The 70050-nt window shown below is 50.9% G+C and overlaps 2 protein-coding genes and 1 long non-coding RNA gene across 8 annotated transcripts; 1 reads left to right on the forward strand and 2 right to left on the reverse strand.

Annotated features, from left to right (window-relative positions):
- Nucleotides 1-6594: 6594 nt before the first annotated feature.
- Nucleotides 6595-14478, reverse strand: LOC128801720 (N-acetylmuramoyl-L-alanine amidase-like). Of its 4 annotated transcripts, none has more exons than XM_053967775.1 (7): nucleotides 14018-14478; nucleotides 13512-13593; nucleotides 10809-10901; nucleotides 9457-10326; nucleotides 8343-8553; nucleotides 6984-7305; nucleotides 6816-6905 (listed from the first exon to the last, which is right to left on the reverse strand). In XM_053967775.1, the coding sequence occupies exons 2-7, from the start codon at nucleotides 13531-13533 to the stop codon at nucleotides 6903-6905; spliced, it is 1521 nt and encodes a 506-aa protein (XP_053823750.1). In that variant the 5' UTR covers nucleotides 13534-13593; nucleotides 14018-14478; the 3' UTR covers nucleotides 6816-6902. The 4 variants fall into 4 exon arrangements, with proteins under 4 accessions (XP_053823749.1, XP_053823750.1, XP_053823747.1 ...); XM_053967772.1 differs by lacking the exon at nucleotides 14018-14478 and adding an exon at nucleotides 11704-12441 and having other exon boundaries at nucleotides 13512-13596; XM_053967774.1 differs by lacking the exons at nucleotides 6984-7305; nucleotides 14018-14478 and adding an exon at nucleotides 11704-12441 and having other exon boundaries at nucleotides 6595-6905; nucleotides 13512-13596.
- A 557-nt stretch (nucleotides 14479-15035) lies between these two features.
- On the forward strand, nucleotides 15036-31621 carry LOC128801808 (uncharacterized). 3 transcript variants are annotated; one of them, XR_008435258.1, is made up of 7 exons: nucleotides 15036-15576; nucleotides 16474-16542; nucleotides 21104-21185; nucleotides 21406-21698; nucleotides 24631-24716; nucleotides 24903-27418; nucleotides 30827-31621. It is a non-coding gene; the product is annotated as an uncharacterized LOC128801808 (long non-coding RNA). The 3 variants fall into 3 exon arrangements; XR_008435257.1 differs by having other exon boundaries at nucleotides 15036-16542; XR_008435256.1 differs by lacking the exons at nucleotides 21104-21185; nucleotides 21406-21698; nucleotides 24631-24716; nucleotides 24903-27418; nucleotides 30827-31621 and adding an exon at nucleotides 17015-17393 and having other exon boundaries at nucleotides 15036-16542.
- A 14433-nt stretch (nucleotides 31622-46054) lies between these two features.
- On the reverse strand, nucleotides 46055-55006 carry LOC128801746 (zinc finger protein OZF-like). Its single transcript, XM_053967839.1, has 4 exons — nucleotides 54737-55006; nucleotides 51004-51082; nucleotides 49821-50817; nucleotides 46055-47777 (listed from the first exon to the last, which is right to left on the reverse strand). Exons 1-4 carry the CDS (start codon nucleotides 54818-54820, stop codon nucleotides 47714-47716), a joined length of 1224 nt encoding a protein of 407 aa, XP_053823814.1. The 5' UTR covers nucleotides 54821-55006; the 3' UTR covers nucleotides 46055-47713.
- Between the last annotated feature and the right edge of the window lie 15044 nt (nucleotides 55007-70050).

Genomic DNA, 70050 nt, shown 5'->3' on the forward strand with positions numbered 1-70050 from the left:
TGGGCAAAGAATACACACCCCCAGCTACATCTTTCAACCTAAAATATCTACTTAAGACAATTCCTTTTGGAATAACACATTCCTCTACTTCCCCTGAAGCTGGGAATTTGTAGTAAATACAGACAGGTTAGGGAGCCCTGACAAGCTGGCTCTGACGTTAGAAAATGTCTCCATGTGTGGACAGGAGCTGCACTACACACTGTAAAGTGAAATGAATGTTGAAGGAGCATGGTGGATCCCAGGGAACTCTGATCCCTGCAGAACCTCATCTGAAATGGATGGGCCAACCCAGCTGCACTGGGATCACAGATCACTGCACTTCCAACTGCCAGTTCAGACATCACCTCATCACCTTCCTACTGAATGCTTATCACTGCTTGCTGTGAATGACAGGGGAATTGGGTGGGGAGTAGCAGCAAATTGACAGACATTTACTGACTTTCTGAATTATTGAAAGGAAATGTGATCAATTCTCACATGAACATTTATTATTAATTCTACACAATTCAGTAATTTCATTAAATGTATCACTTACCATGCCCACAAAGACATTTCCTTCAGGGGAAAAGGAGAGTGCTTTAAATCGTGTCATAGATGAGCCCTCATTTAAGCAAGGCTTCTACAGTTTCCTTTCTGTAAACCATGACAAATCCACAACTTTTTTCCAAACCTTTCATGGCAGTTCACTTCTGCTCTGTGAGTCCCACTTAAAAAAGCTTTTGAAGAGCTTGTTTTATCTGCAATGAGTTTGTGCCTGTAATCAGAAAGTATTTTTAGTTGTTCTTTTAACCATTACTGCCCTAGAAGTGGGTTTGCCTGAGGAGAATAGAAGCTCAAACATGCAGGTGTGAGCAGGCTTCTTCCCCTGGAGAAATCAGAGCAAACACAGAGCTCAGATCTGTGATTTGAGGGGTCCCAGCTGACTGGAAGCTGGCAAATGTTGTCCTGATTTTCAAGGGCAAGGAGGATCCCAGACACTACAGGCCTGTCAGTCTCACTCTGATACTTGATAAAATCATGGAAATGTTTGTTCTGGGAAGTACTGAAAAATACCTGGAGGACAATGCAGGCATCAGTCAGTCAGCACAGCTTCATGAGGGGAAAGTCCTGCTTGTGAAATCTGGTTTCCTTCTATGGGGAACCCACTTGTTTGATCCAGGAAAGCCAGTAGATGGAATCTTTCTGGATTTCAGCAAAGCTTTTGATACTGTGTCTCCCAGAATGCTTCTGGACAAAGTGTCCAGCACACAGCTGGATAAACACATTGTGGGATGGGTGAGCAACTGGGTCAGGCACTGAGGGTGGCAGTGACTGGGGTGACACCACGCTGGCAGTGGTCACCAGAGGGTTCTGCAGGGCTCCATTGGCAGCCCCAGTTCTCCAACATCTTTGTTAACAACCTGAACACAGGACTTGAAGGGATTATCAGTAAATTTGCTGATGACACCAAATGGGGAAGAACTGTCACCTACCTGGAGGGCAGAGAGGCTCTGCAGAGAAACCTCCCAAATAAAGATGGGCAATCACCAACGGTGTTTAAGGGAAGGGTCAGATTCTGCCCCTGGGATGGGCACCCCCAGCTTGGTGTATGGACAGAGGAAGGAGAGGCTGCAGAGCAGCTGCAGGGAGGGACCTGGGTCTCCTGGCCAAGGGCAAGTTGAACATGAGTCAGCAGTGCCCTGGCAGTCCAAGGTGCCACTGTGTCCTGGGGCAGCAGGCCCAGAATTCTGGTCTCCGGGCCAGGGAAGGGATTGTCATGCTCTGCTCTGCACTGGGGTGGCCTCACTTTGAATGACACCACTCACAATATACTCACTCTATATAAAAAAGACATAAAGCCATTGCAGAGTGTCCAGAGGAGGTCACAAGGCTGGGCTCTGTGAGGAACTGCTGAGGGCACATGGTTTGTTCAGCTGGAGAAGAGGAGACTAAGGTCAGACCTCACTGAGCTCTTCAACATCTTCCCAAAGGGCAGTGCAGGGGCCAGCACCAATCTCTTCACTTTCATGAGCAGGGACAGGACTTGAGGGAATGGCTGGATATGAGTCAGGGGAGGGTTAGGCTGGATATCAGGAGAAAGTTTTTCACCTAGAGGGGGGTTGAGCACTGGAACAGGGTTCCCAGGTATAGGAAATCCCTTTTTGGTCCCCTCTGATAATGGGATGGGAATCCTACATGGACACAGATAAAAGACGAAAGGTGCTCTTCTCCTTGGGACTAAATCCTGTTTATTATCAGGAGCCACTTGAGATCCAGGCAACACCTCAGGGGGTAACAGAGACCAAGGCGTTTGATGGTGTCCGAGGGGGTTTTGAGCCCAGGGAAAAATGGGTGGGGCAGAACCGAGGGGCCACATCCAATGGGACACCGGTGAGGAGAAGGGGAGGGGGGAGCAGGTCAGGGAGAGCCTGTCACACCTGAGGCTTAGGGGTGGGGGGAGAAAGGTGTGTGGAATAGACCAATGTGACATAGTGCAATATACAAACTACTAAGTGCAAATTCCCAATCACCCAGTGCAAAACAACAACTAAATAACTATTTAGTGCATTACAACACCCAGGGAAGTGGTACCAGCCCCAAGTCTGTCTTGGGACAAGAAGCATTTGGGCAATGGTGGAATTGTTATGATGTCCTGTGCAGGGCAAGACTTGGACTCAATGATCCTGATGGGTCCCTTACAACTCAGCATGTTCTGTGCTGCTCTGAAATTCCTTCAGCATCCAGCATTCAGCTTTCACTCCAGAATAAAGTTGTTCCAGCCTGGTGAACACAGACATTCCACCCCTCCTAAGTACAGCACCTACAATGTTGCATCCTGGGATTGGGTTTTAGGGGTTCTTATTTGTGTTAGCTAGCCGAGTCCTGTGTACCCCCGCGCTTCCCCCGTGTTGTTCCTCCCCCCCGGCGGTTTCTGGCCCCAGGCTGCCTGCTGTTGGGCTATCCCCTCTGCCACTCCTGTAACCACTCCCCTGTCCAGCCCCAGGAAACCCCTTGTTTGCCACCCCATCCCCACGATCCCACTCAGCCCGAGGCTCGGTGCCCGCCCCTGCGGGGTTCTCTGGTTGGTCGCTGTCCAACATCATCATTGGGGGACGGCGTCTGCCCTCCCTATCATATCCCTTATATCATCCCGCTACCTCCCGGGTCCCGGGGCCATTTCCCCCACGTGGTGTGGGAAGCACGGGTCGCTACCCCCCCCACTGCAACTCTCAGCGACAATAAAGCCTGCTTTCCTCGTGGGTGATCTAGACATCACTCCAGCGGCACGCGGGAGAAAAGCAGCGAACCCGGAAGTCCGGGGCGAGGCGGCACCAGAGGACATCGGAGCTGCCCCAAACTGGGGAGAAAGAGAAAACGCGGCGCTACAATATTCCTTAATTTATTTGTATTAAAGAAAGAAAGAAACTGCACTTGTTACTGTAACAATTCTGTGCCCTTCCTACCTGGCTGCTTTTAAGGGGGGCCATTTACAGGGCAGCTCGGCAGGAGCCATGGCTTGCCCCGGCCATGGGAGGGAACAGAACAGGGTGTGGGTGCCCCCCATGCCCCTGTCACTCATGGGGGGGTGTGGCAGTGATGGGGGAGAGGTGGCCTGGTCATGCCACCAGGGGTTCTAGGATGGGGCACAGGTGGCCATGGAGGTGCCACAAAGGTTGTGGTGATGCCAGGGTACACATGGCCATGGAGATGCCACTGTGGGTATGGTGACACCAAGGGACGTGTGGCCTTGGAGGTGCCACCGCAGGGCCCAGGATGCTCATGGAGATGCTGCCAGGTACAGGTGACCATGGGGTGGCAATGCCAGTGGGTATGGCAGTGTGACAGTGACAGACCATGTGTGGGGCCAGGATGGGGTGGCTCTGTGCCTGCCCTGTGGGTGGCCCCACTGGTGCCGAGCCAGTTTGGCCAGGTCCCAGTGCTGGTGCCGTGGGGCCTGGCCTGGTGCCACTGTCAGTGCCAGCCCCAGCATGGGCAACACTGGGACAGGGACACATGAGGTGGGAAGGGACCCTGGGGATAGGGGAGATTGGGCACCCCAGGGGGCTGTGCCAGGCCAACACCTCCCACCCCACACCCCAAAATTCGTCACCCCCCACCCATCACCATCATCACCCCAAAAGTCATCACCATGACACCCAAACCATCCCCATCACCCCCCACCCATCATAGTCACCCCAAAAGTCATCACCTCCCACCCATCACACCTTAAAATTTCCCCCACTGCTCACCACCACTCTCCCACCCCCGTACCCCCTCACCTGCCCCATACTGTGCCCCTAGTGCTGCCTTGACTCTGCTGTCACCGTGTCACCTTCTCCTGTCCTCGGAGTGCAGGTACTGCTCCAGGGGAGGCGTTGTCCCCTCGTGTTCTCTCAGGTCCCCTGTACCCTTGGACACCTTGAAGGGGTTGAAAAAAGCCTTCTGGGATAGCGACCGGTGCGCGCTGGCCTTGGGGACACCCCTGTCCCCAGTCTTGTTGCTGTAGGTGCCAGGGTGGCTGTAGGAGCGTTTCCATTCCTGCAGCTGCTCCCAGCACCAGCTCCCCAGGGACCTCCCGCCCCTTTCGGGGTCGCCGCCAGTGGACCACCAGTGGCAGTTGCGGTGTGCCACTTGTAGTTCTTCAGTAGGGCGGGGGGCTCGGGGTTGGCTGGGCGGACTTCCACCTCCATCTGTTGGGGGAACGGTAGAGTTTGGGGGGTCCGCAGGGTAGATGTGGGGGCAGTGGGATGGGTGGAGTCACTTTGGGGGGCCCAGGGCATAAATTTGGGAGTGGTGGGATGGGGGAAGTAATTTTGTGAGTTGGAATTGTGCGTGGCAGGATGGAAGGAATCATTTTGGAGGGTTCATGGGCTGGACTTGGGGTTAGTGGAATGAGTGGAGGCATTTTGGGGGTCCCTGGGCAGGTGTGGGTGGGGTTGGGATGGGGAGAATCACTCAGGGGAGTCCAGGGGCTGGACTTGGGTGTCGTGAGGTGGGCATCCCCAACTTGGCATCCCCACCTTGAGAGGTCCCCAATTTTTGGTGTCCCACCTCCCTGGGATACCCCTGCCTATCTAGGGGACCCAAATTTTTGGGTTCTTCTGCCCACCCAGGGCACCAGTGGGTGCCCATGCCAGCCCCTCGCAGCCCCCACCCCTGCTGGGGAGAGGGTGCCAGGGGAACAGGGTGATGGATGCCCTGCCATCCTTGTGCTTCAGGCAGAGGTGGGACCGGAGGCATTTCCGTTGTGCCCTGGCCGCGCTTCCCCTGTGCCCCCCCACACCCTGGGGACCCCCTGATCCTCCCTTTGTCACCCGCTCAGCACAGGGCACACAGTGGCACCACAGGACCCCCTCTCTGTGACATCCCCGAGGTGGCACCTGCACTTTCGATTACCACCATCTGCCAATTTGTCACTAGTGCCCACATGTAGGATGTGTGGCCCACATCCTACAAGGGGGTGACAGCCTTTTTGGGGTCCCCCCATGCCACTTCCAGCTCCCTGCATCCCCCTGAGGATGCCGCGTGACTCCATATCCCCCACGCTGTCCCTGGCCGCAGTATCCCCCGAGAGGATCTTGGGGACTTTGGGGACTGTCCCCATGTCCCCCCCACCCTGTCCCCGCAGTACATCCACTGCTTCACCCACACTTGGTCCCTGTTCTGTTGTGGCTTCCCTGTGTGACTGGGTGTGAGAGACAGTCCGAAGTTTCCTTCATTTGCCTCACGACCGTTGCAAGGACCCTGCAGACCCATGACAGGAGTTCTGGCCTGGCCAAAGTGGATGCGGACGCTTGCCCAGTGACTGTTAGCACGTGCACTCGCTGTGCTTCTACAGAACGCTGCATTCGAACAGGTTGTGACAAGCGGTGGCTTGTCCCTGCATGCAAGCACCTGCTTCACAGAGCAAGGGGCTCTTCACAATGGCTCATCAATCTTGCCTTCCTTCTGGCCAGATGCCACTCGCTTTGGCTAAAGACTATATAAACTGTAACTTTTTGGGAATAGTTCAGTGAACCCCCATGGATGATGGTGAATCCATGTGGCTGGACCATTGAGGACCTCGTCTCAGACGGTGGTAGCTATTCCCCTTCCCCTCTTTTTCTTTCTATCCTTTATTTCCTTTCTGTCCCCTCTATCGCATTTGCTGTTGGTACCTAAATAAAGGTGCATTTGTTGTGATTAAACTGATGGTCCCCTGCTGTTTGCCTTTTTGCACTTTTGGGATCGGTTAAAGAAACCATCACGACACCCTGCCTGAGCGGATCATGACACCAGGCAGGAGTTTCAGTCACCCCTTCACCTCCTCCTCCTTCTCCACCCCTGCCCCAGGAGGTGATGCTGCTGTTCCTGCTGTGGATGCGCTGGCGACACCTGAGGGATACTGCAGGTCACCTCTCAAAGAGAGTGTGGGGTCACGGGGGCTCCTAGAGTCCCTCCGAAATGACAGCACCTGGGATGCTGCAGGTGCCAGTTTGGGGGCTGGGTGCTTGTTTTGCGGGGGGGGGAGGTTGGGGTGTCCAGGATGGCTCCCGAAGTCCACTCCCATCACCCCAAAGTTACCCCCAGCCCATGCCACAGATTCCCCCTTGCTCTGCAGGGACCACCCAGAGCTGATGTCCTATAACTGGATTTATTTTGGGGGGTTTTGGGGTTGGGCCTACTGTATGCTGGTGGGTCAGTGGGGTGGGCCAGGGTGTGGCTGGGCTGGTGGTCATCTGGGCTGGGGACTGTCCAGGCTGAGGGGCTGCAGACAAGAGTCCAGCCGGGATCCGTGGGTCTGGTGTTCATCTGGACCAATGTCCAGCTCGATGCATCAGACCAACATCTGCTGGACCAGTGTCCATCCAGACTGGGCTGGTGTCCATCTGGACCACTGTCCAACCTCTCCTGCCTCCATCCAGCCCGGCCAGAGCTGCTCCTCACTGCAGAGTGGACAGGACCCACAGTCAGTCACAAGATGACCCAAAACCCCTTCCCACCAATCCCACCAGGCCGCCCACCCCGAGCTCCAGTGCCACTGGTGTCCCCTGGAAGCCGGGCCAGCTCTGGATCTCCTGGAAGAGGGCGTTGCCGGGGCAGTCGGTGTGGCCGAGCTGGCGGTGGCCACGGAGGGTGAAGTCCGACCGGATGTGTCCAGAGCGGACAGCGCAGGGCAGGAGCTCGTCCCGCACTAGGGCCAGCGTGTCGGGGTCCGGCAGGCTGGCCGTGAAGTCCCCAATGATGCCAATGCCAAAGCCTTGGGTGTTGTAGCCCTTGGTGTGGGCACCCACCCAGTGCCATCCCCGGCCCTCGTACAGGTACCCATCCGAGCCCAGCACAAAGCTGCGAGGACATGATGGCAGTGAGGGGACAGTGGGGGACAGTGGTGGGGACTGCAGGGGACAATGGTGGGGACTGCAAAGGGACTGGGATGGGGATAGTGGAGAGACAGTGATGGGGATTAGAAGAGGACAGTGGTGGGGACAGTGGGAGGATAGTGGTGGGCACTGCAAAGGGACAGGGATGGGGACAGTGAGTGGACAGTGATGGGGACAATACAGGGACAATGGTGGGGGCTATGGGGGCTTATGGGGACTGAAGGGGAAATGGATATGGGGACTGTGGGGCAACAGGGATGGGGACGGTGAGGGGACAGTGATGGGGACTGGAAAGGAACAGGGTTGGGGACTGTGGGGGTTATGAGGACAGTGTGGGGACAAGGATGGGGACTGGGAGGGGACAGTGGTGGGGTCCATGAAGGGACAGTGGTAGGGACTGCAGGGGGACAATGGTGGGGACTGCAAGGGGACAGTGGTGAGAACCATGGAGGGGCAGTGGTAGGGACTGTGGGGGGGACAGTGGTGGGGACCATGAAGGGACAGTGGTAGGGACTATGGGGGGACAATGGTGGGGGCCATGGGGGAACAGTGTTGGGGACTGTGAGAGGACAGTGGTGGGGTCTGTGAGGGGACAACAACATGGACTGCGAGGGGACAGTGATGGGGACCACAGGGGATGACAGTGACCATGGGGGTTGACAGGGACCATGGGGAGACAATGACCAGCCCCAAGGGGGGGTGACAGGAACCAGTGGAGGTGACAGTGCCCACAGGGGTACAATGACAGGATCCAGGGGGGGTGATAGGGATTGTGGGGGTGACAGGGCCCATAGGCATACAATGACAGGAACTGGGGGGTTGACAGGGACTGTGATGGATGACAGGGACTGAAGGAGACAATGGCAACTACAGGGGATGACATGGCCCATGGAAGGTGGGAACCAATGGAGGTGACAGTCCCCACAGAGGTACAATGACTGTTCCCACAGGGGGTGCCAGGGCCTGTGGCAGGTGCCATCACCCCAGGGAGGAGACAGTGACCTGTAGCCGATGTCATCCCAGCCGCGGGTGTCCTGGTGGAAGCGCTGCATGTTCCTCATGGCGTGGGCGCAGGCACCGAAGGTTCGGCAGGGCTGTGATGGCTCCAGGGTGTGGTGCAGGAACACCGAGCTCAGTGGGAGCTGCAGCAGGGCCGGGGTGCCCCGGTAGGGATGGGCACCCCACAGGCAGCGCGGCACAATGGCTGGGCACTCTGCGGGGACAACAGGGTGGAGGTGTCCCCTGAGATCTTGGTGACATGGCAGAGGCCATGGGGGGACATGGGGCTTGATGGGAACACAGTAGAGTCCACATGGGGACAAGGGGCTTGATAGGCCCTTGGGGACATGGTGGTGTCCGCATGGGGACACGGGACTCCTTAGGGACATGGTAGAGTTCACCAGGGGAAAAGGGGCTTGATGGGGACACAGTAGAGTCCACATGGGGACAAGGGGCTTTGTGGGCTCCTGGGGACATGACAGAGGCCATATGGGGACAAGGAGCTCCTTGGGGACATGGTAGAGTCCACCAGGGGATGAGGGACTTGACAGGTCCTTGGGAACATGGCAGAGGCCACGTGAGGACATAAGGCTTGAAGGGGACACAGTAGAGTCCACCAGGGAACAAGGGGCTCCTTGGTACCCATATGGGGACAAGGGGCTGGATATGTCCCCATAACCATTGGGGATATGGCAGAGGCCATGTGGGGACAAAGTCCTCCTTGGGGACATGGCAGAGGTCATCTGGGGACAAGGAGCTTGATAAGTACTTGGGGTCACGGCAGAATCTGTGTGGAGATATAGGGAGTGATAATCTTTGACTGGGAGGTGACAATGCCCATTAGGGGGTGACAATCCCTGTTTGAGGGGTGACATCCCTGTTTAGGGGATAACAATCCCTGTCTGGGAGGTGACAACTACTGTTTAGGGGGTGACAACTCCGTTTGGGGGGGACAATTTGAGCCCATTTGAGCAGTGACAATCTGTATTTGGGAGGTCACAACGCCCATTTGTGCAGTGGCAATCCCTGTTTAGGGGGTGACAACCCCTGTCTGGGAGGTGACAACTCCAGTTTGGGAGGTGTCAACCCCATTTAGGAGATGCCACCCCACCCGTACCCACGTAGCGCTCGCTGAACTCTCGCGCCGCCCTACGAGCCACGGCCGCCACCTCCTGTGTCCCCATGTCCCTCAGGAGCTCCGAGGTGGGTGACAGCGTCCTCAGAAGCCCCAAAACCGCCGCCACTTCCTTCTCCAGTCGTCCCTGTCCCGCCAGTGCCCCAAAATCCCGGCGCCGGTAACTGCTGGGGGGTCTCCCCGCCTCTGAGCCATTCCCAGTCCCGTAGTAGCCCCGAAGCAGTTCGGCCACCGGGAGGGGTCCCTGGGCCAGCCGCGCCCCCAGGACCGTCCCATCCATGGCCCCAATGGCCACAGGGTCGGGGACAGGGGACGGGGGACCCCTCAAGGTGTAATTTTGGGGGTTCTCCACGTCGTCCCAGCAGCCACCGGGTCCCAGTGCAGTGGCGTTGTTGTCACCCCCCTGCGCTAGCAGGAAGGATGTCCCCAAAGCCTCGGCGATGGTGACAGCCAAGAGGGGGTCGGCGGGCGGGTCGAGGGTGGGGAGGGGTCGCCCAAACCCGCCAGATCTCAGCCCCGCCTCGATGCCGGCCAGGAGGGGACCGAGGGCCACCGTGGAGCCGTCCGGGGTCAGCACCGCCCCCAGCTCCGGTGTCGCCGGGTCGTGGTGGAGGAGCTCGGTCAGGAGCTGCCACTGGCCCAGGGTGAGAGCCGGGGGGCGTTCGGGGTTCCCGAGGGGCTCGCCCAGCACCGCCCGGCACCCCGGGGTGCTGCAGACCCCCAGCCCCCTCCCTAAGGCCGCGGCGGTGCCGGGGGAGCCGCCCCTGGCCGGGGACTCGAGGGCATCCAGGATGTCGAGCACCGAGTCCATGTGGCGTGGGGGGACAATTGGGGACACAGCTGGGGACACGCCTGGGGGGACAGGGGGTAGGGGGTGAGGGGGGTTAAGGGGTGGGGAGGGGGTTGGAGGAGGGGGAGGCACCCAAAAATGTGCCACAAGCAAGGGGAGGGCACCCCAAATAGGGGGGAAAGGACCCAAACCAGGGGGAAAGGACCCAAAAGAAGGGGAAGGGATCCAAACCAGGGGGAAAGAATCCAAACCAGGGGGAAAGGACCCAAAATAAGGTGAAAAGACCCAAAATAAGGGGAAAGGACCCAAAATAGGGCTAAAGGACACAAAAGAGGGAGTAAGGACTCAAAAAAGGGGGAAAGGCCTCAAAAGAGGAGGAAAGGACCCAAAATAAGGGGGAAAGGAAGCAAAACAGGGAGAAAGGATCCAAACCAGGGAAAGGAACCAAAATAGGGGGAACAGACCCAAAAGAGAGAGGAACAACCCAAAATCAGAGGAAAAAAGGTGTCCTGGGGTGTTGTGGGATGTTGCGGTGTGTCCTTACCTCTGCCAGGGTGGGTGCAGACACTCAGTGCCAGGAGTAGCCACAGAAACATCCTGCAGGACACGAGGACACCTTGAGGGACACGGGGACACCCTGTGGACCAGGGGGACACCCTGTGGGACACAGCCCCAAGGCCTTGGGGACTTTGACCCCACAGGGACACATGGGAGAGGGACAGGGACACAGGGAAAGTGACAGGGAGACACGTAAAGGGACAGGGACACACGGGGAGGAGGGAACACAGGGGAAGTGACAGGGAGACATGGAAAGGGACAGGGACATGTGGGGAGGAGGGGACAGAGTGCCAGCAGGACACACGTCAGGGACAATGTTGCCATACCTGTGGGGACGCTGCTACCATGACATGTCAGCACATGAAGCCACCAGGATGTGTCAAGGGGCACTGTCACCAGGCCATGTGACCCCCCGGGTGACACTGACTCTTGTCCTGTCCCCAGGGGCAGTTGGGGTCCCCTAAGTGCAGTGGCTCTGGGACACCCTGATGGCTGTCACCTGCTTCCGGGCCACTTGTCACCAGCTGAACAAGTTCCCTGTCCCACCCTAGAGGGTGATGACATTCAGCTGGGACACTGTGGTGGTGACTGTGGGGACATGGTGGCAGGAACTGCATCAGGCAGTGCTTTGCCGTGGCCGAGATGAAGGTGCTGGTGGCACTGTGGTGGCACTGACACTGTCCCAGTTCATGACCCCACCCATGTCCATATCCCCAATGTCCCCATCCATGGCCATGTCCCCCCATGTCATTGTTCCCCACCCACGCCTTTGTTCAACATCTTTATTTTTTACCCCAGTTTCAGGGGTTTCAAAGGGATGAACACAAGGCTAAACCAAAAGGAATTATGTGTCTGTGCTAGCTGAGCATCCACATGCTTACATGGGTGGAAGAAACTTTTTAGGAGGGGTTTCCATCCCACTGTCTCCAAAATTGTGAGTTTTGCCCCAGTACATCCCCATCTGGCTGTGGAAAATGCCTGTGGGCCAGAGGGAATTAAAACAATGGATTTATGTTGGAAAAGACCTCCAAGGCCATCCAGTGTTGCTTGATGCCACCAGAAGATGCAAAAGGTGAGATTTTTCTGGGTATGAAAGTTGACAAATCTGCTCTCCACAATGGATTTCTGATGGTCTGTGGATGTGTCCAGGTACCCATGGGGAGCCCAGGAGGATGTGGAGCCCCCCAGCCAGGGATCTTCCCAACACGGATCACCAGGACCACAGATCACCGGCTCATCCTGAAGCTCTTTCCACACTCTCCACACTTGTAAGGTCTTTGCCCAGTGTGGATTCTCCGGTGGTAAATCAGAGTTGAGCTCAGGTTGAAGCTCTTCACACATTCCAAGAACTTGTGGGGCTTCTCCCTGCCATGAAGCTGCTCATGGACACCCAGCTCTGAGCTCTGGCCTATCTCCAGCTGCATTTCTGGCCCAGGGTGGGTCTTTCCTCCTCACAGATCCTGGGGCTGAGTTTGCAGCCCCTCCTCATAAAGGATCTCTGGGGCTTTTCCTCCCTTTTGGATTCCTGCGACGTGGAGCTGCTCAAAACAGCCTCTTCCATGAGGTTCTGCTGTGGGGATTTGTCCTCCCTGGTCTCCATCCTCAGCTCCATCCTCCGCCTGAGGGAGAAAGGACAAGGAGAGGATGGGATTTGCCTCCGTGCCGGAGGGAAGGGGAAGGAGATCCCCCAGTCCATCCCTGGCAGGACGGTGTTGGCAGCGAGGCTGTCCTGCAGCCAGGGGCCATGCTGGGCTGGGAGATTGCAAGAGACGGTCTGAAGTTCCCCTCATTTTTGCCTCACGATCGTTGTAATGACAGAGACTAAGATCCTGAAGACCCTGATTGAAGTTCTGGCCTGGCTGAAGTGGATGCTCACCAAGTGATTGTTTGCAGGTGTGTTTGCTGTGCCATCACACTACACAGCTTCAAGCAGGGGCTGGAAAGGAGCTGCTTGCTCTGTACGCTTACACCTGCTTCACGATCCCCGCTCATTACAATAACCCATGAATTTTCCCACCTCTTGGTCAAATGAACTTTCTGGGGTACCTTTGGTGATCTCCCACAGAAGATCCCTCATCTGCCTCACGATCACCGTGGTGGATGGAGATTGAAGCTCCCTCCCAAGGACTGAGACCCCTATAATCCTAACACAGGGGCACTGGCCTGACTGAAGCAGGACGTTCGCCAAGTGGTGCCTGCAGGTGTGTTCGCTGGACCAAGAAAACAATGGGTCTCGCTCACTGCTGAAATTGACTTGCCTTGCTTTGGAACATGGACTGTCTGTACCCATTTTTCAATAGAGTCATTTCTCCATTACCTGTTCCCCCCACTTGGCAGAGGACTATAAAAGACCCCTAAGTTACCCAAGACTTCAGTGAACCCCCACAGATGACAGCAAATCTATGTGGCTGGACCATCGAGGATTTAGTCTCTCCATTTGGTAGCTATATCCCTCTCTTCCCCCTCTTTCTCTCTGTCCTTTATTCCCTTTCTGACCCCTCTATCGCATTTGCTGTTGGCACTCAATAAAGGTGCATTTGTTGTGATTAAATTGATGGTCCCCCGCTGTTTGCCTTTTGCACTTTTGGGATCGGTAAAACGAACCATCATGACATCCCGCTTGTTCTAGCGGATCGTGACAGAGATGGAGCAGAAGAGAATAGGAAAGGGGCGGTGACTTCCTCCTCACCTGCCCGAGTGCCCCGGGACATTTTCCTCTTCCTCGCGGTCGCCTCCCCCTCTATCCGGCCAAGGTTTGGGAATGGGAAATCCTGGTTTGCGGGGAAAAACAAGAGGTGAGCCTGTTGGGTTTGATGGTCCCGGCTGCGCAAGTCCAGTCGGACAAGTGACCACCCCTTTCAGCCTCGGGAGCCCGGATCCCGCTCATTTCCAGCCTCCCCCACCCCCTCCGTCTACCGGGCGTCCCCCGGCTCCGGGATCGCCCCTCTGCGCTCTCCGCACTCCGAGGCTCCCGCACTCCACCCCGGCTCTCTCCGGGGAATCCCCAACACCGATATCGCCCCCGTCCCCGCCGGTACCGCGCGATCGCTACCTGGGACCGCTTAGATCCCCCCAAAGTGGAATTTGCGGCTCAGCTTTGGGGTCCTGCAAGATTCAAACATCCCCTTCCCCGCAAAAAAATCCTCCCGGAGACCCCCCCGATGGACTTGGGCCGAGCTCCCCGTTCCCGCTCACCTGCGGGTTCGGGGAGGGGGCGATGCTGCCGGAACCGGGGGAACCTCAGCGGGCGGGCCAGGGAACCGCGTGGGTTCCTGCTGCTGCTGCTCCTCCTCCTGCTCTTCGTCCTTCTCCTAGTTCTGCTCCTGCTCTTCCTCCCGCTCCTGCTTTTCCTTTTCCTCCTCCTCTCTCCCTCCTCTCCATCCCGCTCCTTCTCCGCTCCCAGCCCGGCCCGGGCAGGTGCCGACACCCAAAAGCAGCCACGCTGTGCTCTGAGGGGGTTGTAAAGCGGCCCGGCCTCGCCCTGCCCGGCACTGGGAGCGATACTGGGAGCACCGGGAAGGAACAGGGAGCGCTCTCGCTCCCAGTATAGCTGTTACTGGGAGCACTGGGAGGGAACTGGGAGGAAACAGCGTCCGGACGCGGCTGCAGCCGGCGGGGGGCGTAGCCAGACGGAGGGCGAAGCTATGGAAATACCAGGCGGATCGCGCCCCGTGATTGGTGGGCGGGAGCAGCTCGCTGTTTCCGGTCACGTGAGGTCTGGGGCGGGCCGGAGCTATGGCGGCGGCGTCCGGAGAGATAGGATGGGACCGGGAATACGGGACAGAGACCGGGAATAGGACTGGAAATACGGGCGTGGGAACGGGAACGGAGTATGGGAACGGGAGTGGGAATACGGTAGCAGCAACCGGACTGAGAATATGGGATGAGGAATAGGAAGATAGGACCGGGATCGGGGACGCGAATAAGGGAACGGGACTGGAAATGGGAATGTGGAAGCGGAAGAGGGAATACAGAAACAGAAGTATGCAAACGGAAATACGAGAACGGGAACCGGAAAGAAAATACGGGACTGAGAATATGGGAACGGCAACCAGACAGAGAATAGGGATAGGAACAGGGAATGAGACCGGGAATAGGATCCGGACTGGGATGGGAGCAGGACGGGACACGGGAAGAGGCGGGGGGCATCCGGGAGGGGGGACACCGGAAACGGTTGCAGGGGGACATGGGGATAGGTCCAGGGCAGTGAGTCCTTTATCAGCTGCCCCAGAACCTCCACCAGGGTCTCCGAGTGCAGCCAGAGCCTCTTGGCCTTGGTGTCCCAAAACCCTGAGCAACCCCCAAGTCCCTCCCAGGAGCGGTCAACTCCCTCCAGCCCACACAGCCCCTGCAAGTTCCTCCCGTGGCACTGACCATGTCTTAGTTCAAGGTCTTTATTTTTACCCTGGTTTTGGGTGTTTGGAAAGTTCAAAGAGAAATTAAAAGAAAATCAAGGCCACAGGGAGCCTGGAAGAGGTGGAGCCCCCCAGGCAGGTGTCTTCTCAACACGGATCACCAGGACCACAAATCACCAGGGCTCTGCCCAACGGGGGTCACTGGGGATACTCCAATGTGGATCCTCCCATGGGGGATGGAGCTGGAGCAGCGCACAAAGCTCTTCCCTCACTTGGAGCACTCACAGGGATTCCCTCAGTGATGCCTCCGTTGGTGTTGGATCAAGGCTGAGCTGTGCCTGAAGCTCTTGCCACACTCCAGACACTAGTATGGCCTCTCTCCAGTGTGAATCCACTGAGGTAGGAGGAGATAGGAGCTGCTCTGAAACCTCTTCCCATGTTCAGGACACTTGTAGGGCATGTGACATGACAAGGAGTGGGGCTGGGATGTGGTCTGATGCCTGTGACATGACAAGGAGTGGGACTGGGATTTGTTTGGTGCCTGTGAAATCCCAAGGGCAGTGTCACAGTGGGGGCAGCTCTCAGTGTGCCCAGCAGGTCACACTGTCCAGTGCAGCCCGTGCCAGCAGTCACTGTGCACATGGGGCAGGCTGGGCTGGACGGGGGTCGGGGCAGAAATGCCACCCCCGGGACTGGGGTGTCCCCCTGCCTCTGGGGCCTGGCCCCTGGTGGGAGCGCCTTGGGCAGGGCACAGGGCTGCTGCTGGGCCAGGGAGACAGGCCTTGTCCCCTGCCAGCTGCCCGGGCCCCTCTGATGCCTGTCTCATGTCCCCGTGGCTCCTGTCCCTGCTACTCCCTGCCACCTTCACTCCCTCCATCAAAGCCCCACTCAACCTCTGCACGGTGACCTCTGGAAAGAAAGAAAGAATGAAGGAAAGGAAGTGTTGTCTATTCACCCAGGCTGGATGCCAGGCACCCACCAAAGCTGCTCTCTCACTCTCCTCCAGAGATGGACGAGAGATAGAAAATGGAATGAAGGCTTCCTGGGTTGAGATAAAGACTGGGACAGATCACTCAGCAAATGCCATCATGGCAAAACATGTTTGAAATTAGAGACATTAATGGAATTTATTACTATCAAAATCAGAGCAGAATAGTGAGAAGTAAAATAAAGCTTTAAAAACACCTGCCCATCCCTCCCTCCTTCCCAGCTCTACCTCTTCCCCCAGTGGGTACAGGGAGACAGGGAATGGGGGTTCTGGTCAGCTCATCGCGCATTGTTTCTGCTGCTGCTCAGGGAGAAGAGTCATTCCCCTTCTGTGCCAAGGGTCCCTCCTGGAGACACTTCTCCATGAGCTTTTCTAAGGTGAGTTCATCTCACGGAGAGCAGTTCTTCACAAACTGCTGCAGCGTGGCTCACTCTTCCATGGGCTCACAAGTCCTACCAGGACCCTGCTCCAGCATGGGCTCCTCTCTCCATGGGTTTGCAGGTCCCTGCCAGGTCCCTGCTCCAGCACAGGTTTCTCATGGGGTCACGGCCTGTGCTCAGGCATCCCCCCGCTCTGGCACGGGCTCCTCCAGGCGCTGCAGGTGCACCTCTGCACTTTGTGCCCTCCATGGGCTGCAGGGGCCCAGCTGCCTCACCAGGGACTGCACCAGCGAATCTCAGGGCAATCAGCTCCAGCACCTGGAGCAGCTCCTGCCTCTCCTCCTGCCCTGCCCTGCCCTGGGGGTATGCAGAGTTGTTCCTCTCGCATGTTCTCACTCTGCTCTTCCCTGCTCACAGTTACAACTACATGAAAACCGATTTTCTTTTTCTTAAATCTCTTATCCCAAAGGCGTTACCACCGTTTCTAACTGGCCCAGCCTTAGCTGGCGGCTGGTCTGTCCTGGAGCCGGCTAGAATTGACTTTGTGGGACATGGAGGAGCAGCTGCTTCCAGCAGTCTCTCACAGAAGGTGCTCCTAGAGCCCCTCCCTTACCAAAACCTGGCCATGCAAACCTAGTATAAGTATAGAGTTTTTACAACCATTATTAATTATTATTATTTCTATTATCACTGTTGTTGCTATTGTTGCTATTAATTTAAATATCACTGTTGTTGCTATTAATGTTACAGTTATTATTATTACTGGTTTTATTATTTTTTACTCTGTATTAATAGTGGCTACAGTAGAATTTGAAACTAAAATTGTTAATTGCAAGTAGAAGCTATAATTTTGGCAGCTGCTTGCCTTGCCCTGTTCTGTGTCATTACTGTGTGTGAAGCTGCCAGGGCTCCCTATTTCCCTGGTTTTGGAAATTCGGTGGCATTGCTCACATGTCAGGAACGATGACTCGTTCCAATCAAATGCATTGCCTGAGCTCTTCTAGTCCCAGTATTGGAAGCTTGTTTTCTAACGTTGTTGATTTCCCAACTTCTGTTAATAGTTGTGATTTTATAACAGAATGTTCTTGGATGTGATTTTGCAAGATTCTGTAATCAACTTCCAGTTTTGCTCTTGGATTTCTTAATGGTGTGTCAGAACTGAAGGCAGCATTTTGGGTGGGAAGCCTTCAGTCTGAGATAGGATTGTCTCAGCAGTAGTTGGTTTTGCACATGTAAGCAGAGATAACAGAGATTCCATGAACTGAATATTCTGCCTCGTTCGGAACCCGCAGTGCCCGTCTCGAGGGAGCTGTGCTGGGAGCTGCAGGTTGTGCCAGGGGTGGGCAATGGCCAGAGCCCCCGGCAAAGGGCCAACGATGGACACTGACCCTTTGCTGGGCAGGGGCTCGGGGCCCTGCGGCGCCGGGCGGTCGGTGCCCAGTCAGGCTGGGACTCTGCGGGAGCCAGGAACAGCGAGAGAGCCCGGGCCGAACATCAGCACCGGGGCGGGCATGGCCTGGTAGGGGGCACAGACCTGGGGTCCCGCAGAACCTCCTTGCTCCAGAGCCGCAGCTGCAACAGCGGGGCAGCTGCCGGGATCTTCGGGGCAGGGAGGAGCCGCAGGTGGGCGTTCCAAGTGAGTCCTTTGGGGCAGGATTTTGTCCCGATGCGGGGGAATTCCCGCGGGCTGGGCGGGCTGGGGTGGCTGCCGAGCGCCGCCGCCTTTCCCCGGAGCTCACGGGCAGAGCTGTCTGCTCGGGGCCAAGGGCCGGGCGCCCCCTCGGCGACTCCAAGACAGCAGAATTTTGGGGGTCTCGGTGTTGGCTGCCGGCAGAGCCCCGGCGCTGGGCCGAGGGATGCGTGGGACCCTCCTGCGGTGGGGGTTGGGCTGCCCGGGTCAGGCTCTGCATCGTCAGCCCGGAGGCACCTGGCGATCGCCTGGTACTGGCGGGGGTGGGGGCTGGGAGAGCGGAGAAGGGCGGTACCGGAGCTGGGAAAACCTCTGCAGCCTGCGGGGTTGGACGTCCTGATAAGGGAGCCTGGAACATGGAGCCCGGATAGGGGGAACTCGGGTAGCCTGGTAATGTTGAGACCATTGTGATAAATGAATATGATTTGTGCTAATAATTGTAACTATACTGATATTTTAAAAAATATTTGTTAAAAAGTAATAGAGGAAAATAATATGTAATTAGTGCCATAAAACTATGTTTTCAGATATTCATGAGAAAATAGGATGCAGGATGGAGTATTGAGATAAGCAATATCCTAAAACAGAAATCCACCTTGAGAAGAATAAAGTTAGGAAACTCCCAAGGCAGGATTGGCCTTGAGATGAATAAAGTTGAGACAATTCCAGATAGGGAATCTAAAATAGTGGTCTTATCTATGAAATAATAAGGCTTATTTGGAACATAATGCTTACTTACATAACACAAAGCTTAATGCACATGCACAACTTGCCAGGTTATTCAGAGGACAGCGAGGAAGATGGTGAGCCTTCCTCTGAAAAGACCATCAAAAAGCCAAGAAGACCCCTTAGCAACAAGTGGAGCATACGCTATGCAGTATAGTGACGTAGATTTCAAGAATCGAAATTAGGAGGAGATTTACAGAAAATATTGAAGAATATGTATTAGCATACAGTGTAATGAACAGTTTCCAGGTGTTCTCCAGAGATGCAGGCAGGGCCTTTCTAGTTCCCATGGCAACACTGAAACAGCTATTAACTCTAGCTGAATACCGATATTGAAATGCTAATTAGCTAATTGCTCTGTTTGTTTTCTCTAAATTACCTGGAGATAACTGGCCTCCCACCCCTCCACGCTGCCATTCTGGGACTAACATGCGAATAATAAACCCTTAGGATCATGGGAGTATTTTTAGGAGATAAAGATACCCCTAAATCAAAAACTAAACACAGTAGAGGGGTCTAGACAAATGTCCAAGCTGAGGAAGAGGGAAACACATCCCCTGATTGACTTTTACCTGTCACCATTGTGATAAATTGAGGCGAATAATTTGATTCAGCCTTTTTAAGGTCAATTAGAATTTTATTAATTACAGCAAGCAGTAGCAAGCAAAACAGCGCTGGGTGGGTAGGGGTCTCCAAACCGCCCCTCCTGCAGTGTCCCACACTGCAGTGCCCCACACCCCACTCCCTTATTCAGTTTCTTTTTATAGTTTCTTGGAGGTTTCTTAATTCGTGTCTTTTGCGATAGCAGTGTGCGTAGCTTGAGCATCTCTCTGCGTCGTTTCTGCGTTGTGTCGAGGCAGGTGATCGTTGGTTTCACAATCGGCTCCGGACAGTGATGGGCGTACCCGGAGCACTCCTACGTTGTCTAGTCCGGTGGCCGTTGCCTGGTGGTCGCTGATTTCATAATCAGCTCCGGCCATCCCCCAACATCCTTAGCCTGTGTCTGCAAAAAAGCTACAAAAAGCTCCCTATATGGTGATTAATCATACTTTAATTTTTATATTTCCTCCTTTAATATTCCAATTCTTTTGATGAACAAACAAGTTACCACAGTTTATCACAACCATCACCTAAAAAAAATTGACTAGGTTAGGCTGTGAGAAGCAGGGAGACAGAGGAGAGAGAGCTCTGGTGCTGCCACCACGGAAGGAGCGGGGACAGCTGTTGTTCTGGACTTCAGCAGTAGACTTTGCATGTCACGCCTCCTTGCTCTCTGGCCACTGGTGTGCCACAAGGAAAAAAGAAGGGACAGCTGCTGCTCTGGACTTAAGCGTCAGACTCTGCACACGCCTCCTTCCTTTCAGTCACCTGGAATAACTACAACAGCGGGGGCGAGCTGCGTGTCAAGTCCCCTGCCCAGCTGTTCTTTTTAATAAAGAGCTGAACATTAATGAAGGCATTAGCCCTGTTCATTTCATACACTATATAAGTTGTGCTTGGATTCTTTTGCTTTTTGTGCGTGAGGCAGGGTGGGAAGGCCTCCCATACCCTGGTCGATCGGTTTTGCTTTTGCTTTATCCAAACCACTGCCAAATTTGTTTTTGTAACTACTTGATTATATTTTATATAAAATTGCTGCTCAATCAAAATTGCTGCTCAATCAAAATTGCTGCTAAATTTTAACTTTGTGGTTTATTAATTTGGACATATAGGGACCTCATTCATAACACCATGGAAAAAGGAGACCCATGGGTACCCCAGAGCCCTGAAATGGGGACCCCCCACAGGCAGTACCCCTGGAGCCCCTCTGACACCCACCTGGGGAGCCCAGAGAATGGGAACCTCTGGGATTGCCAGGAGCCCCAGCAGCCCAGAGAGAGGAGATACCCATACACACTGGAGCTGCAGGAGCCCAGACAGGAGGGACCCCTTGAACTCCAAAGTGGAGAGACCAGAGAGGGAACTCCTGGGTGGATGTTTTTTTGCTGAATCTTGGTGGTTTGGGTATTTTTGAGGGTGGCTGAATCTTGGTGGTCTGGAGGTTTTTATGGACACCAGACACCTGGTGACTTTTAGAGATGGACTCAGGCAGGAGGAACACCCCAGCCAACATGCTCACAACTAGTTTTTCCCCCAAAACAGAAATTCCAGTTCCCAAACCTTGGCCAGATGGAAGACAAGGAGGCTGCCAGGAAGAGGAAGATTCCCTGGGACACACAGGCAGGTGAGGAGGAAGTCACTTCCCCTTTCCCCCTCTCTTCTCCATCTGCCAGCCCAACATCACCCCCAGCTGCAGGACAACCCTGCTGCCAGTGCTGTCCTGCCAGGGGTGAATTGGAGAAATCTCTTTCCCCTTCCCTCTGGTACGAAAATAAATCTTCTCTCCTTCCTTCTGTCTTTCTTCCTTTTCCTGGTTCCTTCCTCTCCTTGTCCTTCCTCCTCAGAAAACGAGCTCAGAACAGAGACCAGGGAGGACAAATCCCTGTGGCAGAAGCTGGTGGTCCCTGAGCAGCTTCATGGTAGGGAGAAGCCCTAGAGGTACTTGGAACATGGGAAGAGCTTCATCCCGTGCTCCAGCCTTCTCACCCACCTTCGGGTGCACCTGGATGGGACCCTGTTTGAGCAGGGCCAGATTTGGGCTGGAATATCGGGATTCCCAGACCTAGGTCATTGAGTGCGCCCAGCACATCCCTCACCGAACTGGAGATGCTGCAAGTCCAGTACAGTCAGAGCAGGGGTGAGTAGGGGGAGCCAGGGGCTGGGGGGATCTGCGGGAATAGGGGGATTTGTGGGGCTGGGATGGGAGTTGTCCTCCTCCTCCTCCTCACCATCCTGTGTTTCTCAGAGCCCAGTCACTCCCAGTATAATCCCAGTTGCCCTCAGCATAGTTCGAATTGCTCCCTGTTGCTCCCAGTGTGATGTCAGTGGCCTCTAGTATAGTTCCAGTCACTCCCTGTAGGATCCCATTCTCTTTCACCAGGGTCCCAGTCACACCCAGTTGCCCTTAGTGTAGACTTAGTCACACCCACTTGCTCCCAGTTGCCTCCAGCATGGTCCCAGTTGTCCCCAGCATGGTCCCTGTTGCTCCCAGTGTGGTTTCAGTCACCCCCAGTAAGGTTACAGACATTCCCAATATATTCCAGTTGCCCTAAGCATGTTTGGAGTCATTCCCAGTCACTCCCAGTATGATCTCCATATGATCCCAGGAGAGCCCAGTCACTTCCAGTAGAAGCCCAAAGCTCATGGAACACCTGGAGGACCCACCTGGAGGAGGGTCCCTACAAGTTCTCTGGCTGCAGGAAGAGCCCCAAGAATGGAGGTCCCACCAGAGCCACCACCCAAAGTAGCAGGTGGTGACAGCTTTGCAGCCTGAGGCCTGGGACCACCAGGGGGGCCTCTTGACCAACACTCCAGCAAGTGGCTCACACAGCCCCTCATCTTGTCCCCAAAATCCTGCTCTTGGGATCCCTCATCCCTGTCTGCAGTCCCCTCTCCCCAGGCCCCTGGGAAGAGTCCAAAGGGATGGAAGTACCCAAATTGCTCCCAGCTGTGGATGTTCTTGTCCACAAACCTCTCCTAGTCAATGCCATGGGGGGCTGGGAGGAGATTTAGGGGATCCTGAGGGCATTGGAAGGGAATTTTGGTGGCTCTTGGGAGCATTTGCAGTGCAGGGAGGGGATTTAGGGGTCTTTGGAGGGGTCTGTGAGGGGGTTTTGGGAGTTCTAGAAGGGCCGTGGGACTTGGAGAGAATTTGACTGGGTCTTGGGGGAGATATGAAGGCGTTTTGATGTATCTCAGGGCTATTTCTGTTGCACAGAGTGGTTTTGGGGGGGTCTTGCCTGCGAGCTGTGGGGTGATTTGAGGGGACTGGGAGGTGGTTTTAGGCCAGTTGTGATACCCCGAGGCCCTAAAAGCTGCCACCAGACCCCGCCCCCAAGATACTCTCCGGGGTTGGGGGGTCCATGTAAGAGCTTGTCTTCTTGGCACTGTGGGAGTGAGTGGGGTCCCCAGGAATTGTGTGTCCCCCCCAGAGTGTGTGTGAGCCCCCCCATCCCAGCGTCACCCCCTTTTCCCTCTCCACAGGGCACCTGATCCAACTCCTGCTCCCTCAGGAGGGAATTTGGGGAGGAGGCAGAGGGGGTGCACAGCTCCCGCTGGGGGATGACCCCACCCCAACCCATTTGTTCAGCAGCAAGCTGGACTCGGGGCAGCAGGAGGAAGAGGCCAGTGGGAAGCAGATCCTGCAACTGGGACAGTGCTTGGGGTCAGGGCAAGGTCCTGCCCTGCACACCTGGCTCAGGTGTGACCCTGCTCCGACAAGGGAACAGGATATTCCTATCCTCACGGATCCTATCCCCAAATTCCCACTCTTGGGATCCCTCATCTGTCTCTGCAGTTCCCCCTCCAGCATCTCCAGGCCTCTGGGAAGAGCCCCGGGGCTGGAAGTCCCCACCCAGGGAGGCCACCAAATCCCAGTTTGGATCTGCAGCCCCCAGTTTTTCGAGTTTCCCTCTCCTTTTCCCCAGGCCGGGTTCCCCCCGCTCTAGTGGGTGGAAGCAGCCAAGAGCCCCGTGCTGCCCATCCCGACCTGTCCTGGCTCCATCCCTGCTCCTCCTGTGGGCCACGAGGGCTTCAGGGAACAGGGCAGGAGGAATGGGGATGATGGAATGGTGGTGAAGAAGCAGCAGGAGAAGGGCTGAAGTGATTAAGAGTGGAGGAGGGGTAGAGAAGCAACTGGAAGCGGAGGAGGAAGAGTGGGAGGAAAACGTGGGACAGAGGAGGAGGAGAAGGAGGAGGAACTGGAAGTGGAGGGACCACGTGGTCCAGCCTTCACTGTGTCCACTGCCCTCCCACCTGGGGCATTGTCCTCCCCCCCCCCCCCATCTCGCAGGTGACAGCGGAAGGGGAGCTCGCCCAAATACCCTGGGGGCTCCGTGGGAGTGTATCTGGGGAGGGGGCTTTAGGGTGGAGAGAGAGGGGGAATTTTTGGAGCTTGAAGGACTCCAAAGCTAAACCGCAAATGCCCTTTGGGGAGATTTTGGGGGGATCCTTGGGAGGCTGTATTTAGGGGGGCAGGGGGAGGTAGGAGAGGAGAGAACACTGGGACAATGAAGTGTGCAGCCAGAGATAGGAGACCCCCAGGATTCAGCCTGGAAAAGGGAAGCTCTGGAGCTGCCCCCTGCCTGGAACAGGGTCAGGGGAAATGGGAGCGCTGGGACTCCAAGAGCCCCAGCATTGCTAAGTGGGAGCCTGGAGATGGGGAGCCAGGGAACCCCCAGGGGCTGCAGGGAACTGCCAGCAGCATAGAGAATGGGGAGCCCCAGGAGCTCAAGGTTGGAATAGCAGAGAGGGGGGACTCTAGGGATTCCTGGGACCCCTGACAGTCTGGAGAGGGTGGGGACCCCAGAGAGTAAAACCTTCAATATACACAGGACCCCCAGAACTCCGAAGTCGAGAGACATGAGAGGGGGAACTCCTGGGGAGTTTTGGGATGATCATCATCTGTTCAAGTCTTGGGAGGCTTAATCTTGGTATTTCTGAGGGTTTTTTCAGTTAAATCTTGGTGGTCTGGAGGTTTTTATGGACACAAAATGTCTGGCGACTTCTAGAGATGGGCTTAGGCAGGAGGAATCCCCAACCAAGCACTCTCACACCTTGTTTTTCTCCAGGAAACAGGATTTCCTATTCCCAAATCTTGACCAGATGGAGGGGAAGGCTGCAAGGAAGAGGAAGATGCCTTGGGACACTCAGGCAGGTGAGGAGCAAGTCACTGCCCCTTTCCTCCTCTCTCCTGTTCCATCTTCCAGCCCAACATCACCCCCGGCTGCAGGACAACCTCGCTGCTGACGCCATCCTGCCAGGGATGGACTGGGGGCATCTCCTTCCCCTTCCCTCTGGCACGGAGGCAAATCCCATCCTCTCCTTGTCCTTTTTCCCCCAGGCACTGAGCTGAGAGAACACAGAGGACAAATCCCCACAGCAGAACCTTATGGAAGAGGCCATTTTGAGCGACTCCATGGCACAGGAATCCAAAAGGGAGGAAAAGCCCCAGAAATCCCACACGGGGAAGGGCTGCAAACCCAGTCCAGGGATCTGTGAGCAGGGAAGACCCTCCTTGTGCCAGGAAGGTGGCTGGAGATCCAGCTGGAGCTCAGACCCTGTGGTCTCTGAACAGCTTCATGGCAAGGAGAAGCCCTAGAGGTGCTTGGAATATGGGAAGAGCTGCAGCCGGAGCTTCAACCACCTCACTCACCTTTGGGTGCACACAGGGGAGCAGCCCTACAAGTTGGGAGAATGTGAGTAGAGGTACAGGCATGGCTCCCACCTCCTCTGCCACCAGAGAGTGCACACATGGAACGACCCTATAAGTTCTTGGAATGTGGGAAGAGCTTCAGCGACAATTCCCACCTGCTCTGGCAGCAGAAGATCCACACTGGGGAATGGCCCTACAACTGTGGGTAGTGTGGGAAGAGCTTCAGAGACAGCTCATTACCCACCAGTGCATGCACACCAGCATGCACACCAGCAGCCAGAAGATCCACACTGGGGAATGGCCCTACGAGTGTTCTGAGTGTGGGAAAAAGGCTTGGAGCAGTTTGGATCTCCTCAAGCGCCAGCGCACACACACACAGGGCAGAGGCCCTTCCGCTGCCCTGACTTGCAGGAAGGGCTTCACCCGCAACTTCAGCCTCCTTACCCACCTGTGCATCCACACACAGGAGACGCCCCTTGAATGTCCCTGTTTCTCCAGGAGTTATCACTTGACCAGACACCAATAGAGCCACCAGTAAGGGAAGCTCTGTGAGTTGACTGCAGGAAGAGCTTTGTGTGCTGCCCCAACTTTATCACCCACTGCAGGACCCCCATTGGACAGAGCCCTGGTGACCCACATTCCTGGTGATCCAGGTTGAGAAGACACCTGGCTGGTGCTCTCCACTTCATCCTAGTTCCCCATAGGCACCTAATTGAATGCAGGGGCAGGAACGTCCATCAGGACACAGACTAACATCAGGAATTCATCATAAGGAAAAGGCGATTTATTAATGTTAAACTCCGAAAAGTCTTACCTGCTGTTCTGGTTTGAAAGCAAAACCAGTGAGAGACTCCAAGTCAGAAATACAATTTATTAGGAAAAAGGAAAAGAAACAAAACGCATGCAATAATACAAAAGAAAAACCACGGACAGAGTCAGAATACAACCTGACACCCTTTTGGCCAGTGTGTTGGTAGCAGTCCAAATTGGAATGGCTGCAGTCCCATGGAGTGGCAGATGTGGTTCTGTTGGAGCAGGGATCCTGTAGAAGGGTGTAGTCTTCCTCTGAAGGTCCAGTGGAGAACCCCAGCTGTTCCTCTTGGGAACCAGTGGAAAGGCTGCCTCTAATGTCCCCAAAACCCAGATTATATCCAGTTAGGAATGCTTGGCTCCTCCCTCTGGGCAGAGCATCTCACAATGAGAAGTTATAGTTCTTATCAGTTTCTCAGTGACATTCAATAGCCCATTATCAGCAGATGTCTCCCCTGAGAGAGGATTGGTTGTGAAAGAGATAAGGAAAATTGTCCACTTAACAGAAGACAATTGCCATACAGATGGGAAATGGAATACATCTTGCTTCTCAAACTGGGACACCTGCTCTGTCCAGTGATTTCATCTGATAGCATCAAGCATCACTGGGTGATTTTGGACCCTCCTGTGGCACAGCACAGCTGCTTTTGGGGTGTCAGCATAGGGATAACCTCACTCCCACAACCAAAAACTAAGAGGGAAGTTAGAAGGCCTTTAGGCTTGTTGGGATATTGTAGGCTATGGATTGAAGGATACACGCAGGCCATCTGGTTCTTGTATGAAAAGTTAATAGAAAAAGAGATTATGTGATAAAAACATGATGAGCAAAAGTTTGAGGCTTTAAAGCAAAAATTAGTCAGTGCACTGGCACTGAGTCTTCCTGCATTAGACAAACCTTTTTATCTGCTTGTCAACCCAGAAAAAGGAGTAGCACATGGAGTATTAGCCCAGGACTGCAGAGGATCCAGGAAACCTATTTATCAAAACTGCTAGACCCTGTCAGCTGGAGGTGGCCAACCTGCATTCAGGTGGTGGCAGCGACTGCCCTACTCATAGAAGAAAGCAAAAAATTAACTTCTGGGGGAAAATTGAAAATATATACCCCACACTCGGTTAGCAGTATCCTAAGCCAAAAGGCTGAGAAATGGCTCACCAACTCTTGAGTGTTAAAGTATGAAGCTATCTTAATAGATGATGATTTAGAGCTAATCGTGAGCAACCAACTCAACCCTGCCCAGTTTTTGTATGAAGAACCAGATGAGGAATAATTACATAATTAAGGAATTAATACATAATTGCCTAGAGGTTATAAACTATCAAATTAAATAAGAGAAGACCTAACAGATCAACCACTCCAAGGAGGAAAGCGATTGTACATTGATGGATCTTCACAGGTAATCCAGGAGCACTGGGTATCGGGGTATGCTATAGCAGATGAAGAGGTAGTAGCCCTAGAAAAGGGAAAGTTACCTTCCAACTGGTCAGCCCAAGCATGTGAGTTATATGCCCTAAAATGAGCTCTGGAAATATTAATACAGAAAAGAGGAACAACATATACAGACTCAAAATATGCATTTGGAGTAGTACATACCTTTTGAAAAATTTGGCAAGAGAGGGGGCTATTAAATTCAAAGGGAAAGGGAAAACTTATTTTAGAAGTGTTAGAATTGCATTTACAATTCTACAATTCTCTTACAATTATCAGAGGAAGTGGCAGTAGTATATGTTAAAGGACATCAAAAAAAGGGTGACTCAAGAGGCACAAGGGAACAATTTAGCAGATTTAGAAGCTAAAAAGGCAGCTGAATCAAGGACAGAAAAACTAATGATGGTATTAACCCCCATGAAACAAATGCTAGAAGTCCGTGTATTCAGTGGGAGAGAAAAGGAAGAATGCCTTAAAATAGGAGTCAAGAAAGATAACAAAGGGAAGTGGAGATTAGCAGATGGGAGGCAAATGTTTAATTAACCCCTTGCCAAGAAAATGCTGGAAGGCATACATGGTACAACACATTGGGGTGCTCAAGCACTAAGTGATCAGTTTCTCAGGGACTGGCGGCTGCATAGGAATTTTTGGAATAGCTAAGCAAGTTACTGAACGATGTGTGATATTTCAACAAGTGAATAAGAAAGTCATGAAGAAAACACAGAGAAGAGGGTGAGAACTAGCCTTATAGCCCTTTCAAAATATCCAAGTGGACTTTACAGATCTTCCCCAGGTACAATGGTGGAAATTTTTGCTAGTGATAGTAGATCACTTGACTCATTGGGTAGAGGCAGTACCCACTGTTAAAGCCAATACCAATATTATGAGTAAAACACTTCTATAATAAATCATCCCCCAATATGGGATAGTAAACAGGATTAATTCAGACCAAGGAACTCATTTCACATCTAAGATATTGCAAAAAGTTGTTCAAGCCCTGGGAATAAAATGGGAATTATACACTCCATGGCATCCACAGAGTTCTGGTTGTGTTGAGAGGATGAATCAAACTCTTAAAAGAACTCTAGTTTAGCTTGATTCATCTAGATTGAAACCCAGATGTCATGGATAAAATGTCTCCCTTTAGCCTTGTTAAGAATGAGAACCCAACCTTGGTCAGATCTGGGGGTCTCACCCTATGAAATGATGTTTGAGTTACCCTTCTTGACCTTGCCCTAGAAGGTTGCCACCTATGAGGAAGGTAAAGCCAATGCCAAGAAATATGTCTACAGTACAAACTTTAGAAGGGCTGAGACATAAAGGGGTGATTCCTCAAACTACCACCCTGGATTTCAGAATCCATAATATTAATCTCAGGGATTGGGTAATGATCAAGTCATGGAGAGATCAGCCTCTGACTCCTCGGTGGGAAGGTCCCTTTCAGGTACTACTCACCACCAAATCGGCCATGTGAACTGCAGAGCAGGGATGGACTCAGGCCAACAGAGGTAAAGGCCCAGTAAAAGAAACCAAAGAATGGACTATAACATCCAGACCAGGTGAAACAAGATTGACTCTCAAGCAGAGACTGAGAGACAACCAGAAAAACAACAAGACGCCCAAAAAGTAGAGTCAAGCTTCCACCCCTCAGCTCGAGAACTATTTTTCTGTTTTAATATTGCAAGAATTACAAGCATCTGTTGAGGGGAAGTACACAAGGGACCATAAGAGGTAATGGGGTGTGGGCAATAAAGGGGCAGCATCCTTAAGAACCACAAGTAAAGTAAGACAAGGAATGGAGGGCAAGACTGGGCTGGCCCCTTTGATTCCGTAGCCCTGCTGTGGGTAGCAACCCTGTAGGCATGGTAAGGTAGGGGCAAAAGGGCCATACTGGACCTGTATTGTTCCTCAATTGTCTTTTAGTACAACAGGGACTAGAGGGCAAGACCAAGTTGCCCTCTGTACCCACCACTAAGATACACGTACTATGGGGAGCAACCCCATAGGCAAGGTAGATGGGACTCAAAACCATACTGCACTGTTGGGGAAGATGAAATAGCAAGGCCCTATAAATATGATGGCCTGGCAAAAGAGTCAGAAGATACAGATATTGAGATGAAAACAACGTTTGAAATACCAAACCTTAATCACTGAGCATCTCGAAAACAATAATATAGCCAAGCTGAAAGCAATCCCCCTTTCTGATGATCTAAAAGGTCAAATGGAATGTTCTGTATCACCCCCCAATGTATGGTTCATCCCATACCTGTAACCCTCCCCTGAAGTATCAGGTATCAGTAACCCCATTGGCCCAAGTCCTGTCCCAGCCCACCTTGAAGCCCCCTGATAAGGTATGGCCGAGGGACCGGACGCTCTCTCTTGGACCTTCCTCCTGGGACGCTCACCTGGGACTCTCTCTCTCTCTCTCTCTCTCTCTCTCTCTCTCTCTCTCTCTCTCTCTCTCTCTCTCTCTCTCTCCCCCCCCACTCTCCCTGGGCCTGCCATGAGTTGCGGTTGGCAACTCCAAGCAAGGCCCTTTACCCTTCACAATAAACCATATGTTCTAAAGACCGGGCTTCAGAGATCCTTCACCACCACCCATCCAAACCGTCCTGGAGCCCAGCAGTCCCCGCACTGCACCTCTGTGATGTCCTTTTGTTCCTTCCAAATAAGTGTGTCTAGGGAAAACCTTGCATTTTTTTCTTCGGTTCCCACTGTCCTTGCCCACATCAACTGATGCCAGTATGACTCATTCAAGAGAGAAAATTTTTTTGAGTTAATTGTTTGAGCCAAATGACTTATAGAAAAGGAAAAGGGGGATTTGTGATAGAGGAGAAGTGTGATGGTTGACTCTCCTAATGCAGATATTAAAATGCAGATATTATGTATATGTTAAGAGAAGTTATATAGATTTATGTTTCACCCTATTGCATTGCTATCACGGGATGGCGTGGTTAGTCGGGGCATGTGGGAGGGTCAGTTTGTTACTATGGCAACACCTGACCTCCAATCAAGATGTGAGAAAGTGATCACCACCACTGGACAGCAAAGAAGGACTCAATTGACAAGGCTTTGGGAGGGGCTAAAGGGTTAAAAGAAGGAACATTCTTTGTGCGGATGGGCACGTGGTTGGAAAAAGTCCTTTGCTCCCGGTGTGAAAAACACATTCACTCTCCTGTGAAAATTTAAAAGTTTAGTAAAGGACAATAGGAGACAAGGACCAAGGAATTTATGCATCATGTATGAGATATATGAATATGCAACAGGTTTTTAAGGCCTATTCCTTTGTTCACAAGGCATGTTTTTGGCAGCTTAGTGTCCAGAAATATCTGGACGTCTGTAATTCTTTGTTTTTTATTGTCTGCAACCTCATCAGGCATGAGTGCATCCACACCAGGGAATGGCCCTTCGAGTGTCCTGAGTATGGGAAGAGCTTCAGCACAAGAAGCAACCTGATTGTTCACTGGATGATCCACACCACGGAATGGCCCTACGAGTCTCCCAAGTATAGAAAGAGGTTTCAGACCAGCTCCAATCTCATCCTGCACAAGCAGATTCACACAGAGGAGAGGCCCTTCCACTGCCCCAAATGTGGGAAGGGCTTCAAGCACAACTCCACCCTCATCAGACACCACTGCATCCACACCCAAGAGATGCCCTACAAGTGTTCTGAGTGTGGGAAGAGCTTCTCCAGCAGCTCTCATTTGACCAGGCACCAATGGGAGCCACTGGTAAAGAAAGCCCTGTGAGTGCCCCGACTCTTGCAAGATTTGTCTGCTGCTCCATCTTCCTCCCCCATTGGGGGATCCACATTGGGAAGAGCCCTGGTGACCCACATTCCTGGTGATCCACATTGGGAAGACACCTGTGCCTTTCCCTGCTCCTGGCAATGACGTGAGGTGTAATCGAAGAACGTGAGGATCTGGCCATGCCCGCATTATTGTATTTGATCCCTCCTCAGGTCATTGCCAGGGGCAGGGAAAGGGACTCTCTATTTCTTGTGAGGAGAAAGGTGTTCTTTCTGGGTGGGAGAAAATACATGGTCAGGAAGAGCTGGTCGGTGTGGTAGTTTTTCCATTTTTTAAAAATAGTTTGTCTTATTCCTTCTGTTATCAATATTATTGCTGTTCCTGTTTGTTTGTTAACTCGTTGCTGTTCTCAGTAAATTGTTCTTATCCCAGACCGAGATCTTTGCCTTTTGTGCTTTTCAACAGAGGTGGAAGGGTGTTGCCGCAGCCCCCAGACAGGTGATAATTAGCATTGACTCCATGATTGCGGAAGGCTGATCAATCGCTTTATTGTACTATACTATATTATTAAGAAACTCATCACCTTTACAGACAGTCCGATACACTCAGACCAGATTGGTCAATCAATCCAAACACCATCACCAATGACCAATCAAGAAATCACCCTTTGGTAAACAAATCTCCATGACACATTCCACATGTGCACAACAACAAGTGCAGCAAGTGAAGATAAGAATTGTTTCTCATTCTTTTCTCTGATCTTCTCACAGCTTTCCCCAGGAAAATGCCTGGGAAAGTTGTGCCTGCTGCTCTCTGTGGAAAGAGCTGCTGCCACAGGAGGGAAGCAAGCAGCAGCGCGGTTTTAGCGGGAGCACAGAATTGAAGAATCCCATTCTTAAACCGCGGCCCATGGAAACTGCACATCCCAGCTAGTCCCAGCCCTGGTGGCCATGGCAACAGCCTTGGGAGTGGGTCCCTGGCTGGAGGCTGTGGGAACCTTTTCACTGATGCCCAGGGACAGGACTGGAGGGAATGGCTGCAGTTGAGTTCGGGCAGGTTTAGGTTGGATCTCAGGAAAAGCTTTTTCCCCCAGAGGCTGCTCGGGCACTGACTAGGCTCCCCAGGGAAGGGTTGCAGTTCCAAGACTGAGCTCCAGCAGCATTTGGACATTGCTGCCAGGCCCAGGCTGGAATTGTTGGGGTGTCCTGTGCAGGGCCAGGAGTTGGACTCGATGATCCTGATGGATTCCTCCCAACTCTGCCAATTCTGTGGTTCTGGGATTGCATGACCCTTGGAATGGGACCAGAAATGGCCTGAGCCAGTGTCCATGGCAATCATCCCTAGCACTGGGTCTCCATGGAGCTGCCAAGGGATCAACCATAGCAACAGCATTTGGTGATGGTTGCCTGCTAAGGATCAGATTTGTCACAGGCCCTCAGAGGGGTTCCATGGGGACTTTCCAAGAGTCTCCAGGCTGTTCAAGAGCCAGAATGTCACAGGCAGAGACAGGGGTTCCATGGAAACCTGCCAGGGTTTTCTGGGGATGATAAAGAACCGTGTGGTCTGGGACAATCACAGCCATTTCATGGCGGCATCCCAGGGGACTTTAGGCTGCAAGGGCACTGATCTGTCATAGGTACTCATGGGGGCTCCACGGTGACATCCCAGGAGTCCCCAGGCTGCCAAAGAGCCGGGATGTCACAGGCACTCACAGGGGTTCCTGTCATAGGCAGAGTGGGAGCTTCAGGCAAAATTTATTAGAGAAGGTCCTGTTGGGTCACAAGGTGCAGAAAGGACCCCCAACAGATCCAAAGCCCTCCAGGATGCCTGGAGTTTCTAAACTCCTACAGCAGGAGCCTGGGACCAGCTAGATCAAACCCAGACTTTGTCGAGGGTTTATATGTATAGGATTAGAAAGGTGTACTTTAAGCTTTATAGAATGTGTCCCACAGGACTAAGGATAGCAAACCAGATATATTTATATAAATATAGATTTGATTGATTAGAATCATGATTAGGCAAAAAGATCTTAATCGGAATTATTTACTGCACAGTATAGGAGCTGTAACAGCTATTATAATACAGTGCCCCAGGAAGCAATTTTGAAGCAATTGTATTAAAGCAAAGCCAGTTATTAAGTAGAGATATCACCTCCCAGACCAACAACTGTAAGCAAATCCCTTTGGTTCAGCCTGAAGCAGTAACCTTGAGAGGTGTCCCCACTGCAGGGAGGAATCTCCACATCCCCCAAGATGGAAATGTCAGAAGATGCTGCTGTTAAAATTTGGGACGGGGCTTTTCTAGTCTGAAGTGCTGTCATGTCAGTCAGAAGTGCCCAGGCCGTGCCAGCTCAGCAGCTCTGCAGAAGCTCTTAGTAGTGTCACTTGGTTGTTCCTTTCTCTGGGGATTTTTCCAGCTCTGCCACAGATTCAGCTCCCTCCCAGGATGCTGAATATTGGGATGGAGGAGTCAGGCTGGATTCATCATTATTTACCCCAAAAGCAGCAAGACACCCCTCTTTCATTTCCCATTGAGGGTTTGAAAACAGGGACTTGTTGGAGAGGTTTGAGCAACAGACCCCCAGGTAGAATGGGGCTACAGAATGGGGACACAGGAGAGCTTGGAGGATGGAGGAAACCCAGAGATTATGGAGCATTAGGAGGAGGGACCCCTGGGAACTTGTCCTCTGAAACAGAGAGTTGGGGGAGAAGAGACTCCTAGGACTCTCCAAAACCCAGGCACCCATAAATGAGGGACACTGAAGAGGGGGACCCGAAGGACCCCCAGTAGCACAGAAAGGACACCCCTAACCCTAACCCTAACCCTAACCCTAACCCTAACCCTAACCCTAACCCTAACCCTAACCCTAACCCTAAACCAAAGCCCTCCAGGATGCCTAGGGTTTCTAAACTCCTGTGGCAGGAGCCTCCTGCTCCAGCAGGAACTGCCTTTCCTGTGCCATGAGCAGGGCAGGTCCTGCTGAGGAAAAGCCCCAGGCCATCCCCAAAACAGGGAAGGCCTCGGGCACAAGGGCAGAGTGCTGTGCTGGGAGCTGTGCCAGGGAGAGCCTGAGGCACCAAAGGCACCTTGGCAACAGCAGCTGCTTCCAGGGCATGGCCAGAAACCTCCCACCAAGCCAGCCTGGTGGCCACCACTGCACAGCTGCTACTTCAGGGCTCATTTCTAGCAAGGCTCTGCTCCACCCCACAGAGCATGACCTCAGCATTGACTCTGTCACAGCTGTTGGGCCTAAGCCCTGCAAAGCCCAAAGGTCACCTGTGCCACCCTGGCTCTGTCAGCTTCTGGGGCAGGGGAGGGGGAAAACAGACACAAGACTGGGGCAGAGGAAAGGGTAGAAGCAGGCCCAGTGGACAGGGCTGGAATGGTGATGGCTGTGAGGTCACTGCCACTGCAGCAGCCTGGCCAGCCCTCAGCAGACATTCTGGCCAGAAGCATTATAAAGTCACTCATCACATCAGCGAACTCACACAATAAGGAATTCCAGCCTCTAGGAGAGGGTGGCACAAACCTCCTGACCTTGAAGAATTTTGGGATGGTGCATCTACTTCTCTGAAAAAACAATTGCAGTTTTGTGCTACTCTCATAGTAAAATATTTCCTCCTTCAAACAAACCCAACCCCCCCCCATTCAGTTTAAAGATACTGACCCTTGTTCTGTCACTGCAAGATTTGGGAAAAAATAACTTTGTCCACCATGTTTCCATTTTTGCAGACCTTTGAAAGGATCCCAAAATCTCCCAAGATTGGGCTTGGAGGGCTATTCACATAACCAGCAGGTAGAGGCTAATGGCCCTGGGCTCAGGAGAGAGAGTGTGCAGACTGAGGACAGAACAGGAGTAGCCTGAGAGGGATTGAAGGGAGGTTTCATGTGGGAATCCATAAAATCAGAGAGTTTGGGAAAGCTGCAAAAGGCAGGCCTCAGAAACAGCAGAACTGCAATTAGAGCTATGTGGTAGCCATAAGATTTCTCAGCAGAAAAGTTATATGAGATGTAGAAAGTAAGGGCAAATAGAACAATGGTCTATGTATTAACACTTGGCTAGAATAACTCCCTAAGTTACAGAAAAGTATATATAGCAAGATATTAGGAAGTTCTGAGCTTAATAATGGATCTTTCCGCATTGTATTTTAATGCTTACAAACAGGTATTGTTTTCAAAATAAGCAATCATTGTTTTAACCAAAGGTACGTGTGCTTATAGTGGTTGGATAAATCTACTGTCAATATGCTTTTGCTTTGTGTGATTGGTCAAAAAACTTTTGAGTTGTAACACTGAGTTCTTCAGCTGCTGCAGAGTTCGTGAGCTGCTGTCATCTTCCCATTGTCATAACTGTATAATGAGACTGATGCTGGAAAATAAACAGCTCAAGACACATTCCACAGCAGTCCTGTCCCGTTTGTGATTTTGTACATAGACCCTTGGCCGGCCTAAGTAGCCTGAGAGGAATGAAAGGGAGGTTTCAGAGATGGTCGATTGTTGCAGTGTGTCTTCATGGTTAACCCCTGAACCCTGGTTCCTCCCCTCTGAAGGTGTCCTCCCAGGTGTGTCAATCACTCCTCCTTTCCCCACCATGACCCCTGCTGAGCACTGTCTGTCACTCCTGGCATTCCAGAAGTGTGTCGAGTGATTGGCAGATTCAAAAGATGCCTTCCACCCCCGCGGGGGCATTGGGCCATCCAGGTTTCTTTTGTCCCCTGAGACCTCCTCTCCCATACCTGGTTGGTGGACTCCTTATCCCTTCCCCCCTCCCCTCCCCCAGGTAAAAGAGAGGGGAACCACGTGATCCAGGAGTTCTGATGGAGCTGTGACTGGATTCAGAGTTCTGCTTGGAGCTGTGACTGGATGCAGAGGCCTGCGGGACAGAATAAAAGCTCTGGGTTAAAAACCTCCATCAGAATCGACTCCTTTCCTTCACCATAGCCTTAAAGCTTCTCCAGCAGAGGAAATCCTGAGGAAGCGGACCCTCTACAAGAGGAAGCTCCATCCCGCCGCCACCTGAGCTCCGGCATGCCTAAACTTGTCTCCATGCGCCCAGCTGCAACATCCAGCTAGCCAAAAGTGTCTCTGAGGTGAAACACCACAGTGGCCGCTATTTGGTTCAGCCAGCAGGGGCACGACAAGCCAGGGCATGTCCCGTTCTTGATATTGGTAAATCCAATAGTCAGTCTTTTCTTCATAGTGGAAATAAGCCTGAAAAACAAATATTGGCACCAAGGGCAGCTGGGAAGGCCCAGACTGCACACCAGGAGAAAGGAATTTCTCTCCCAGGGCAGGGCTGGTGCAACACATCCCCAGAAGGAGTCTGGAGCAGCCCAAGGCTTTGTGTGGCGAGGCAGAGCCAGGGAGGTGTGGATGCAACAGTTTAGTCAGAGAGAGAGAAGCGAGATAAACTTTCTCAGGAATTGTTCTGGGGAGTTTTGAGAAGGTTGAGAGAAAGAAGTAAAACAATCTTGCAGCTGGTGTTTCGAACAGTTGTTTTTCATAAGATGTTTACTGAAGGATGTCTTCTTAATTAGCCAATGGTGTGATGGGGTGTTGATTAAATGACCAATCAGGTCCACCTGTATTGGAATGGTGTATAAAAGAATGAGTTTCTAATAATAGAATAGGATTTGGATCGGCCTGGTTTTGGAGGGGCTGCATTGTGCTGGCAGAGGCAACAAAGTGGGAGACTCTCTCAAAAAAAAAGAAGCAAAAGCATTGATGTAATGTGCTGGATAACTACAGCAAGTTGTCTCGGGCTCCAGTAGGGGGGTTATGGGCACCGCCATTTTGGGGGGAGTAAACAAAATGATGGCTTCTCTTTCCATCTTCCCTGGAAGAGGTATATCTGATGGAATGGTCACAGCCTCCAGAGGTGGAGAATTTGGGGGAAAAGGCAGGCCAGAGGCAGAATCGGGGGGAGGAAGAGAAGGTGAAGAGCAGGAAAAGAGGTTTCAAGTGTTGTGGCTGTCGCCATCTTGAAAAGGAGGGTCTGGGGTGGTGTAGCCAACGCCACTCCAGACTGGGAACTGGGGAGTGTGTGGGAAAATCAGAGGGGAAGAGAATAAGGGGAGTTTCACAGAAGCTAGAAGGAGGTTTATGGGACAGGTGACTGATGGCAGGAGACCTTGATGCGTTGTATGGTGGTATAGTGTTTCTCAGATGGTAGAAGAAATGGGCACTAATTGAAGCACTATAGTGTCCTTCTTGATTATTAAATCACATATGGTCACATAAACTAAGTCCCAAAAGTTGATATTAAACATAGAGTCTACAGACATGGCTGAGAAAGGTATTGTAAAGCCACTGAATGATCTTTTTCAGATTCCTTTTCGAAAACTCTCTCCTATAGGAGAGAGTTTTATAAACTTCAAACATTTATAACTTTAAACATTTATAAATGTCCTGTTGCTCCTTTGTAAATGTTCCCATGGAACTTATCCTTATTTCTTCTTTATCCATGTCCCCATAAGCTTCCCCCCACTCAGCACTAGGACTGGGGCTTCCCACAAGCTCAGCCTAAAAGCTCTTGGGGCTTGAGACCCCATCTTCTTTATATACGTATGTGACCTACCCCAATGGCGCTTTTCAAAAAATGACTTATGGCGCTGTTGGTCTTGAGCTGTTGTTCTCTGCTGCCTCTGCAGCTTAGCTCGTCTCCTTTATCCTACAGAGTAGTGACTGTCTGGTACTCTGGCAACCATCATATTGTCAGGGCTTTAGGGCCCTTAGTGTTGTAGCACCCTGGGCTCTGGAGTCTTGGACCTCAGGCAACCCCTAATGATCAAAGGAAAAGACAACAACAGGACGGGTCTGGGTTTAACAAAATCCAGGATGCTTTATTGAACCAGGGACCAAGACAAGATTGAGGGTAGAGTCATGGGTTTTATATGCCACGGTAGGGGTGGAGTTTAGGTCGGGGTTCAATAGCGAGAGGAGCAGGGGACTGCAAAGGGGTAGATCAAGGAGGACAACTGTCCTAGATTAGGGCAAATTTGGGAGAAGACCTCCGGAAGGAGCCCCCAGAAAGCAAACCCCCCACAGCCCCTCCCCCACCTGGTTCAGGAAGAATTTCGTCGGAGAGAAGTGGAAAAAAACCCATTTATTTAACAAGCAAAACACTCCCCAATACAAAAAACAACACCAGATGACAAAACTCTTTCACCGTTCTGAAGAGATGACAAATTCAGAAAGTCTCTCTTGGGAGTGGTTGCCCAGCTATCAGTCTCCAGCGCTGGGAATGGCTACTGCAGGTCACAAAATGCAGGCTCTCCGTGTTTCTTGATGTTTCCCAGGTCCCAGCCCAGAGCAGGTTCAGATTATATTCAGGGAAGGGAAAGGGAAGGGGAAAAAAAACAGTCCAGGGTAAAAATTGGACTGCCTAGCTAAACTAACTAATAAGCTGTTTCGGTTTGAAAAGACAGGAGTCTGTGAAGGAAGGCAAGGGCCTCCTGTGAAATGGAAAAGGTAAACCCCTCCCTCTGAATTACCACAATTTCAAAATAAAAAGGCTCTCAGGCAAAGATATGGGAATGGGAATAACAGTTCTTTACTAGGAAAGAAAAACTAGATTAAAAAAAAAAGTATTTAGTATAAAAAAAACTACTGATAGAGTCAGAAACCTGACACCCTGAGGAGTCAGGGTGTTGGTGATAGTCCAGTTAAATGGTGGCTGCTCCTCCTGGAGTGGCAGATGAAATGCGGCTGAAGCGGTGAACCTGTAGAAGGGTGTAGTTTTCTCTGAAGGTCTGGTGAGAGAGTAGATGGGCTTAGTCTTCCTCTGGGAATCTAGTGAAGAGGCTGTGCTGATGTCCCAAAAAATGCTGATTTTATGCAGGTAGGGATGCTTGGCTCCTCCCTCTGGGTGGAGCATCTCACAATGGGATGATGTAACTTTCTCAGTCATGCAGTGAGTCATTCAATGGCCCATTAACAGAAGATATCTCTCCGGAGGGAGACATTTTTCTTGGAAGAGATAAGAAAACTGCCCAACAGAAGATACCTGCCCCATCTCTGACAGATGGCAAAGAGAATATATGCTTATCTTACAAGCCAGGACATAAGAAAAAGAAAAAGAAAAAGCAAAGCAAAAGCAAGCAAGCCAGCAAGCAAGCAAGCAAGCAAGCCAAGCCTCTCCTAGACACAGACCATGGGGGGAGGTGAGCTGGCTGATAATAAGACAAAACAATCCAATCCTTCACTTTTCAGAGTCAGTCCTGAAGGCACTAAACATAATATCAGGCATAAACAGAACACATGATTGGGGATACAAGCACCATAACGTCACCCTAGGGCAACAACCAATGGGAAAAACTAAGGCGGGAACACTGCAGTAGAATTTAAACCAATTAGGGTGCAGGAAAAGGAGAACATTCTGGGGCCATTCCTTATCTGACAAAATGGGAAGGAGTGTCTTTTCCCAGGCTTGCGGGGGCACACCCCACAGGGTGGAGGGGTGGAATCTTCTTTAAGTCATGCCCCTCACCTGATGCTGTCTGTCTAGGTAGAATCCCCACCTCCTGGGGTGGGAGCACTCCACAGTCTCCTGGTTCCATGAGCTGGGCTGTGTCACAATGGACAATGGGTTCACAAGACCTTGCAATGTCCCAGTGGCACCTGTGTCCTACAAGGCCCCACTTTGTCAAAGTAAAGCCTTAAGAGAACATGAAATTCCATGTTCTCTCAAGTGTCCACTGAGTTCCATGAGCCGCACTTTGTCACAATAGAATCTCAGTTCCACAAACATTGGCAATGTCCCAGTGCCTGTGTTCCATGAGGCCTCGTTTCTTCAAAAGGGAGCTTTGGTTCTGTGAGATTACATTGCATCCTATGGTCTCTGATGTACTATAAGGCCCTGCTTTGTCACAGTAGACACTTGATTCCATTGCATCCCAATGGTGTCCTGGGTTCCTTGAGGCTCTGCTGTGTCACAACGACCCCTTGTTTCCAGAAGCTATTTCAAGATCCCAATGGTGTCTGAGTTCCAAGAGGCCCTGCTGTGTCTCAATTGACAATTTTTTCCATGAGATACCACTGCATCACAATGATCTCCAGGTTTCTGTGAGCTGCACTGCTTCACTATGGACACTGGGTTCCAAATGACCTGGCAATGTCCCAGTGGCACCTGGGTTCCATGAGACCTCCTGTGTCACAACTGACCATTGTTTCCTTGAGATTCCATTGTGACACAGTGGCCTCCCAGGTCCCATCAGTCCTTGCTGTGCCACAATGGGGCTTTGTTTCCACTAGACCTGGCAATGACGCATTGGCTCTTGTGTTCCATGAGGTCCCTGCTTGTCACAATGGAGCCTTGTTTCCATGACATTGCATGGAGTCACAATGGTCTCTTAGATTTCGTGAGTTCCTTCTGTGTCACAATGGCGCCTTGATTCCTTGAGATTTCATTGTGTCACAATGGTCTCCTAGGTTCTATTAGGCCCTGCTGTGTCACAATGGACACAGGGTATCAAGAGCCCTGGCGATGTCCCATTGGCACATGGGTTCCACAAGTCCCTGCTGTGTTCAAAAATGAAACTTGGTTCCCTGAAATTCCGTTATGTCACAATGGTGCCCTGGGTTCCATGAGTCCCCCCCCGTGTCACAACTGAAACTTGGTTACATGACTTCCAGTTGTGACTGAATGGTCTAGTGGGTCCAAAGAGGACTCATGTGTCCGAATTGAAACTTCATTCCATTAGATTTCATTCTGTCACAACGGTCACCTGGGTGCCATGAAGCATTGCCGTGCCACAGTGGAGCCTTGGTTCCACAAGCCATATCAATGTCTCAGTGGGCCCTGGATTCATGAAGGCCCTGCTGTGTCACAATGGAGCCTTGGTACCATAAGATTCCATTGTGTCACGATGTTCTTCTGAGTTCCATGAGGTCCTGCAGCTTCAAAATTAAAACTTTGTTCCATGAGATTCTATTGCATCACAATGTCTCCTGGGGTCCATGAGGCCGTGCTCTTTTAACAATTGACAGTTCCCTGAGATACCATTGTGTCAAAATGGTCTCCTTGGTTCCATGAGGCCTCACTGCATCACAATAGAGACTTGGTTCCATGGGACTCCATTGTGTCACAACTGTCTCCAGTGTTCCATGTGGCCCTGTTGTAAAAAAGTGGACAGTTGGTTCCATGTGTTTCAATTGGATCACAATGGTCTCCAGCATTCTATGAGCCTTTGCCGTCAAAGGGTGAACACTGAGTTCCATGAGATTCCACAGTGTTACAATGGTGTCCTGGGTTCCATAAGGCCCCTCTTTGATGCAATTGAGACGTGGTTCCATGAGATTCCACCGCATCACAATGGTTTCCTTGGTAGCATGAGGCCCCACAGTGTCAAAATGGAGACTTTGTTCCCTGTGTTTCCATTTCGTCCCAATGGTCTCCAGTCCTCTATGAGGCCACACTGTGAAACAGTGGACACTTGTTTCCATGAGATTCTATGGTGTTACAATAGTCTCCTGGCATTCATGAGACCCCACTTTGTCACAATCGCTCTTGGCTCGAGTGAACTTTGGCAACGTACCAGTGGCCTCTGGGTTCCACGAGGCTCTGTAGTGTAACTTCACACTTGCTTCCATGAGATTGTATTGGGTCACAATGATCTCCTGCATTTTATGAGGTTGTGCTGGGTTCTCAACTGACACTTAGTTCCGTGGGACTCCATTGCATCACAATGATCTTCAGGTTTCCATGAGCTGTGCCGTGCCATAATGGACACCAGGTTCCAGAAGCTCTGGCAATGTCCCAGTGGCACCTGTGTCCTATGAGGCCTCACCTTGTCAAAGTATCCATAAGATTCCATGTTGTCCCAATGCTCGGCTAAGTTCCACAGGGCTGTGCTACATCACAATGGACACTAAGTTCCACATGCTCAGGCAATATCCAAGTAGCACCTGGCTTCCATCAGGCCCCACTATGTTTACAATTGACACTTCGTTCACCAAGATTCCATTGCATCACAGTGGTCTCTGGGGTTTCATGAGCCTGAAATTTTTCACAATGGACACTTGCTTCCATGAACCGTGCATCTGTCCCAGTGGCCCCTGAGTTCCACAAGACTGTGTTTTGTCACAAAGGAGCCTTGGTTCCATGAGAATCCATTGCCCTACAATGGTCTCACAGGATCCCTGAGGCCTTGCTGTGCAATAATGCCACCTTGATAGGACGAGGCCTGGCAATGTCCCAGTGGCACCTGGGTTCCACAAAGCCCTGCTGTTGTCCATTCATTCCATGGGATTCCATGGCCTCACAATGGTCTCCTGGGATCCACGAGGCCTCCTGGGTCACAACTGACCCTTGGTTCCATGACGTTCCATTGCAACACAGTGGTCTCCTAGGTCCCATGAGGCCTTACTGTGCCACAATGAAGTCTTCTTTCCACTAGACCTGGAAATATTGAAGCGGTCCGTGGGTTCAATGAGGCCCCTTTTTGTCAGAATTGACCCTTGGTTCCATGAAATTCCATTCTGACACAATGGTCTCCTGTGTTCCATTAGGCCTGGCTATGTCATAATGGACACAGAGTTCCACAAGCAGTGGCAATGTCCCAGTGGCACGTGGTTCCCTGAGGCTCTACTGTGTTAAACTGACAGTTTGTCTCATAAGAATCCTTTGTGTCACAATGGTCTCCTCTGTTCCATGAGTCAAAGCATTGTCACTATGGACAGTGGATTAGAAGAACCCTGGCAATGTCCCTCTGGCTCTTGGTTCCATGAGGCCGCGAAGGGCCAAAACTGACACTTGGTTCCATGACGTTCCATTGCTTCACAGTGGTCTCGTGGGTGCCAGGAGCCCGCGCTGTGTCACAATGGAGTCTTGGTGTCTTGAGATTCCATTGCATCACAATGGTCTCTGTGTTCCATTAGGCCTGGCTCTGCCATAAAGGACACTTGGTTCCATGAGCAGTGGCAATGTCCCAGTGGTATTTGGGTTCCATAAGGCCCTGTTGCGTTAAACTGACAGTTTGTTCCATGACATTCCATTGTGTCACAGTGGTCTCATGTGTTCCATAAGGCCCCACTGTGTTGACAATTGACACTTGGTTCAATGACATTTCATTTCCCCACAATGTTCTTCCAGATTCAATGAGGCCTTGCTGTGTCACACTGGCCCCTCACTTTCACGAGCCATGGCACCATCTCAGTGGCATCTGGGTTCCACGACACCATGCCATGTTCACAATTGACCCTTGGTTCCATGAGATTCCATTGCATCGCAATGTTTTCCTGGCTTCCATGAGGCCTGACTGTGTCTCAATTGACCCTTGGTTCCATGAAATTCCATGAGTCACAATAGTCTCCTGGGTTCCTGTCTTGGTTCAAAAGACAAGTATGTGCCAAATAAGGCATGATATCCTGCAATAGGTTCATGCCTTACTTCTTCCAAATTATTTTAACTTTGAAATTACTGGGCTTTCAGGCAAAGATATAGGAAAAGGAATAACAATTCTTTACTAATAGATACATACATAACAAGACAAACAAACAACAACAGCAGCAACAACAACAAAACCAGAATACCAGTAAAAGCCCTCTCTCAGCTGTCAAGCAACTTCCTCACTGGTGCAGTTCCAGTCACAGCTGGCACGGGCACTGGTGGCTCCCGACCGGGCAGGGCAGGGGTAATGATTGCCCTGTGGCTGCAGGGAGGCGGCAGCCTCTCCAATGGCAGTGGCAGCTCTGGCAGCGGTAGAGAGAAAAGGGGCTCCTTTTCCAAACCCACGGGGAGCAGCTGGTCTCAGTGCCACTCCAGAGGCAGCCTGGACTGTAGCAGGAATCTCGGAGTGGCAGCTGGAACAGCGGGGAGCAGATCCCTGGGGGTGGTGAATAAAAGCGTAGCACTAACCCTGAAGCAGTGGCAGAAGCAGAAGCAGAAGCAGAAGCAGAAGCAGAAGCAGAAGCAGAAGCAGAAGCAGAAGCAGAAGCAGAAGCAGAAGCAGAAGCTGCGGGGCGTCCTGGTGGATGCAGGATGTTGGACTAAAGTGTAGCGAAAACCCCTTAAGCAGCGGCAGAAAACAGCAGAGGCTGGGTGGGAGATTTCTCCTTTGCACAGTTCACTGGTGAAGGCTGGTCCTGAGGCTGGGTTGCCATGCAAAGGGAGCAGCCTGGTAGGAGACGGGGTGCTCCCAGCCCTGGGCACCCAAGTCCCACCACACACCAGTCCTGGGCTCCCAAGTGGCAGAGGAGCAGAGAAGCAAGCTGGCAACCCTAGTCACAGTGCCAAAGGAGAAAAAAAACAAGAGGAAAAAAGCAAAAGGCCAAAACTGCAGGGCAACAGCATCTCAAATCAGATGCACTATGCTGCGTGGCTGCTGAGTCAATCACCCTAACCTGAAGGAAGAGCAGCCTCTGGCCCCCAGCCCCCACAGGATCCCCAGCTGCACCTCCACCCATTGTGATATTCCCAGAGCTGGGGAAGGGGAGGTAGTGACCATGCTGAACACAAAACAAAAAAAACCCAAAATGGTTATGGGATATGGACCATCCACAACAGTTCCATGAGACTGTGCTGTGTCACAATAGGCACTGGGTTATACCAGCACTGGCAACATCCCAGTGGCACCTGTGTCCCAGGAGGCCCCACTTTGTCAAAGCAGAGCTTTGGGTCCATGAGATTCCATGTTGTCACAAGGCTCTGCTGAATTCCATGAGGCTGTGCTGTGTCACAATGGACACTGAGTTCCACCTGCCCTGCCAATATCCAAGTGGCACCTGTGTTCCATGAGGCCCTGCTGTATTTGCAGTTGACACTTGGTTCCCCAAGATGTCATTGTGTCACAATGGTCTCCTGCATGCCATGAGGCCCCACTGTGTTGATGCCTTAAAGAACCTAGAAATAAAGCAACACCATTTGGAGATAATATTTGAATAGGAGGTAATATAAAAGCTGGTCTTTATTGGAGACCTTCAGGGGTAGATATGAAAAATGTCCACAAAATGCCCACCCCCCTCATGGGGTGAATACAGTTTTACAAGTTCAGCAGATTAGCATAATTGACAAAAATCACTAATTAGGAGTGCAAGTGGTGATGCAATTCTCCCCGGTCTTCTAAGCCTTCCCCCCCTCCAACAGGACTGTACTTTGCTTATGAAAATTTGTCCTGAAGAGCTGGTTTTCACCTTGGTTTCTAAGGAGAACCAGGATAGGATAGGGGCTTTGAAATGTGTTTTGTCTTTTTGTGTAGGGAAATAATGAAGCTAAGCTACAATAACAGACTACAGAGCTACAAATGTAGCTCTGTAGTCTGTTATTGTAAATGTGTAAAGAATGCAGAGACTATATAAAAGAAAAAAAGGCAGAAATTCTGCATAATTCCCCCTTTTTAGAGACTATGTTGTCTAGTTTACTCCGTATTTAACCACACCATTGTATAATACAGATGTCAACTACACACTTTTTATTCAGGTCCAATTCAGTAACCATGAAGTGAGTGTACTGAAGGTATATTCAAAGTTCAACAAGCCTTTTGAAAGCTACCTGGTGTAAAATTTGAGTTAGCTTTCAAATTCAACCAAATCTTTAATAATTCTTTCACTCTGATCTACATAAGAACTACAGTGTTAATAATTCTGTGGCTAGTAGGAAACTCTGCAAATAACAAGCACAAAAAGAACAGTTTAAACCACATCATCCTGATTTGTGTCAGTCTCTGTTTTCCAGTTGTTTCAGGAGCAGAGATTTCTCTAGATAACATGACAAATCTCTGGAGCTTCTGCAAAGTGGGACTTCAAACAATAAAATCCCTCTAAGTTAATTTTTCCCCTCATATATTAATTCCTCCTGTGAAGAATATATATATAAAATTTTTATATATACATACATACACACACACACACACACACACACACACATATATATATATAAAATATATACAATTTGATATGGCCTGCCATGCCATATTTCATTTAGACTTATGTTGTCTTTTTGTTTTGGTATTGCAATAAATCACATGAGACTTCATTTTCTTCACGGTGAAAAAGCTTATTCTTTATTCAAGTAACTCATTTTTATACAGTTTTACAGACCTTATGTGTGACTTCAATTGGTTAGTAGCTTTCTTGCCAATTACTTTATTGGTTAGTAAGAAATATTTTACTTGTCCATCAAATCTCTCTACTCTTAAATCGTTTACATATTTTCTTCACTGGTTCTCATGGGATAGATTTAATGTTTATGCAGGTGCTAGTTGTTTTTCACCCAGGAATAAATTATTATGTTAATGAACTGTTCACACTAGGATTGCTTTTACATGGGAACTTGCAAAGTGCTAGCTTGACAAGGTCTGCCACTGATCTAACAGAGCAGGCCTGATTTTATGAGGCCTTTTTTTATAATTTTTTCTACTTTACTGCAACACTTTGGTTGTATGTGGATTCTCAGTAAGGCTATGGGTAAGACTTGAACTCATGTCATGGATGTTTCCAACAAATTTTATTAATCTGTGTTTTGAGAGTTCCAGTCATACAAACAGTCTTACCACTTATCTGGGGTGTGTAGGGAATTTATAGATCCCAAACAATTCCCAACATTTGACTAACATTTGACCAACTCCAAAGGAATCCCAAACACTGGAATTATATGATTTAGTAAAATATCCACCACCTCCTTTTGTTGTGTTGGTGTGACAGGGGTAAGCCTCAGACCGTCCACTAAAGGTGTCAACTAACACTAATACATACCTGCATCCTTTTTGGCTGGTAACTCAGTAGGATTTATTTGCCAACAATGTCCAGGAGAATCCCCTGCTTCTGTTATTGCTAACACAACTCTTTTGCTCATGTTTGGGTGGGTTCTAGAGAAGATTTCTCATCTGTTTGTTACAGATTGTACAATATCAGTTATTTCTCTTTCTATTACTGCTTTCTTCAGATGTTTCAAAAGGTTTCTTGTTCCCCTGTGTCTTTTATGCTCTCGCTAAGGTGGGACTACAATCTGTCCCTCTGGTGTAACAGTCCATTCACATTCCTTGATTTCAAACTTTGTGCCAGAAAACTGATGGTTCTTTTGATCAAATTTTGGGGCAAATATTGACAAATTGATTTCCTTCTGTGGCACCACTGTTAAGATGCCTTTTCTTGCTGCTTTTACTATTTTATCAGCAAAAAGATTCTCTAATTCAAGAGTTGCTTCCCCATTTTGATGAATCTTGCAATGTATAAAGGCTGCTTCTCTAGACTTCTAAATACTCTGTAGCAGTGCATCTCTTCAGTGTGTTCAATTCCATGACCTTGAACAGTTGCCAGTCCTCTTTCTTTCCAGATGACTTCACCAACAACATTAAATGCATATTCAGAATTAGTCCATATGTTTACCTTCTTTCCTTCGCTCAGTCCTTGGCCTTTCTTATTCAGTGAACCATCTTAAACTATCTGTTATTCTCCACACTTTGCAAAAGTCCAATAGATCCTTCTTAGAAGAGTGTGGCAAATAGAGTGACTGATGAATCACCCAGTGTTTTCCTAATTAATATTTTAAAGGTTGGAAGAAAGGTCTCAGCTTTCAGCTACAAAGGTGACATCAGCTTTTGGACTCCACCTCTGCCTTCGTCCACCTTGGCTGTATAAGAGCTGGAAAAAGTGATGAAAGAGAAAAAAAAAAAAAACCTTAAGAAACAACCCCAAAAGCAAATTCCCTCTCCACACCATGCCAGGACAGAATAAGTGGCCTAACAAACCTTATGAAACAGGTGGGATCCTATAAAATGTCACAACTTGGTTTCTAAGAGCCCTGATTTTCCTGAAAACACACAAATACACAATTTCACACTACCCAACAAAAAGAGCTGCCTTTATGCTACCTTCTGTGGAGTCCCGGGACCATGGTTCCTCACCCCTAAGGCCACTGCAGGGAAATTCTTAAAAGTCTTCAGCAAGAAAGAATTCCTTGCAAGATGTTTCTGGTCCAGAGGGAGGCTGCCGTGTCCAGTCCCATCTGAGGTGCCAGAAAAACTGATGCCTTAAAGGCCTTAGAAATGAAATAACACCATTTGGAGATAATATTAGTATAGGAGGTAATATAAAGGCTGGTCTTTATTGGAAGTCTCAAAGTGGCAGGTATGGAAGATGTCCACAAAATGCCCACCCCACCATGGGGTAAACACAGTTTTTTAAGTTTAGCAAATTAGCATATTTGACAAAAATCACCAATTAGAAGCACAGGTGGTGAGGCACGACAAAGTTTGTTGGCAAGAGTCACTCTACCTGTGACTGGAGACTTCAGGCACATGAAAGAAACAAAGCAACAACAAAACCAATCAAAATCCAGGCAATCAAACCAGAAATGAACCAAGAACTGTCTGTGTGAGTTTAGGTGCATGTGACAAAAGGACAGTAATGGCAAGGACAAAAGTAATACAGCCCAAAAGCTTAACAGCACTCAACAGGACTTAACTTATACCTTAACCTTAACTTATACCTTAAACGTAACAATTAGCAAAGGAACAGCACTTAACAGTATTTAACCTCAGTTATGACTTAACAATTTACAGAGGGATAGTATTTAATTTAGCATATAACTTATATTAAACCTGGAATTATGGTAAGGCTCTTCACAAAGCACTGACTCAGAAAACTAACCTGTCCAACTTCAAGTTAGACAGATTTTGAGAAGAAATCAGGAGAAGAGAGAGAGGGAGAGACAGGAGCAAGAGAGAGAGAGAGGAGAGAACTATTCACAGCCATGGCCTTGGACCTAGTGCCATCTCAGCTGCTGTGGGATGTGTCAGTGTCACACCCGTGTGACACATGGCCTATACCTGCTCTGGTCCCTCTCACAAGTGGGATTTTTGGGGTGCCAGGGGCTTGGCAGCCACTTTGGTGGGGCTGGAGCAGAGGCTGCAGTGGCTGGGGGTGAGGCAGCAACCACCCCACCTATGCAGAACTTGCTCTGCCCCCCCAGTTCACACTGGAGATGTTTGGGGCCATTCATCATTTCTCTGCTCTCCAACACCGAGGCAATGGACTCTGGCTACAGCTCAGAGCTTGTGCCCATGGCAACCACCCCTGGCAATGGGGCTCCATGGAGCTGCTCTCAGGAACCCCCTAAGAATTGGAGAGTACCCCAAAACCACTTCCAAAATGTGGGATGACCCAAGATCCCTTCAGGAACGTGGAATACCCCAGGGTTCCTCCTTCTTTCATCACCCCCAACCTTTGGCTGTCTCATTCCAGACCGTGCCCCACCCTCCTATCTCCATACAAACCCACCCCATTCCTCCTGGATATCAGGAGCCCCTTCCCAAGACCTACTTCCCCCAATCCATCCTTCCCAATCCCCTTCCAACCCCATCCCACCCTGAGGAGCTGTGGAATGGAATAGTTTTGGGCTGGGATTGAGCCATTTTGGGATAGGATTGAATAGTTTTAAGTGAGATTGAGTGGTTTTGAGATGATAGATCTATCCTTCTTGGCTTTTCAAACATAAAATGATGGAGAAAATTCTTCCAAATACCCCAGAGCCATCAAATCCTCTAGAATATCTCCCAAACACCAAATTCCCCTACCAGTAAATAGAGGGTAAATGGCAGTAAAATGGTGAGGTTTTAGGTGATGAAGTTGGAGCATCAGACAAAGCTCTTCCTGCAGTTGGGGCACTTGTGGAGCTTCCCTTACCATTGCCTCTGTTGGTGCTGGGCCAAGTGAGACCTCCTGGAGAAGCTCTTCCCACATTCCTCACATAGGTAGGGCCGTTCCTCAGTGTGGATTCTCCGGTGGTGGTTCAGGTTGGAGCGATCGCTGAAGCTCTTCCCACATTCCTCACACCTGTAGGGCCGTTGCCTAGTGTGAATGCGCATGTGGACTGTCAGATGGGACCTCTGGTTGAAGCTCTTCTCACATTCCCAGCACCTGTAGCTGTCATATACCCTGGTTTCCACACACTGGTGGTTGTGAATCTTCCTGAAGCTCTTCCCACATTTCTCACACTTGCTGGGCTGTTCCCTGGTGTCAGTGCAATGGTGGACATTCAAGTGGGAACGCTGGCTGAAGCTCTTCCCACAATCGGGACATTTGTAGGGCTTCTCCCCAGTGTGGATCCTCTTGTGGCGGATCAGGTTGGATCTCCGGCTGAAGTTCTTCCCACATTCCTCACACCCATAGGGCCGTTCCCCAGTGCAGTTTATCTCATGCCTGATCAGTTTGGATGTCTCTCTGAAGCTCTTCCCACATTCAGAGTGTTTGCAAAGCCTTTCATCATCGTGGATCATCTCGTGACGGGCCAGGTTGTTGCTACGGCTGAAGCTCTTCCCACATTCCCCACACTCATAGGGCCTCTCCCCAGTGTGGATCCTCTGGTGGCGGATCAGGTTGGAGCTGTGGCTGAAGCTCCTCCCACATTCCCCACACTTGTAGGACTTCTCCCTGCTTTGATGGTGCTCAGGGACCACCAGGTCCAAGCTCTGGCTGAAGCTATGTCCACCTTCCTTGCATAGGGTGAGTCTTTCTTCCTCCGAGCACCCTGGGCTGGGTTTGGAGCCCCTTCTCATGTGGGATCTCTGGGGCTTTTCCTCCCCGTTGGATTCCTGCGCTGTGGAGCTGCTCAAAATGGCCTCTTCCACAAGGTCCTGCCATGGGGATTTGTCCTCCCTGGTCTCCATCCTGTGCTCCTTGTCTGTGGGAGGAAGGACAAGGAGAGGATGGGATTTGCCTCTGTGCCACAGGGAAGGGGCAAGAGATACTCCCAATGTGTCCCTGGCAGGACAGCATCAGTAGCAGGGTTGTCCTGCAGCCGGGTGCTGTGCTGGGCTGGGAGATGGAGCAGGAGAGAGGGGAAAAGGGGCAGTGACTTCCTCCTTACCTGCCAGGGGGTTCAAGGGCATCTTCCTCTTCTTTGCAGCCTCCTTCTCCATCTGGCCAAGCTTTGGGAATGAGAAAACCTGATTTTGGGGGTAAACAAGGTGTGAGTGCCTTGGGTTGGGTGTTCCTCCTGCCCAAGTCCATCTCTAGAAGTCACCAGGTGTCTGGTGTCCATAAAACCTCTAATAATCAAGAGTGAATCCCAAAAAAGCCTCTCCCTTTCTAATTTCCTCACTTTGAGGTTCTGAGGTCCCCCTTCTCGGGGCTGCTGGAGGTTTCCCTCACACTGGGGTTCTGCTTTGGGATGCCTGGGGGGTTTTGCGGGTCACACAAGTCCCTTCTCTCTTGATTTTGCTTTGGCTCCCAGGGGTCCCAGGCTCCTCCCACTCCAGGCACTTGGGACTCACCACTCTCCTGGCACCCCTTTCATCTCCTGGACCCTGCTCATCTCCAGGCTCCCCCACTCCTCCAGGCTGCCAGGGGATGGCAAACTATGGATACCAAAAACCTCCGGCCTTACAAATATTGAAACAACTCCATGCAGAGTCCTTGGAGCTCCTGAGGATTGGCAGAAGCCTTCCTCAAGATGCCCTGCCTTGGGTCTTTTTGGTATGGCAAAACAAGCTCCTGAAGGTTGCTTGATTTGTGCTAAGACCAAGGTTTGAAAGACAGGTGTTGGCCAAGGAAGGCTGGAACCTCCCTTGGAATGGAGAATATGACCCCCTTCCCTCATAATTATTATAATTTTGAAATTAAGGGATGGAAAAGGGATTTCCTTTACAAACCCCCCAGGGCAGCCGGTCCCAGTGCCCCCTCTGAAGAGTGACAGGAACTATAGCCAGAACCTCAGGAGCAGCAAGCTGGAATAGCAGGGCAGGCTCACCAGGGCAGCAAGAGAGAGGCAGCAGAAACTCCAGGGTCCTGCCCGAAGCTGTGAGGTGTCCGGGTGTCGGGTTACAATCTGTCAAGAAGCTCTGAAGCAGCAGCAGAGAACAGTGGGGCTGGACAGGGAATCGCTCCCCGCGATTTCTCACCAGCAATGGCTGGTCCTTGGGTCCAAACTTGTGCAGAGAAGGCAGCCCCCAGCAGGGAACGGGGTGTTCCCACTCCTGGTACAGCACACACCAGCTCTGGGCTCCCAAGCAGCAGAGAAGCAGAGAAACAAGCCAGCAAGCCCAGTCATAGTGCCAAAGGAAAAGAAACAAAAAGAAACAGAGAGAACCCACAGAAGCAGCAGGATCCCTGCTGCTGTCAGAGACACCAGTGGTGTGGCCACTCCAACAGCTGGCCTGGAAGGAAAGGGGCTGCCCCACATCCTGCCCCCAACTCTCTCTGGAAACCCCAGCCTGGCTCCCACTCATTGCAATACACCCAGAGCAGCAACCACCCTGGACACAAAACAAAACAATGAACCCAAAAAAACTGTATGAGATAAAAAACCATCCCCAAGACACCAAGTTAAAAAGAAACTTGCAAGAGGAGGGAGGCTATGGGCTGTATGTCCCTTCCAAAAATGCCAGGTGGATTTTACTGGAATGCTCCAAGTGGGAAGGCTTAAATATCTTCTGGTAATAGCATGTCAGCTAAGAAGGTGCCCAGAAGCATTTCCAACTCCTTCAGCAACTACAGGATCAGTCATTAAAGTATTTTTGGAACAAATAATTTGAAGATATGGGATTATGGGAGCAATAGACTCAGACAGAGGAACATATTTTACAGGAAAAATTCTTCAAGGGATTATGGCAGCTTTAGGAATACAATGGAACCTCCATAACCCCCGGCACCACAGAGCAGGTAGAAAAAAAAAAAAAAAGAGTGAAGAAATAAAGAAACACCTTTTGAAGCTAGAAATAGAAATCAAGATGCCATGGGCACGGCTTTTGCCACTGGATTTGGCAAGAAAAAGAGCCAGACCCAGGGCAGATATTCAATTATCTCCCATGGAATTGATGTCTGGAATTCCTTACCCTGGTAAGGAATTCCAGACATGAATTCCTTACCCTAGGTAATTCTCCACCTAGTGCAGATGGAGAGAAGGGATATAAAAGCAGTCTGCGGCCAGAATCCTGTCTCCTGTGAAATCTCTCCCACAGGAAGCTGGGCTGGCACGGAGCCTGCCTTGGCACTTTGCTGTTCCCAACATCCAAGCAAGACATCGGGTCCTGCCTAAGGAGTGCAAAGCAGCACCACTGGTGGCCAAGTGGCATGGCCCGTGCCAAGTGGCCCTGAGGCCAGAAACAGCCGCCAGCACAGCTGAACATAGGGGGACCCCTCAGCCTCGGCTCCAGGGCTCTGAAGCCCCGGAGATTTGCACTTCCCGCCTGCAGCAGGAGGATGGGAGGCCCCCACTGAGCCTGCACTGAAGGCAGCGCAGCAGCAGCCAGGGTTCCACAGCGGGGCAAGGCCCTGGGCCTGCCCACACATCCTCTGCTCAAATCCTCCGCCTGAGCACCCTCCTTTGGCATCTCCAGCTACCGGGGCCAATCCTTGTCGTCATTGTTTTCTTTATGTTAAGTTGTTTCTGTGCCTTCAGTCAGAATAGGTGCTGGGGAAGACAACGTGAGAATTTGACAAAATAATTAGATTACACTATTAGAATATCTTCCTTAATATTTTACATTGTCGCTTAGGGTTGGGCCAGAGGTGGGAGAATCAATTTGCAGCCTTAGGAGAAGAAGTAGCAAAAGTTTTTAACCTTAGCAATTGTTGGGGCAGGAGGATCTCAAGAGTGGCCATGGGTGGCCAGCCAAGTCAAACCTAAATGGTGGGTCAGCAGTCTGAGTGAGGTCCATAATGGAACGGGATTTTGGGATGAGGAAGGAAGTTCAGGGCAGCTTCACTGTTCTGAAAGAGGTATTTATTGCCTAAAAAGGACAGAGGGTGTAGATGCATGAAAAAGCATTTGTGAATAAACCTTACCTTTGGGTTTAGACTGTTGGACCCCCAACTGCCTTCCCTATGATTGTTGCAAATATTGAGGCAGATGAGAAATGGAATATTTCAACATCAGATGGTATTACATTATCTATTAGCATAAAAAAAGAGATGTTTATGGAAAATTAAACGACTCAAGGACAGAGAATTATGTCATTGGGTCAAAGAAAACCCAGGAAGAAAAGATAAAATCAATGGTAATTAGGGTTTGTAAAGACAATTACTAAGAAAATAAAAGAGGAGGGATTGAAAGAAATAAGATGAATGTGTCTTTACAAACAGACCGTGTGAATCTGCCTGGGGATAAGGCCATGAACTCAGAGATAGGGAGGTAACACAAGAAGCTATTACTTCTAGAGAATGTTACTGATCAACACAGATGGTTGCTCAGCCAAGACCGTGTTAAATTCCTGAACCTAGAGCAAGAGAACAAAGAATTAGTCAAATAATTAACAGGTTTGTCTTTCTTTTATATAATGAAAGGGAGGTGCATACTGGGGGGGGGGGGGGGGGGAAGTGGCATAGAGCAGGCGATTCGGGAAGTCTGTACCTTCTGATTACCTCAGCCGTGGGAAAAAGGAAGAGGGTGATGCAGAAGGGACCTTAAGATAAAAGAGAGGCTGCATCCTCCAACCATTTGAGAGACTCCACGGGAAATGCCCCATGGCCTCTCCCTTTATTCGAATAAAGTCACAGGACTCCTCTGTCTCCTTATTGGACATAAACCTCTGACATCGTGGATTAATTTCAAACACACACACACACACACACATCCCCACACACATCCCCAACCTCATCACCTCCCTCGTCCTGCGCTGCCCCACGCGAACACAGAGGCCTGCCGTGGAGAACGGAGAGCGGCGGCAGCTCTCGACGCGTCCCATCACGTCCCACGGCGCCGCCTGTCCCGGCAGCCCCCGCACCGCCCTCAGCAGCCGCCGCTGCTCTGGTGGGTCAGGGAGTCGGGGCGGGGGGGATCTCGCCGGTACTGGGATCACCGGAAAGGCCCCGGGATCCGCGGGGCTCCTCCGGCAGCCCTCTGAGCCGTGGCGTCGCCCGCAGGTCCCGGACCCCCGTGCCGAACAGAGGAAATGGTTAGGGAACAGCACTCCCTTCCTCCCCCTCCGCGGGAATGGAAGCGGCCGAGCCCGGAGACCGCTCCTCCCACCCCCCATTCCCCGGCGCCTCCCAGTAACCATCCAAAGCGTCCTAGTCCATCCCAGTGCTCCCACTGGGAGCACTGTGTCAGTGACTACGAACTTGTGTGATCTTAGAGCCACAAATGCCACCTCTGAGTTGATACCAAGAGCCTGGGGAAATTACTTCTTTTTCCCATGGAAAACCGCCTGTCTTTGCGGACACTCACACAGGTCCTCAGGGACGTCCTGCCCTCAAAATTTCCAAACTTTCCTGGATTTCTCGAAAACTAGAGAGGTCAGAAACACGGAACCCGTGTGATCTTAGAGGCCCAAATACCACCTCCGAGCTGATACCCAGAGCCTGGGGACATGACTTCTGTTTCCCATGGAAAATGGCCCCTCATTGCAGCCACTCGCACTGGGCAACCGGGGTATCCTGACCACAAAATTTTAGAACTTTGCAGGATTTCACCAAAACTATAGATGTCAGAGACTAGGAACCTGTGTTATGGTAGAGACACAAATGCCACCTACGAGCTGATTGAGAGAGCCTGGGGAAATGTCTTCTTTTTCCCATAGAAAATGGCTTCTCTTCTCAGCCACTCACACTGGCCCATAGTGGCATACTGACCTCAAAATTTGCAAACTTTTCAGGATATCTCCAAAACTAAATCTTACAGGACTGAGGAAAAAGCATTCCCCTACAGACCCAAATGCGACCTCTAAGATGATACCCAGAGCCTGGGGTAATGACTTCTTTTTCCCATGGAAAATGGCCTCTCTTTGCGGCCATTCGCAGTGGCCCACGGTGGACTCCAGACCTCCAAATTTCAAACTTTGTAGGATTTCTTGAAAACTAAAGCCTGCAGAATGGAGGACCAATCATTCCTTTACAGCCCTAAATGCCACCTAAGCAGATACCCAAAGCCTTGGAAAATAACTTCTTTTTCCCATGAAAAATGGCCTCTCTTTGCAGCCACTCGCACTGGCCTACACTGGCATCCTGACCTCAACATTTCCAAACTTTGAAGGTTTTCTCCAAAACTAAATCTTAAAGAACAGAGACCCAAACATTCCCTTACAGCCCCACGTACCACCTCTAAATAGGTACCCAGTGCCTAGGGACATGACTTCTTTTTCCCATGGAAAATGGCCTCTCTTTGTGGCAATTCACACTGGCCCACACTGGGATCCTGACCTCCAAATTTCAAACTTTGCATGATTTCTCCAAAAGTACAGATGTCAGACACTAGGAACCTGTGTGATCTTCGAGCCCCAAACCCCAGCTCTAAGTAGATACAGAGGGCCTGGGGAAATGTCTTCTTTTTCCCATGGAAAATGGGCTCTCTTGGAGGCCACTTGCTCTGGCCCACGCTGGCATCCTGACCTCCAAATTTCAAACTTTTTAGTATTTCTCCACAACTACAGATGTCAGACACTAGGAAACTGTGTGATCTTAAGGCACAAACGCCACCTCTAAGTAGATCCCTGGAGCTTGGGGAAATGACTTCTTTTTCCCATGGAAAATATCCTCTCTTTGTGACAACTCTCACAGGCCCGCACTGGCAACCTGACCTCAACATTTCCAAACTTTGCAGGATTTCTCCAAAACTACAGATGTCAGACAACAGGAAGCTGTATAACCTTAAAGCCACAAATCCCAGCTCTAGAGTAGAACCCCCGAGCCTGGGGAAATGACTTTTTTTTTACCAGGGAAAATGGCCTCTCTTGCAGCCATTCGCACTGGCCCATAGTGGCATCCTCACCTGAACATTTCCAAACTTTGCAGGATTTCTCCAAGACTAGAGAAGTCAGACACTAGGAACCTGTGTGATCTTAGAGCCCCAAACCCCAGGTCTAAGTAGATACCCAGAGCCTGGGGAAATGACTTCTTTTTCCCATGGAAAATGGGTCTCATTGCGGCAAATCGCACTGGCCCACACTGGCATCCTGAATTCCAAATGTGCAAACTTTGCAGGATTTCTCCAAAACTACAGATGTCAGCAAGTAGGAACTGGTGTGATCTTACAGCCCCAAATCCCAGCTCGAAGTAGATCCCCAGAGCCTGGGGAAATGTCTTCTTTTTCCCATGGAAAATGGCCTCTCTTTGCGTCCACTCCCACTGGCCTACAGTGGAATGCTGACCTCAACATTTCCCAACTTTGCAGGATTTCTCTAAAACTGCAGATGTCAGCAACTGGGAACCTGTTTGACCTTAAAGCCGCAAACCCCAGCTCTAAGTAGATCCCCAGAGCCTGGGGAAATGTCTTCTTTTTCCCATGGAAAATGGCCTCTCTTTGCGGCCACTCCCACTGGCCCACTGTGGAATGCTGACCTCAACATTCCCCAACTTGAGAGGATTTCTCCAAAACTACAGATGTCAGCCACAAAGAACCTATGTGATCTTAGAGCCCCAAACCCCAGCTCTAAGGAGATCCCCAGAGCCTGGGGACATGTCTTCTTTTTCCCATGGAAAATGGCCTCTCTTTGTGTCCACTCCCACTGGCCTACAGTGGAATGCTGACCTCAACATTTCCCAACTTTGCAGGATTTCTCCAAAACTGCAGATGTCAGCAACTGGGAACCTGTGTGACCTTAAAGCCGCAAACCCCAGCTCTAAGTAGATCCCCAGAGCCTGGGGAAATGTCTTCTTTTTCCCATGGAAAATGGCCTCTCTTTGTGACAACTCTCACAGGCCTGCACTGGCAACCTGACCTCAACATTTCCAAACTTTGCAGGATTTCTCCAAAACCACAGATGTCAGACAACAGGAAGCTGTATAACCTTAAAGCCACAAATCCCAGCTCTAGAGTAGAACCCCCGAGCCTGGGGAAATGACTTTATTTTTCCCAGGGAAAATGGCCTCTCTTGCAGCCATTCGCACTGGCCCATAGTGGCATCCTCACCTGAACATTTCCAAACTTTGCAGGATTTCTCCAAGACTAGAGAAGTCAAGACACTAGGAACCTGTGTGATCTTAGAGCCCCAAACCCCAGGTCTAAGTAGATACCCAGAGCCTGGGGAAATATCTTCTTTTTCCCATGGAAAATGGGCTCTCATTACGGCAAATCGCACTGGCCCACACTGGCATCCTGAATTCCAAATTTGCAAACTTTGCAGGAATTCTCCAAAAGTACAGATGTCAGCAAGTAGGAACTGGTGTGATCTTAGAGCCCCAAACACCAGCTCGAAGTAGATCCCCAGAGCCTGGGGAAATGTCTTCTTTTTCCCATGGAAAATGGCCTCTCTTTGCGTCCACTCCCACTGGCCTACAGTGGAATGCTGACCTCAACATTTCCCAACTTTGCAGGATTTCTCCAAAACTGCAGATGTCAGCAACTGGGAACCTATGTGACCTTAAAGCCGCAAACCCCAGCTCTAAGTAGATCCCCAGAGCCTGGGGAAATGTCTTCTTTTTCCCATGGAAAATGGCCTCTCTTTGCGGCCACTCCCACTGGCCCACTGTGGAATGCTGACCTCAACATTCCCCAACTTGAGAGGATTTCTCCAAAACTACAGATGTCAGCCACAAAGAACCTGTGTGATCTTAGAGCCCCAAACACCAGCTCTAAGTAGATCCCCAGAGCCTGGGGACATGACTTCTTTTTCCCACAGAAAATGGCCAATTTTCCTGCCACTCGCACTGTCCCACTGTGGCATCCTGACCTCGAAATTTGCAAACTTTGCAGGATTTCAATAAAACTACAGATGTCAGACACTAGGAACCTGTCTGGCCTTAAAGCCCCAAACCCCAGCTTGAAGTAGATCCCCAGAGCCTGGGGACATGTCTTCTTTTTCCCATGGAAAATGGCCTCTCTTTGCGGCCACTCCCACTGGCCCACTGTGGAATGCTGACCTCAGCATTCTCCAACTTGAGAGGATTTCTCCAAAAGTACAGATGTCAGCCACAAAGAACCTATGTGATCTTAGAGCCCCAACCCCAACTCTAAGTAGATCCCCAGAGTCTGGGGAAATGTCTTCCTCTTCCAGGGAAAATGACCTCTATTTGAAGCCAATCCCACTGGCCCACAGTGGCCTCCTGACCTCAACATTTCCAAACTTTGCAGGATTTCTTCAAAACTGCAGATGTCAGAAACTAGGAAGCTCTGTCACCTTAGAGCCCCAAACACCAGCTCTAAGTAGATCCCCAGAGCATGGGGAAATGTCTTCTTTTTCCCATGGAAAATGGCCTCTTTTTGCGGCCACTCGCACTGGCATCCTGACCTCAACATTTCCAAACTTTGCAGGACTTCTCCAAATGTACAGATGTTAGCCACAAAGAATCTGTGTGATCATAGAGCCCCAAACCCCAGCTTCAAGTAGATACAGAGCCTGGGGAAATGACTTCTTTTTCCCATGGAAAATGGCCTCTCTTTGAGGCCACCCGCACAGGCTCACTCTGGCATCCTTACCTCAAAATTTCCAAACTTTAAAGGATTTCTCCAAAAGTACAGATGTCAGCCAGAAAGAACCTATGTGATCTTAGAGCCCCAACCCCAACTCTAAGTAGATCCCCAGAGCCTGGGGAAATGTCTCCCTCTTCCAGGGAAAATGACCTCTATTTGTGGCCAATCCCACTGGCTCACAGTGGCCTCCTGACCTCAACATTTCCAAACTTTGCAGGATTTCTCCAAAACTGCAGATGTCAGAAACTAGGAAGCTCTGTCACCTTAGAACCCCAAACACCAGCTCTAAGTACATCCCCAGAGCCTGGGGAAATGTCTTCTTCTTCCAGGGAAAACGGCCTCTATTTGAGGCCAATCCCATTGGCCCACACAGGCATCCTGACCGCAACATTTGCGAACTTTGCAGGATCTCTCCAAAACTACAGATGTCAGCAAGTAGGAACCTCTGTGACCTGAAAGCTACGAACACGAGCTGGAAATAGGTACCCAGAGCATGGGGAAATGACATTTTTTCCCATGGAAAATGGCCTCTCATTGTGGCCACTCGCACTGGCCCACAATGGAACGCTGACCTCAACATTTCCAAACTTTTCAGGATTTCTCCGCAACTACAGATGTCAGTCACTAGGAACCTATGTGATCATCGAGCCACAAACCCTAGCTCGAAGTAGATCCTCAGCGCCTGGGGAAATGTCTTCTTTTTCCCATGGAAAATGGCCTCTATTTGCAGCCAATTCCACTGGCCCACAGTGGCATCCTGACCTCAACATTTCCAAACTTAGCAGGATTTCTCCATAACTACAGATGTCAGCAACTAGGAACCTGTGTGATCTTAGAGCCCCAAACAGCAGCTCTAAGTAGATTCAGAGAGCCTCAGGACATGACTTTTTTTCCCATGGAAAATGGCCTCTCTTTGCATCCACTCTCACTGGCCTACAGTGGCATCCTGACCTCAACATTTCTAAACTTTGCAGGATTTCTCCAAAAGTACAGATGTCAGACAATAGGAACCTGTGTGATCTTCGAGCCCCAAACCCCAGCTCTAAGTAGATACAGAGGGCCAGGGGAAATGACTTCTTTTTCCCATGGAAAATGGGCTCTCTTGTGGCCACTCACACTGGCCCACCGTGGAATGCTGACCTCAACACTTCCCAACTTTGCAGGATTTCTCCAAAACTGCAGATGTCAGCAACTGGGAACCTATGTGATCATAGGGCCCCACACCCCAGCTCTAAGTAGATCCCCAGAGCCTGGGGAAATGTCTTCTTTTTTCCCCTGGAAAATGGGCTCTCTTGGAGGCCACTTGCTCTGGCCCACGCTGGCATCCTGACCTTAAAATTTCCCAACTTTGCAGGATTTCTCCAAAACTGCAGATGTCAGCAACTGGGAACCTGTGTGACGTTAAAGCCGCAAACAGCAGCTCTAAGTAGATCCCCAGAGCCTGGGGATATGTCTTCTTTTTCCCATGGAAAATGGGCTCTCTTGGAGGCCACTCTCTCTGGCCCACGCTGGCATCCTGACCTCCAAATTTCAAACTTTTCAGTATTTCTCCACAACTACAGATGTCAGACACTAGGAACCTGTGTGATCTTCGAGCCCCAAACCCCAGCTCTAAGTAGATACAGAGGGCCAGGGGAAATGACTTCTTTTTCCCATGGAAAATGGCCTCTCTTTGTGGCCACTCACACTGGCCCACCGTGGAATGCTGACCTCAACATTTCCCAAGTTTGCAGGATTTCTCCAAAACTACATATGTCAGCAACTGGGAACCTATGTGATCATAGGGCCCCACACCCCAGCTCTAAATAGATCCCCAGAGCCTGGGGAAATGTCTTCTTTTTCCCATGGAAAATGGCCTTTTTTTGAAGCCACTCGCACTGGCCCACGCTGGCATCCTGACCTTAACATTTCCAAACTTTGCAGGACTTCTCCAAAACTACACATGTCACCCAAAAAGAATCTGTGTGATCATAGAGCCCCAAACCCCAGCTTCAAGTAGATACAGAGAGCCTGGAATGACTTCTTTTTCCCATGTAAAATGGCCTCTCTTTGAGGCCACCCGCACAGGCCCACTCTGGCATCCTGACCTCAACATTTCCAAACTTTGCAGGATTTCTCCAAAAGTACAGATGTCAGTGTCGTGGTTTGACATGGAAGTGAATTTTTTCCAGGAAGTTGGGTCAAACCAATCAGTGGTCAGGTTTGGATATTGGCATTTGGAGTGACCACTGAAAGTATGGACACGCCTCTGAGAACACAGGGGGTTAAAAGCAAGAACTCCCAAGGGAACTGTCTCCTTGGTTCTGGTCGTCAGAGAGTGCAGACTCTCCCCTGCCCAGCCTCAGGCTGGGTGGGTGAGGGGAAGCCATGCGGCCTTGTCCAGGTAGGCCGAGGGGGCGGAAGGTCTGGAACCGAAACAGCTCCTGGACGGAAGGGTGGAGAGAAGCGGAGATGCCTTTGTTCCCCCCCCCCCCCCACACACAGAGGGAAAGTGACAGAGAGCCTGGCGGCACCTGGAAATTTGCCAGCAGAGGAGAAGGAGAAGGGGGGGGATGATGTCCAGCTTGGGAGATGGAACGCTGGACCGAGATATCAGCCGTCCAGGGAGTCTGAACTTTTAACCCTTTCCAGGAAATGAGGGCTTTGTAAAATATTACTCCTCCTTGATTTGTAGTGGAAGAGAGACAGTCCGGGACCTGAGATGTTAGAAGAAGAAATATTTAGGTGGGAGGAGATGATGAAGTAGCTTTTGGCTGGACTTTTCTTGTTAGCCACGGACTGAACCAAAATCTCCTGCAATAGAGACTGCATTTTAGGGGGATGCAGTGGTGACCCAAGGAGACCTGCTTCAGCTTCTAACCGCACAGGAATGGCAAGAACAGAAGAAAGCTGAGGAGGGAATGGTGATGCCCTCTGTCTTCGGGAAAGAAGATGATTTCTGTTCTTGGACCCTCGGCCCCAGAGGAAAATGGGGGGGACTGTAGTCCCAAGATGAGAAGCTGAACTGTTGTATCTTTGGGTCCGTGGCAAAGCATCCTTAAAGGAGCCCTATGAGCAGTCTGTCCATGCACAGTGGTGAGAGCACTGTGACATGGAATGGAGAGTGTCACACTGGCAGATTTTCTCCGGGCGGTTGCCATGTGTGACAGGGAAACACAGGGTGTGGCAACTGTGTTTCCTGGGGGGTCTGTGGTGCAAGAGAGACTTCTCTCTCCCTTGATAGTTTGAGTATTGATTATCTGAAGGGTGGTAATTTGATCAGGAATCCCGGGTGATGTTTCATGGTGGGTGGTTTTGGAAATTGGGTGGAGGAGGGGTGTTTTAAAAGGTCTTCATCCTGGATTTAGTTTATGTGGTTTTTGTGTTAGTAGTAGTTTAATAAAGTTTTTTTTTCCCTTTGTTATTAAGCTTGGGCCTACTCTGCTCTGTTCCTGATAACATCTCACAGCAATTATTTGGGGAAGATGCATTTTCATGGGGGCGCTGGCATTGTGCCAGTGTCAAACCATGACAGTCAGCCAGAAAGAACTTGTGTGATCTTAGAGCCCCAACCCCAACTCTAAGTACATCCCCAGAGCCTGGGAAAATGTCTTCTTCTTCCAGGGAAAACGGCCTCTATTTGAGGCCAATCCCATTGGCCCACACAGGCATCCTGACCGCAACATTTGCGAACTTTGCAGGATTTCTCCAAAACTACAGATGTCAGCAAGTAGGAACCTCTGTGACCTGAAAGCTACGAACACGAGCTGGAAATAGGTACCCAGAGCATGGGGAAATGACATTTTTTCCCATGGAAAATGGCCTCTCATTGTGGCCACTCGCACTGGCCCACAGTGGAACGCTGACCTCAACATTTCCAAACTTTTCAGGATTTCTCCGCAACTACAGATGTCAGTCACTAGGAACCTATGTGATCATCGAGCCGCAAACCCTAGCTCGAAGTAGATCCTCAGCGCCTGGGGAAATGTCTTCTTTTTCCCATGGAAAATGGCCTCTATTTGCAGCCAATTCCACTGGCCCACCGTGGCATCCTGACCTCAACATTTCCAAACTTAGCAGGCTTTCTCCATAACTACAGATGTCAGCAACTAGGAACCTGTGTGATCTTAGAGCCCCAAACAGCAGCTCTAAGTAGATTCAGAGAGCCTCAGGACATGACTTTTTTTCCCATGGAAAATGGCCTCTCTTTGCATCCACTCTCACTGGCCTACAGTGGCATCCTGACCTCAACATTTCTAAACTTTGCAGGATTTCTCCAAAAGTACAGATGTCAGACACTAGTAACCGGTGTGGTCTTAAAGCCCCTAACCCCAGCTCTAAGTAGATCCCCAGAGCCTGGGGAAATGACTTCTTTTTCCCATGTAAAATGGCCTCTATTTGCAGCAACTCGCACTGGCCCACACTGGCATCCTGACCTCGAAATTTGCAAACTTTTCAGTATTTCACCAAAACTACAGATGTCAGCAACTGGGGACCTGTGTGACCTTAAAGCCACAAACCCCAGCTCTAAGTAAATCCCCAGAGCCTATAGTGACCAAGGTCAGGGCCTCAGGAGACCTTAAGTGACCCCAAACGACCTCAGGTGACGCCAGTCAGGGACTCATATGACCTCAAGTGATCCCAAATGACCTCAAGTGCCCCCAGTGACCGGAGGTGACCCCGGTCAGGGCCTCAGGTGATGGCAAGTGACCCCAAATAACCTCAAGTGACCGCGCTACAGGACTCAGGTGACGTCAAATGGCCAAAAATTACATCAAGTGACACCAGTCAGGGCCTCAGGTGTCTCAAGTGACCAAAAATGACGTCAAGTGACCCCGCTCAAGGCCTCAGGTGAATTCAAGTTACCAAAAATGACATAAAGTGACAGCAATCAGGGCCTTAGGTGACCTCAAGTAACCCCAAATGACCTCAAGTGACCCCAGACAGAGTGTCAGGTGACCTCAAGTGATCCCAAATGAGCTCAAGTGACCTCTTCTTCTTTGCCCACCTTTCCTGTTTGCAGCCCCAATGTAGGCGGCAGCGCCCAGGCTAGGATGTCAGCAGTGCTGACGCCTTGTGGCCAGAGTGCGATATTGCAGCCCTCTACTGAGGTCCTTCCTCGGCCACCATCTTGGGAGTGTCTCGGCCAATACGCTTTTGACCTTCTCAAAATGGCAGGAAAAAAAAAAAAAAAAAAAGGCAGGAAATTCGCCTCAGGTGAAATCAAGTGAAATCACCCCAAATGACCTCAAATGACCTTGGTCAGGGCCCCAGATGACCACCAGTGACACCAAATGACCTCAAGAGACCCCGGTCAAGGTTTCAGGTGACTGCAAGTGACCACAGTCAGGGCCTCAGATGACCTCAAGTGAACACAAATAATTTCACGCGACCCCGGTCAGGGCCTCAGGAGACCTCAAATGACTTTAAATGACCTCAAGTGACCTTAAATGACGTCAAGTGACCCTGGTCAGTGCCTCAGATGACCTCAAGTGACTTAAAATGACCTCAAGTGACCCCTGTCAGGACATCAGGTCATCTGAAGTGACCCAATATGACCTGAAGTGACCCCAATCAGGGCATCAGGTCATCAGGTCATCTTAAGTGACCCAAATGACCTCAAGCGACCACAAATTACCTCAAGTGACCCCACTCAGGGCCTCAGATGGCCTCATATTACCCCAAATGACCACGAATGACCCCGGTCAGGACGTCAGGTGAACTAAAGTGACCCCAGTCAAGGCCTCAGATTGACTGACATGACCCAAAATGACCTCTAGTGACTCCGGTCAGGGCCTTAGATGACATAAATTGACCCAAAATGACCTCAAGTGACCACAGTCAGGGCCTCAGGTGATCTCAAGTGACCTCAAATGACCTCATATGACCGCAGTAAGGGCCTCTTGTGACCTCAACTGACCCGAAAAGACCTCAGGTGACCCACATCAAGGCCTCAGGTAACCTCAAATGACACCAAACGACGTCAAAGGACCCCGGTCAGGACATCAGGTGATTTCGAGCGACCCCAAAGGACTTCAAGTGACCCTGTAAAAACATCAGATGACCTTGAGTGATGCCAAATGTCTTCAAATGACCCCAATCAAAATCTCAGATGGCCTTGGGTGACGCCAAATGACCTCAAGTGACCCTGGTCAGGGCCTCAGATGACCTCAAGTGACCCCAAATGAACTCAAGTGATCCAGTCAGGGACTCAGGTGATCTCAAGTGACCCCAAAAGGCCTCAAGTGACCCCAGGCAGGGCCTCAGGAGACCTCAAGTGACCCCATATGACCTCAGGTAACCTCGGTCAGGGCCTCAGGTGACCTCAAGTGACCCCGGTCAGGGCATCAGGTGACCGCAAGTGACCCCAATTGACCTCAAGTGATCCCTCTGCGGAATCAGAAGACCTCAAGTGACCCCAAATGACCTCAAGTGGCCCCAGATGACTTCAGGTGACTCGGGTCAGGGCCTCAGGTGACGGGAAGTGACCCAAAATGGCCTCAAGTGACCCCACTATGGGACTCAGATGACCTCAAGTGACCCCAAATGACCTCAAGTGGCCCCAAATGACCTCAGACGACCCCGGTCCGGGCGTCAGACGGCAGCAAGTGACCCCAAATGACCTCAAGTTACCCCAGTCGGGGCCGCAGGTGATTTCAAGTCACCCCAGTCAGGGCCTAAGGTGACCTCAAGGGACCAAAAATGACATCAAGTGACACCAGTCAGGGCCTCAGTTGAACTCAAGTGGCTACAAATGACTTCAAGTGACCCCAAATGACCTCAAGTCACCTTGATCAAGGCCTCAGGTGACCTCAAGTGACCCCAAATGACCTCAAGTGACCCCGCTCAAGGCCTCAGGTGACTTCAGGTTACCAAAAGTGACATAAAGTGAAACCAGTCAGGGCCTTAGGTGAACTCAAGTGACGACAAATGACCTCAAGTGACGCCAAATTACCTCAAGTGACCCTGGTCATGGCCTCAGATGACCTTAAGTAACCTCAAATGACCTCAAGTGACCCCAGTCAGGGCGTCAGGTCATCTCAAGTAACCCAAAATGACGTCAAGTGACCCCATTCAGGGCGTCAGGTCATCTCAAGTGACCCCAAATGACCTCAAGTGAACCCAAATGACCTCAAGTGACCCCACTCAGGGCTTCTGATGACCTCAAATTACCGCAAATGACCTCAAGTGACCCCAGTCAAGGCCTCAGGTGACCTCAAGTGGTCCCAAATGACCTCATGTGACCTGTTCTTTGTCTGCCTTCCCTGCCTGCAGCCCAAAGGTGGGTGGCAGCGCCTGGCTGACGCGGGCGGCAGTGCTGCTGCCTTGTGCCCAGAGTGCGATACTGCAGCCCTTCCCCAAGGCCCTCCCACGGCCACCATCCTGGAAGTGTCTCAGCTGGGACGCTTTTGATCTTCTCAAAATGGTGTTAAAAAAAATAAAGCGGGAAATTCGCATTAGGTGAAATCAAGTGACCTCAAATGACTTCAACTGGCGCCAGACAGAGCCTCAGATGACCTCAAATGACTTTAAATTACCTCAGCGGACCACAAATGACGTCAAGTGACCCTGGTCAAGGCCTCAGATGACCTCAAGTGACTTAAAATGACCTCAAGTGACCCCAGTCAGGGTGTCAGGTCATCTGAAGTGACCCAATATGACCTAAAGTGACCCTAATCAGGGCATCAGGTGATCTCAAGTGATCCCGCTCAAGGCCTCAGGTGAGTTCAAGTGACCACAAAAGACTTCAATTGACCTCGGTCAGGGCCTCAGATGACCTCAAGGGACCCCAAATGACCTCAAGTGATGACAGTCAGGGCCTCAGGTGATCTCAAGTGACCTCAAATGACCTCATGTGACCCCAGTAACAGCCTCTTGTGACCTCAACTGACCCCAAAAGACCTCAGGTGACCCACGTCAAGGCCTCAGGTGATCTCAAGTGACCAGAAGTTACCTCAAGTGACCCCGGTCAGGGCCTCAGGTGACCTCAAGTGATCCCAAATGACCTCACGTGACCCCGGTCTGGGTGTCAGACAGCATCAACTGAACCCAAATGACCTCAACTGGCACCAGTCGGGGACTCAGGTGACCTCTAGTGACCCCAAATGACCTCAGGTGACAACGGTCAGGGACTCAGGTGACCTCAATTGACCCCAGTCAGGACCTCAGTTGACCAGAAATGATGCCAAATGACCTCAAATGTCCCCGCTCTGGGCCTTAGATGACCTCAAGTGACCCCAAATGACCTCAAGTGGCCCCAAATGACCTCAGGTGGCCCCGTTCAGGGCCTCAGGTCACGGCAAGTGACCACAAAAGACCTCAAGTGACCCTGCTGAAGGGCTCAGGTGACCTCAAGTGGCCAAAAATGACATCAAGTGACACCAGTCAGGACCTCAGGTGTCTCAAGTGACCAAAAATGACGTCAAGTGACCCTGCCGAAAGCCTTAGGTGAATTCAAGTTACCAAAAATGACATAAAGTGACAGCCGTCAGGGCCTTAGGTGATCTCAAGTAACCCCAAATGACCTGAAGTGACCCCAGTCAGGGCGTCAGGTGATATCAAGTGACCCCAAATGACCATTTGTGACCCCAGTCAGGGCCTGAGGTGACCTCAAGTGACCCCAGTCAGGGCCTCAGGTGACCTCATGTGACCTCAAATGACCTCAAGCGACCCCGGTCAGGGCCTCAAGACATCTCAAGTGACCCCAAATGACCTCAAGTGACCCCGGTGCAGGCGTCATACGGCATCAAGTGACCCCAAATGACCTCAAGTGACCACAGTCAGGGCCACAGGTGATTTCAAGTGACCCCAGTCAGGGCCTAAAGTGACCTCAAGTGACGCCAAGTGACCTGAAGTGACCCCGCTCCTGACTCAGATGACCGCAAGAGACTCCAAATGACCTCAAGTGGTCCCAAATGACCTCAGGTTACCATGGTCAGGACCTCAGGTGTCGGCAAGTGACCTCAAATGACCTCAAGTGGCTCGGAGAGGGCCTCAGGTGACCTCAAGTGACACCACTCTGGGACTCAGGTGATCTCAAGTGATCCCAAATGACCTGGAGTGACCACGGTCAGGGCCTCAGGAGACCTCAAGTGACCCCAAATGACCTCAGGTGATGCCAATCAGGGACTCAGGTGACCTCAAGTGACCCCAGTCAGGGCCTAAGGTGAGCTCAAGTGATGCCAAATGACCTCAAGTGATTCCGGTCAGGGCCTCAGCTGACCTCACATGTCCCCAAATGACCTCAAGTGGCCCCAGATGGCCTCAGGTGACCCTGGTCAGAGCCTCAGGTCACGGCAAGCAACCCCAAATGACCTCAAGTGACCCCGTAGAAGGACTAAGGTGACCTCAGCGGACCAAAAATGACATCAAGTGACACCAGTCAGGGCCTCAGGTGAGCTCAAGTGACCCCAAATTACTTCAAGTGACCCCAAATGACCTCAAGTCACCTTGCTCAAGGCCTCAGGTGACCTCAAGAGACCAAAAAATGACATCAAATGGTACAATAAGAGCCTCAGGTGACCTCAACAGACCCCAAATGACCTCAAGTGACCCCACTGAAGGCCTCAGGTGACCTCATGTAACTCCAAATGACCTCAAGTGACCCTGTCCTGGCCAGCTGATTATCTCTAGTGACCCCAAATGTGATCACATGGCCCAAAATTACCTCAGGTGACCCCAGTCAGGAACTCAGATGATTTCCAGTGACCCAAAATGACCTCAAGTGACCCCGGTCAGGGCCTCAGGTGACCTCAAGTGACCTCAAATGACCTCAAGTGACACCACTCAGGGCCCCAGATGACCTCAAGAGACCGCAAATGTCCTCAAGTGACCCTGGTAAGGGCCTCAGGTGACCTCAAATTACCCCAAATGACCTCAAATTACCTTAGTCAGGGCCTCAGGTGACTTCACGTGACCCCAAATGACCTCAAGTGACCCAGAGCGGGCCTCAGATGACCTCAAGTGACCGCGGTCAGGGCCTCAGGTGACCTCAAGTGACACAAAATGACGTCACGTGACCACGGTCAGGGCCTCAGATTACCTCAACTGACGCCAAATTACCTCATTGACCCCGAATGACTATAAGTGACCCCAGTCAGAACTTCACATGACCTCCAATTTCCTCAAATGACCTCAAGTGACCCCGCTCAGGGCCTCAGGTAACTTCAAGTGACCTCGGTCAAGGCCTCAGGTGACTTCAAGTGACCACAAATGACTTCAAGTGACCTCGGTAAGTGCCTCAGGATGACCTCAGGTGACCCCAAATGACCTCAAACAACCACAGTCAGGGCCTCAGGAGACCTCAAATGACCCCAAACGACCTCAAGTGACCCCGGTCAGGGCCTCAGGTGACCTCAAGCGACCCCAGTAAGGGCCTCAGGTGACATCAAGTGACCACAAGTTATCTCAAGTGACCCCGGTCTGGGTGTCATGTGGCATCAACTGACCCCAAATGACCTGAAGTGACCCCAGTCGGGGCCACAGGTGATATTAAGTGACCCCAGTAAGGGCCGAAGGTGACCTCAAGAATGCGAAATGACCTCAAGTGACTCCGGTCAGAGCGTCAGGTGACTGCAAGTGACCCCAAAT

This window comes from Vidua chalybeata, chromosome 31 (assembly GCF_026979565.1).
Source record: "Vidua chalybeata isolate OUT-0048 chromosome 31, bVidCha1 merged haplotype, whole genome shotgun sequence".
Classification (NCBI taxonomy): Eukaryota; Metazoa; Chordata; class Aves; order Passeriformes; family Viduidae; genus Vidua; species Vidua chalybeata.

What these genes read in the sequence shown, in the direction of transcription:
- LOC128801720 (XM_053967772.1), bottom strand. Translation starts at nt 12,163, where the DNA reads ATGTGTGAAGAGCTTCAACCTGAGCTCAACTCTGATTTACCACCGGAG. An exon ending in AAAAAGTTTCTTCCACCCAT is followed by an intron (nt 10,902 to 11,703) that starts GTAAGCATGTGG and finishes CCTGGTCCACAG; the next exon opens with GGTGTCCCCGTGTCCCTCAA. An exon ending in GTTCAGCGAGCGCTACGTGG is followed by an intron (nt 8,554 to 9,456) that starts GTACGGGTGGGG and finishes TTGTCCCCGCAG; the next exon opens with AGTGCCCAGCCATTGTGCCG.
- LOC128801746 (XM_053967839.1), bottom strand. Translation starts at nt 54,820, where the DNA reads ATGGGACGCGTCGAGAGCTGCCGCCGCTCTCCGTTCTCCACGGCAGGC. An exon ending in GCCCTTGAACCCCCTGGCAG is followed by an intron (nt 50,818 to 51,003) that starts GTAAGGAGGAAG and finishes TTCCTCCCACAG; the next exon opens with ACAAGGAGCACAGGATGGAG. An exon ending in CAGCACCAACAGAGGCAATG is followed by an intron (nt 47,778 to 49,820) that starts GTAAGGGAAGCT and finishes CACTTTTTCCAG; the next exon opens with CTCTTATACAGCCAAGGTGG.